This window comes from Mixophyes fleayi, chromosome 3 (genome assembly GCF_038048845.1).
Source record: "Mixophyes fleayi isolate aMixFle1 chromosome 3, aMixFle1.hap1, whole genome shotgun sequence".
In the NCBI taxonomy this organism is placed as follows: Eukaryota; Metazoa; Chordata; class Amphibia; order Anura; family Limnodynastidae; genus Mixophyes; species Mixophyes fleayi.
This window is the reverse complement of record NC_134404.1, coordinates 179,628,508-179,700,596: the sequence shown is the minus strand read 5'-3', so window position 1 is coordinate 179,700,596 and position 72,089 is coordinate 179,628,508.

The window sequence follows — 72,089 nt, the reverse complement described above, 5'->3', positions numbered from 1 at the left end:
TAATAACCCATATATATAAGGTCAAAACAATCATAACCTTAATATGAGAAATTGGATCCTAGCCAAATACAGTTCTCATTAATAGATAAACAAACCCTTGGTACTGGTCACCGATCCAAAATTGTAGTTAAAAGGCAATGCCAATATAAGTGTTCAAGTAGGAACTCAGAGGACAAATGTCATAGTCCATCCAGCAATATGGTGGATAGTACAGAAAAATTCTTTAGCTGTGATACTACAAAGTCAGGGCTCTTCATTGAAAAGTGCACAGCACAAACTTACATTTCAGAGAGTCCTCACTGTGGCTCAATGTATACTCCAGAGGGGTATAGGTCCTCCTGTAATAGTCCTTGATTTACCTCCCCTTGATCCGGGTGGCAGGTGCAGAATAAGGTCCAACGTTGGAGGAGGTCGATCTTAAAAGGTAAAAAGGGCTGAAAGTCCAACGCGTTTCTCCCCAATAACAATAGGGCTTCATCAGGGAAAAAAAAGTGTAGTGAATGGTTCTATAGGACGGGGTCCTTTTTGTCCATATAGTGCCGCCCATAAACAATCTGATTGGTTCATAAAGTAGAGTAGGCTTTTCCCAAATTTCTATAGTTGTAGAAGTAAACAGCATCCATAATGAATAATTCCAAACAGCTAAATTCCAGAGATCTATACCAAAAGTTCTAAGATTATAAAAGTAAAATCTAATGTAGATAATTACAGAAATAAATGTTGCTAATTACTGTGCAAATGATAAATAACTGGTAAATGTAAGAAAATGATGAATATAAAAAAATTATATTCACAATAGACATATAGGGGGTACCTCCTATAAAACCAGGTGTAGAGTTATGAAACTAGATGTAAATAATTGAAAGACAAGTTGCTACGCAAGAATAGCAATTGCAACTGGTGTTCCCATATACCTCTAGCCATTATGGATAAAACTCAAGCCCTGCATAACCTAATGGATAATTTGGAAAATCTTGGAGAATAAACAAGAAGGGGTCTCAAAATCTAAGCTTCTAAAAACATGCCCAGATCAAAATCAATATTTAGGCCTTTAGGGGTCAAGGTATTTAAATTATATATCCATTTAGCTTCTTCTTTTGAAATAAGTCTCTACCTCTCCATGGCTTAGATACTTTTTGAATGCCAACAAACTTGAGTAGAGTAGGATTATGGTTATGTACCTTGGAAAAATGAGCTGACACGCTGTGTGCCTGATATTGCTTCTTGATGTTCCGCATGTGCTCTGCAATCCTTACTTTCAAATTTCTTATAGTGCGCGCTACATATTGGAGGCCACAAGCGCACTCCAGCAAGTGGATTATTCCTGAGGTTTCACAGGTCATTCTTTCTTTGATGGTATATTTGTTACCGGTGGTGTTAGAAAGAAATTGAGTGACTGATCTGGTAGAGTTTTGTTTTGTTTTGTAGTCCTACAGGCCTGACATCTATAACAGTAGAAGAATCCATCTTTATGCTCACCTAACCAGGTTTTTTTCTTTTCAACCACATTAGTAAGAGCATAACTCGTAGTCAATACATCCTTCAAATTGGCTGCTTTCCTATAGACAACCTTAGGTCTATCTGGGAGGATTGCGGACAGTTTGTCATCTTTAGTAGAATAGACCAGTGCATTTTCTAAATCCCTTCTAGCACCCTTGATCTATTGTTAAACTGTGTAATAAAGTATACCTTCTCATTATTAGAGAGTTGATTATTCCCTTCTTTCCTTAGTCTCTGTGTAGGCTTTTTCTATAATGTCATTGTCATAATTTCTTTCCCTCAAAATCAGAGATGCCTGAACAATTTCTCCAAATCCTCATCATCTGTCCTTTAGGTATGTTGTTCAACCATGCCTTATGGTGATTACTGGTAGACGTAATAAACGTATTCCTGTCTACTGGTTTCATAAACGTTCTGGTCCTAAGCAGGTTGTTCTCAACGTAAATTTCCAGATCCAGGAAGTCCACTTCCTCTTAACTGATGTTTTCTGTGAATTTGAGATTTAGGTCATTGGTGGTAATTAAAGTGACAAACTCATGTAACACATGGGCAGGACCTGACCAGATACATAGGATGTCATCTATGTACCTGCGCTACTCGAGTAGATGTGCTCTGTGTTTGCCCAGATATTAGTATCCTTCCAATATGCCATAAATAGATGTGCGTAGATAGGGGCAAATTTACCTCCCATAGCAGTCCCTCTCTTTGCCAGAAGGCCAGGAGAAACCACAGGAACGAGCACTGGCGGACCGCGCATGTGTGGACATCAGTGAGCCTCTATTCAGACTCTGGTGGAAACTGTTCAAAGATACATTTGCCCCCCTGACAGGGGAGGTAATGAAGAGGACCAACAGAAGGAGGAAGGAGTTTGTGGAAGTGAGAGCTCACGCTGGTTGTAAGATCGACCTCCTCCAGCGTTGGACCTTATACTGCATCTGTCTCCCAGATCAAGGGAAGGCAAATCAAGGACTATTACTGGAGGACCTATACCCCTCCCCCCACCCTCTGGAGTATACATTGAGCCACAGTGAGGACTCTCTGAAATGTAAGTTTGTGCTGTGCACTTTTCAATGAAGAGCCCTGACTTTGTAGTATCACAGCTAAATCATTTTCTGTATTATCCACCATAATGCTGGATGGACTATGACATTTGTCCTCTGAATTCCTACTTGAACACTTATATTGGCATTGCCTTTTAATTATAATTTTGGATAGGTGACCTATACCAAGGGTTTGTTTATCTATTAATGAAAACTGTATTTGGGTAGGACCCAATTTCTCATATTAAGGTTATGATTGTATGATTGATTATATATAAGTGTTGTTATTGTGTTTTGACCAGTTTATTCATAAACATTTATTTTTTACATACCATAGTACATACTACTTTATTTGCGCCTTAGGAATCACTTTTTTGAAACAAACATGTGAGACCAGTGGAGTGATCTATATGCTCCAATGCTCGAGTGACCTTCAATATATAGACTAAATAATAATAAATCTTAGTGTCAGAATCTCGGAACATATAAGAAACCTAAAAAAAACCTCTAAGTACAAACCCACAGTGTTTCAAACCATTTCAAAGAAAAACACAACTATGTACTGCTTGTCTTTTATGGCCATCAGAAAGGTCCAAAAGCCTTGGATAGTAGAGGACTATATAACATGTATATCCAAGTTAAATGGATATGTTAGATGGGAATGCTAAATCTTTACAATTACATTTGAACTTGGATTTTTATCAGAATAACCATTTATCTAATACTATTTAAATATACATATAAGGGTATCCAGTGCTTTTTTTCCCCATTGAACGCTGGGAACGGCGTTCCGGCACCTTTTTTTTGAAACTTTTTTTTTACTTTTTTTTTTTCTCTGCGGTGCTGCTACAGTGCAGCACCGCATCTGTGTGTGTGTGTGTGTGTGTGTCCTGCTTCCGTCGGCCGGAAGCAGGGCAGCGGGAGGAGCAGCGATCAAACTAAGGAGAGTGAAAAGAAGGTAAGTAATACTGACTACAGAAAGGGGGAAGGGGCGAAAGTAGAAGAGGGCTACAGAAAAACAAAGGGCGAGCAGAAAGAAGGCTACAGAATAGAGGGGGAGCAGAAAGAAGGCTACAGAATAGAGGGGGAGCAGAAAGAAGTCTACAGAATAGAGGGGGAGCAGAAAGAAGGCTACAGAATAAAAGGGTAGCAGAAAGAAGGCTACAGAATAGAGGGGGAGCAGAAAGAAGGCTACAGAATAAAGGGGGAGCAGAAAGAAGGCTACAGAATAGAGGGGGAGCAGAAAGAAGGCTACAGAATAGAGGGGGAGCAGAAAGAAGGCTACAGAATAGAGGGGGAGAAGAAAGAAGGCTACAGAATAAAGGGGAGCAGAAAGAGGGCTACAGAATAAAGGGGGAGCAGAAAGAGGGCTACAGAATAAAGGGGGAGCAGAAAGAGGGCTACAGAATAAAGGGGGAGCAGAAAGAGGGCTACAGAATAAAGAAAGGGAGCAGAAAGAGGGCTACAGAAAAAGGAGGGAGGTGGAAAGAGAGGGCCACAAAAAAAACAGGTTCCAGAATAGGGGTGAGAATAGCTAGCGGCCATATGTGAGAAAAGTTGGTAGGCAGCCGCAGCAGGGGACATGTCAGTGTGTAACAGGTGAGTGATGTCCAGTTGTTATGTTTGTTTTATTAAATTAACATATGGGGCCTCCCCTCTAGATATCCTGCGTTTACTCCATCAGTCATCTGGACTGCAGCCTTGCCAGCCAACCAGGAGGAGGTAGGAGTTATTATTTTTATTTTACAATTGTCAAGTGTGTGAGGGGCAAGGAAGGGAGTAAATTTATGTGTGTATATATATATATATATATATATATATATATATATATATATATATATATATATAATTTTTTATTTTTTTTCATAAAAGATTAATAAGACGTGAGTTCCGGCACCTTTTTTTTTTTACAAAAAAAGCACTGAGGGTATCTATTTGTCCCATGTAGAAAATAAAAGAGGCATTCGTTAGGTATTTCTCTAATTTAGTGGCTATAGGAAACCATTCTCTCTACGGTTTTCAGTTATGTTATCCTTTGCACATTTACCTGAAAAATGATATATTACAAAAATATTGAAGCATTATATGCTATCTGTCAGAATCTGCCTCAGGAAGCAGTACAGTATCTCCTCATTAGTGGTTGCACTGCCTTCATCTGATCCTGCCTGCAAGAGGTTAAGTCTCCATCATTAGTCCTGGAGCCTAATCATCTGTTTTGGCATTTTAGAGACTGCCTTTCCCAGAAATCTGAGCCAGTTCATCATTTGTCTTTGCCGCTGCTGGTCTCTCTGTGAAGCTCCGGTTTGAATCTTTACTTCTTCCTGCCACTTGACTCCTGCTTTGTTCCTACGTTATGCACCTCCTCTTGCGACCTAGACTGCGACTTCGCTTGTCCTTGCTCCTGCATTCTCCCTGGTATATTGTGGATCATCCGGCTTCTGACCCCTGACTTGCCTGACCCTTATTTGGCCCCATTCTGGCATGTATCATCCAGTGCCTCATGCCTCCTGGCTAACCTAGTAATTCAGTCTCCTTATGCCTGCACTTACTCTAAATACTTGGACACCAGTCTTCCTTTCCTCAGCTTCCCAGCTAACCTGCTTATCCTGACACCTGTATCTGCATTTCAACCATTGAGTGCCTTGTGCCTCGTGCCTCCTAACTAACCTGGTAATTCAGTCTCCTTGTGGCTGCACTTCACCTGGACTGCAGTCTTTCCTGCTGCAGTTTCCAAACTGTACCTGGTATCCTGCTTTAGTTACCTGCTGTTTTTATGGACTATGCTTAATTATTGACTGCATCTATTATCTGTGTGATCTGTGTTCATAATAAAGGCATTCTGTTTTCACTATCACAACTCTCCATAGTATTTATATTGGGAATCCTGACACTATCAGATGAGTTCAATAAGAATAAAAGTAACACACAATGACCCACAATTTATTCCTGAAAAAGACTGTGCATATTCAGATGAAACATGTAGGATCCTTAGACAGACAATGCTCTACAAGCAGATTCAGACAATACTTCACTCACTCTGCAAATGGCCAAATGGATCTTCCATAAGTTACACTGCTATGACATGAGAGCTGGACACCTGCACTACTTCTCACAAGTGCTTCTCATTACTGTATCGAGTGATAGTTACCACGTACATTAATTGACATTTGCCATGTATAACAGAAAGGACAATTATATCCCAACAATTATCCAAGCACAAATAACAGGATGGCTCTCTATAAGTATTAGAGGTGGATAGGAACTACCAGAAGGGTTCACATCTGTGGCAGCCTCCTGTTAACTGAACTATTTACACTCTAGAACAGTGAGTAATATCATTTTGTGACAAGCTATTACTGCAATAATTGTAGCTAAATATAGTATATATAAGACATAGCTCTACTTCAGAGTCATTTCTTCTTATATACCCATGAATTTGGAACTTATCTTTGCTCTTTACTGGCAATTTTAAATTTACCTATCTATAGGATAGTAACTATTGGATTATTAAGGCCACCAAATTATGATAGTATATATTGCGGAAGCTTTTAAATTTGCAATACCCAACCATATTGTGGTGTGTTGGTACTGTTTTAATGGTGGTATTATGTATGCTCCCTCTGATCGCTTCCCAGCACTAGATTTAGGCAGGGCACTTCACATATACCCGCGATCACAGTCTAGACCTGTCCATCTTATCATGCATTACCGCTAACCACTGAGAATCTTCAATACTTATGGCAATTCCTTCAGGGGATTTCATTTGCTTATAGCATCTATAGGCTGATTTTTATCTCGGCAGGTCAACTGTGGGTAGATTTTACACACCCACGCTCACGGGCATTTGTTTATATAGCTCTCTCTCTCTCGTCTACTATTACGGGGAGTCTATACATATACTCTGCATATAATTTTCAGTGATGCCACTTATAGCTGTCTATTTTTGATTCATATAGATATTGGCACAAGTGACATTATACTTTTAGCTGGTAATTTTTTGCACTTACTATGGTGCAATTTCTATGAGTATTGGAGGCATTGCAATTTTATTGCATTTTTAAACCACTTATACACTGTTGTGTCTTTATCTGTTTGTATATTATTTTATTATTTCGCTCTTGTCCTACCCGATCATTTTTAATGCATACCCAATAAACTTATATTTTATATGACCTAAGGAGTGCCCCTCCTTGACACTTCTTTCTTCTAAATGTTTCTCTGGTATTATGTATGCGTTTACTAATTATTTACAATTCAGAATATTTAGATGTCTCATGTTCCATGGTAATAAGCATCTAGTGAAAAATATTCATAACAGACACATTTTATTTATACTTTCCATGATACACATCTGATTGCGCATAGGTTATTTCTTTCTATGCATTCTCAACACTGAACTGTGAATATGCTCAAACCCCTTTTGAGAACATTGAGGTGACACATACCGTACTATTAGATATAAAGATAATTTGTAGAGGAAATGCTGTATTTATATTATGAGTTTTGCATATAGTTTCACATCAATATTTAAGAGAGTAATTGGACTCTAACTGGGACACAGGGATTGGTCTTTCTTTCTTTTGGCAAAATAGGAATGTTTGCCTCCAAGGATTATCCTGAGAAAGTAGTTTGTTCAGAGATTGCGCTAAATACCTGAAGTAAAAGAGGGGAAGCGGCAAGTTGTTCTATATGGATTTTATAAAAAGTGTTTATAAACCCATCTGGTCTTGAACTCCTACTTTTCTAAGTGTACTAGAGAGAAAAAGGATTTTAAAGAAAGCCTGTGTACTTTGTTTATTGGTTCAAGATAAGAGGTGACGTCTTTTTCTCTATTCAGCTCATGCACACAAGGTGCTGCTATGGCAAAATAATATAATTTTGAAAAGTAGGAATAAAAGGCTTTGGCTATTTCCCTTTTCTTGCTGCAAACCCTCTTCTTATCATTATTAATGGAGTGAATAAATTGGAGCACTCTCTTCACTTTGAGGGCTCTAAGATTTTATCTGATCTTTTAATAATTTTTTTAAGGCCACCCTCATCTCAACCAATTCCATGAATATTCCCCTGGACAGGGAAGACTTGTATCAAGTGTCAAGCATCTTCATTTTTTGGAGTAATGCCTCGTTCTGAGCTTCCTTTTATGTCCTCATAATGAATCCCAGTTGGCTACATTTGCTCCTTATGACACATTTATGCACTTTCAATTTGAATACTTCAGAGGCATTAGGCAAGTTATTAATTTTATATATTTTTCATCGGTTGCCTCCAATTCAGTCCTGCAATGTAATTCCTGCATCATAAGTTCAAAAACAGCATGGTCAGACCAGGTTACTTTTGCTATTCTAGCTTCTTGCAATAAGGGCTAGTGGCTTAGAACTAAGAACTATTCTAGAATGAACCCAATGAGGATGTGAGTTTAAGTTATCATTCATCTGGGTAGAAGAGCCTCCAGATGTCGGCCAGATGGTGATCATGAACGGGGCATTTTACCTTATGCAGTCTTTTGCCAAGTGTTTTCCAAGTGTTTTGGCCTGTCTGGATGTGCACTAAGTTTGGATCTAGAGTCTAATTGAGATCCCCTTTAACAACCATTATGCAGGTACACTACCTGCTCCATTGTCTTGACATAGAATGTTGGTTCTATTAACTGACGAATGTGAATTATTGATTAGCAAGTTTGCACTTCATCAGGAGACCTCTCCCCTGCTACAACCGGTGAGGTTCAATCCAACCAAAGGGTAAAAGCCTGGGGAATGTGATGGCCACCCTTTTGAAATTATTACTATAGTAGTCAATTACATACTGCTGATAAATAAAGAGGACGCCACTGTGCAATGTTTAAATTTTTTTAGTTGTTTACTGATACAGTTATATAAGCTTGTCCCCATTACTTGGCACTGATTGGGGCATTTACATTAATCCTAACTTACCTACAGCAGACGTTGGGTGGGTAGGGCACCAAGCTCAATGCCTTAGGCAGTTATATATTCTATCCATAGGTTTGGATATATGGGTAGGACTTTCAGTACTAGGTTTGGATCCACTGCATTCTCCCTACCTCCAACAACTACAGACAGGGAATTACAAACCATTTTCACGTGGCTCCAGATTGTTGGTGAGGGTCATATTATTATAATTATTATTATTATTATTATTATTATTTATTATTATCCTGTATTTGCAAGCCATCATAGTACTCACTATATTGCCCCAGTCCCACACCATTCTGTGGACCCAAAAATGTGGGGTTACTATGCTATATACTGACCCAACATTGTACCGGGTGGATCCAGGTATGACCCGTCATTACTGGACTGAGGGTCATTAGGTTTGAGCAGCTCTTCATCCCACCTTGGGAACATCTAACTTATTACAAGTCATTAGATTTATAGGACTCCCAGCATTATGCTGGAGCTATTTGATTTTTAAAAAAATCTATTTTCTTACCATGTTTAGCTTGAAATATTGGATACAATATTGCAGTTTAGTAAGAGGACGGGATACCACAGGGTGTAGCCCTTAGCAACCGCCTCTGATTTCTTAACACTGCTGGGTTTTAGTATTTTGTATTAATATTATAATTATATTTTTTTCATTTATAAAATATCTCACAAAAATCTATGGCTAAAATATCTCACAATAGCTTTCATGATATCTGATGTGCAATGTCAACTGTCATTGAAAAGAATAGGTTTTAAAGTTAATAACACAACACATATGGGTTTCCAATTTTAAAATGTGTTTGCTCTGGGGTCATAAATATATAAGGACATGTCTGAATTAAAATATATGACTCAAGCATAGATAAATGTCTTCAATGAAATACAGTGCATCCTCTCTAACACTAAAACTAACTTAAATCAAAGTTCAAAACTAGCATTAGTTAGGGTGGCATTATAAAAGTGTGCAATATAAGAAAATGAATACATTTAATGTACTTTTGTATAGAGAACATACTATGCTGTAGCATTTACTTGGCATCCAAATTTAAAATGTTTTGAAGAAATGTATTTTACATTTTTTTTAGGTATGTAGCAAATAAATTTCTATTCTGTATATCCTGCTGTGAGAAAAACCTCCAACTAGCACTACAGTCTCAAGCTGTATTCACCATGTAGGATAACAGTGTAGGGTAGTATAGAAATGTGTTTTATTTATTTATTTACTACCTGGTTTTAACTTTCCACCAATTATCAATATAAAAATAATTTAGATGGTGGTGTTGAATAGTGTTGAATATGTTTATGGGGTGCCCTATTGATAATTTTGCATGTATTAACTCACACTGCCTAAGGAAGCACCAGTTGTAAATACAGTCCTGATGGCACTGCAGAGAGAGCCAGCGTAAGAGCTTTTACAGTGTTACTAATGACTGTACAAGTGCTTTATCTCGGCCAGCTATATACCCACTAGTGTTTGCCTACTGTATGTTGTACAAAATGAATGCAATAAACCCAATGTATGTCTTTCATGTGTTTGAAGCTTTATTTTATACTTGGTAAAGTGTGGCTAGAAATGCATTTATATGCTGGAGTAGTATTTGACGGTGCAAAATGCATCCCATTAGATATGTAAGATGAAATCCACACTCTGCCAGCTCTGATCTGGTGCAAACATCTTTGTGTGTAGTAGAAATGATTATTATTATTATATTGTAGTTAGACAGTTTGACATACTATGCATCACTGTACACTAAGGGCATCATGACATAAACAATTTGCATACAATGACATGAGACAAAAGGTAACAATGGCCATGCCCAAATGAGTTTACAATCTAAGAGGTTTGGGGCACATCTGATACATAAGGATGTGGAATAACAATTGTAGCAGCTGGATGATAAAGTAGGTGTTGCTATTACGAGTCGTTGGTAGGGGGAGCAGGGTGGTTTAAAAAAAAAAAAAAACGTGCTCGCGGCGCCGGCGTCCCTCCCCCCTGCTGCTCTGTGCTCCATTCAGACTGTCTAAATGCCGGGTGTGACGTCATCATGTCATGCCCAGCATTCAGTCAGTCTGGAGCAATGGAGCACAGAGCAGCAGAGAAGACCAAGAAAGAAGAGAGAAGAAAAGGTAAGCGAAGGGAGGAAAATGGGTGGTGGTGCACAGAGGGGTTAAAAAATGGGGGGCAGCATGACACAGAGGGGTTATAAAACGAGGGGGGCACAGAGGGGTTAAAAAATGAGGGGGGACACAGAGGGGTTAAAAACGGGGTAGGGGGGGCAGCATGACACAGAGGGGTTAAAAAACGAGGGGGGCACAGAGGGGTTAAAAATGGGGGGGCAGCATGACACAGAGGGGTTAAAAAATGAGGGGGGCACAGAGGGGTTAAAAACGGGGGGAGGGGCAGCATGAAACAGAGGGGTTAAAAATGGGTGCACGGAGAGGTTAAAAAACAGGGGGGCAGCATGACACAGAGGGGTTAAACAATGAGGGGGGGCATGGCACATAGGGGTTAAAAAATGAGGAGGGGCATGGCACAGAGGGGTTAAAAAACAGGGGGGCAGCATGGCACAGTGGGCTTAAAAAACAGGGGTCAGCATGGCACAGAGGAGTTAAAAAATGAGGGGGGCAGCATGGCACAGAGGGGTTAAAAAACAGGGGGGCAGCATGGCACAGTGGGGTTAAAAAACTGGGGGCAGAATGGCACAGTGGGGTTAAAAAGCAGGGGAGGCATGGTACAGTGGGGTTAAAAAATGGGGCAGAATAGCACAGTGGGGTTAAAAATGGGGGGCGGCATGACACAGTGGGGTTAAAGAATGGGGGGCATGGCACAGTGGGGTTAAAAAATGGGGCAGCATGGCAGAGTGGGGTTAAAAAACGGGGGGGGGGGATGTCACAGTGGGGTTAAAAAACAGGGGGGCAGCATGGCACAGTGGGGTTAAAAAATGGGGGGCAGCATGGCACAGTGGGGTTAAAAAGGGGGGGAGGCATGGCACAGTGGGATTGAAAAAGGGGGGGAGCAGCATATTATAGTATGATCAATGGGAGCCAGGTGAAAGGGGCAAAAGCAGCATGGAGGGCACAGTGTGATCATAAGGCATGGCGTTGATGAAGGGGCACATTATTGTAATATTGAAGATGGAGGAAGGCCTAATTATTAATCATGGGTGGTATTGATTTAACGCCAGGGTTGTTTGGAATTGTCTAAATGTAGCCATTTTTTTCCAAATAGGGCCCCCAGCATTCCAGGATCCAGACAAGCCGCAACTAAAGAAACATGCAGCCACAGGTGGTGAAAGTGAGAAGAACAGGTAGGAGAGAGCAGGACAGTATGTGAAATGTTGTGATTCTAGTTGGGACAGTGGCAATTTTTGGTGAGTGTTGTGCCTAACGTAAGGTGCAGGCCAAGACTGAACTCTTTGTGTACACACTGCATTCTTTGTATACTACACTGTGATGCTAGATGTCCTGAAAGTCAGGAGTGCTTGGACATATGTGACGCACTGGCGAATTGAGAGCCTGGTGATTTTGATGTGTTAGTCACGCCCCAATGGCACATTTGCAATGCCCCCAAGTGCATGACCGCACCACTGTTTTTTTTTTAGCATACTCGACTATAAGGGGGGCCCCATGAATTTGTTGTACCGGGGCCCTGAATTCCTTTTGGCAGCCCTGACCAAGGGAGCCGTGATGATCTCCAAAGGAGGAACCGAGATGGCAACGGCAATAACATTTGACAGTGATGGCAGTTGAACTCACTGAACTGAGATGGTATTAGATCTTTTGAACAATCTCTGTCATTGATGTAATGTCACTCCTATGTACAACATCACAACTTTTAATTGACTTTATATTTGTGAGAAGATTAAATGTGGGAGGGGCAGGGCACAGAGCTGATTTAAACTGCAGCCATTTCTAACTGCTGTTTGCATGCCAAAAATGAAGGAATGTCCCTAAAAAGGTTCTTTAGCAATCACTTTCTCAATCACTTCATCTCATTTCAATATCTTACTCTTCAAAAGGAATTCTAACTGCTATTCAAAACCGCCACTTTTCCTACTGCAAACTGTAAAGCTATTAAATTACATTCACTTACATTCCCATTACAGTTTTCATACTGCCACTTCTAAATTTCCCCTTCTACCACTGGTAGGGAAGGAAAGTTATTTTTCCCCAAAATTTGGCAATTGTCTCACTTAGGTGCTGGGGTGGGAAGAAGTGGGGGACTGTTGTTTTACTCTCTTCCTGTGGCTTAACATAATTAAAATCTATGAAAGGATGAACTTGATGGACTTTTGTCTTTTTTTCAACTTTACTAATAATTTAACTATCTTAATCAATAGCCCATTCAAATGTTAAATTTTAAGCAAGCGCTTGTTAAACTAAGTCTGTCCCAGATGGACACATTTGTGTGGAGTGTGGTCTAAAGACCAGCGATATGTTATATTGATGGTGATGAAGGTTAAGAGGTAAAACACATGTATATTAATCTTGGTTTTCTTGCTCTACAAAAGGTCAACTGTAAATAGTAATCTGACATTGGTAGATGCCTGAAACATCTGCATGTGGTGAATTCTAGGCTAAGATGCAGAGATATTGGTAAAGCATGTGGTTTGATGAGAAGTGTACTTAGGGTCATACCCCATACAGCAAGAAACACTTGCTTTTTTCCAAACATCAATGCATGTATCTTGTAATATGTAGCAACAGCTGTACTTGATTACATTATCCCTACTCATTTTCAACTTGTCAGGCTTGTCAAATCTAAAGTAAGTTATGTGAGTCACTGAGAAGAAGACTTTCATACCTAGACACTGGGCAAAATCTATGTTTTGTGATTAAATACCAATCTGAAAAATACTATAGCTGAAATTAAATTGTGTGGGATTATTTTAACCCCTTCCAAAACGTCACCCATATTTATGATTGGTTTGGCTGAAAAGAACTAAATTCTTAATCAATTCATGCTAATGATTTTTTTGGACATACATTTTTTTTTTATTATAATCATCATCATTGTCATTATCATTTATTTATTTATATAGCGCCAATAAATTCCATAGCACTTTACAATTGGGAACAAACACAGTAATAAAATAATACTGGGTAATACATACAGACAGAGAGGTAAGAAGGCCCTGCCCGTAAACTTACAATCTATTGGACAATGGGAGTTTGATACATGAGGTTAAGCGCTACATATTGCATATTGCTCCAGCCAGATTGCACAGGTCACAAGTGCTTAGTGGGCTATATGACCCAGTCACACAGTAATGTTAGTCAAAGAGTTGTTGTCTTGTTGTGAATTGTGTAAAGGGAGGTAATAAGGTAACATAGACAGGTTAAGAGGGTGGTTGAGGAATATTTTAAACTTGCCTGAAGAGGTGGGTTTTCAGAGTGCACTTATAGGTTTGAAGACTAGAGGAAAGTCTTACTGTGTGAGGGAGTGAGTTCCACAAAGTGGGTGCAGCAGAAAACGTCCTATAACTGGGAATGGAAGCAGGTAATGAGTGCAATTGAGAAGGCAGATCTTGTCCAGAACGTAGGTATCGAGTTGGGAGATATTTTGAGACAAGTGAGGAGATGTATGTTGGTGCAGTTTTGTTGAAGGCCTTGTATGTCAGTAGAAGTATTTTATATTGGATTCGGTGAAAACAGGCAACAAATGTTGAGACTGACAAAGTGGATCAGCAGAGGAAGAATGATGTGCAACAATCTAGCCGCTGCGTGTAAGATAGAAATGTCTTATTCGAGGAAGACATTTGGGGAGGAAATTACAATAGTCAATGCAGGAGATAAATAAAAGTTTTTTCAGTGTCTTTTTTGAGACATGTGCGTATCCTGGAAAGGTTTTTAAGATGTATGTAACATGATTTAGATATAGAATCGATGTTCTGAGTAAAGGATAATGACTAGGCAACGAGCTTGTGGGGTGGAATTTATTGACATGTTGTCAACATAAATAGAAATGTCAGATAGGTGACTTCTATGGGTGGGGGGGGGACATTTTTAACTCTGTTTTTGAAAAATTGGGTTTGAGTTGGCGAGAGGACATCCAAGACGAAATGGCATAAAGACATTTAGCAATACAGATTCTGAGAGATCAAAAGAGGATAAATAAATTTGGGTATCATTCATATAGAGATGACACTGAAATCCAAAGTAGCTCATTAGCTTCCCAAGATAAGTGGCATAGATAGAGAAGAGTAGAGGACCAAGGACTGAGCCTTGTGATACTCCAACTGAATAGGGAAGCGGAGTAGAGTTGGTGTCATGGCCAGCACTTACCTGAGCCTGCATGAAGTGTGTGTTCAAAAACAACTACCTAGTCTGTCTAAAATTATTAAATCCTTCCTTATTTATGCTACACACTAGCTTTGTCTTACTAGTTATGCCACCACCAAGGTTTGTTGTGAAACGCTGACACTCTTACTCAAAAAGCCTTCAGTTCTCTCTTAAAACTAATCTGTCACAATTTACTTTAATCATAGTTATCATAAGCGAAAAATGATCTCCCCTGTGTTACGAGCCGCGGCGGTGCTACCTCATTGCCGGTTATAGCTTCTGTGCTCCAGTCTGCTGACCTGCTAGTTCCTGTTCCTGTATTCTGATACCACTACTGACTCCCCGTGTATGACCCTTGGCTTTGAATTGGACTTCGCTCGTGTTTCCTGTGACCTTGATCTCTGGCCTGTTTACCGGTTCTGCTATTCGCCTGTGACCCCTGACCTCAGCTTGTTTACTGATACTGTTGTCTGCTGCCGGCCCTTGACCTCTGCGTGGACCTGACTCTTCTTGCCTGGGTTCTCCCCAGCCGGTACACACTTCACGACCCTCTGTCAGTCTGCGGCCCAGTCTGTCCCCACCATCAGGGGCTCCAGTGAACACCTGATTGGCAGAGTAGATTCCGGGTTGTGTTGTGCCGGCTGGAGGGGTTCCTAACACTATAACCGGCCCACTCATGGAGACGAGGTTGGAATGGATGCAAGTGGATCCACACCGTCTCCGGCACAAGCCCTAGCAGCCCATGTTGAGTCCTTGTATCAGATGATCCAGGGATTGGCTGAGCGTCTGTCTGTTCAAGAAGAAGCCGCAAAAATTTCACAACCCACTCCAAGTTCCGTCTGTGAACCTAAGATGAATTTGCCGGATCGCTTCTCTGGAAATAGGTCCCTGTTTTGGAATTTCAGGGAGAGCTGCAAGCTCTATTTCCGGTTGAGACCCCGCTCCTCCGGGTCAGAGCATCAAAGAGTCAATCATTTCCCTCCTACAAGGTGACCCCCAGTCCTGGGCCTTTTCTTTGCCACAGACCAGTCCTGCCATGCAGTCCGTAGACGCTTTCTTTGGGTCTACTATATGATGACCCAGATCGAGTGGCCTCCGCGGAAGCTCATCTACGGGCCTTGAAACAAGGCTGGCGGTCGGCAGAAGAATACTGTGCTGAATTCCGTAGATGGTTATCTGATAGTGGATGGAATGATCCCACCTTATGTAGTCAGTTCCGTCTCGGCTTATCGGAACAGATCAAAGACTCTTTGGTGCAATACCCATCTCCTACATCTCTGGAGGATCTGATGCACCTCTCCATTAAAATCGACAGGAGGTTTAAAGAGCGGAAAACCGAAAAGGAGACATCATCATCTCCATCCGCCTTAGTTCCTGTTTTCACGGATGGTGAGGAACCGATGCAATTAGGGGCATATCGTCTTTCCCCTGAGGAAAGATTCAGGAGACAATCACAAGGCCTGTGTCTCTATTGTGGCTCAAAAGGCCACTTCTCCCGTTCCTGCCCAAATAAGCCGGGAAAAGAGCATGCCTAGGGAACGAGGGGAGAGTTCACCTAGGTCTGCAGATTGTTTCCCCGAAAAATGCTGTTTTGATTCCTGCACAGCTCACCTTCAGTGCCCATTCTGTGAAACTATTGGCCTTCATCGACAGTGTAGCTGCTGGCAACTTCCTTGACATCGAGTTTGACGATTCTGCTGGGATTCCGCTGGGATTCTGCGGATTAAACTCCAATCTGCCATTACGGTATGTGGTTTAGACGGTAGTCCGTTGCCAGGCGGCAAGATTACTTGGGAGACCCCACCACTACAGTTGAACATTGGCGCTCTCCATTCGGAATCCATAGTCTTCCGTCTTATCGAATGTCCATCAGTTCCTTTAATTCTGGGCAACCCCTGGCTATCCCGTCATAACCCCATCATGGATTGGGTAAAAGGAGAAATTGTCCAGTGGAGCCCTCATTGTACACAGTCTTGCTTGACACTACCTCTGCGTATGGTTCAGTCTACTCCGGAGCAGCTCCCTTCACAGTATCATGACTACCGGGATGTTTTCTCTAAAAATGCTGCTGACACTCTACCACCGCACCGAGACTTCGACTGTGCAATTGAGCTCATTCCGGGCTCTAAATTACCCAAGGGACGCTTGTACTCTCTCTCCGGTCCTGAGACCAAATCCATGCAAGAGTATATTGATGAAAACTTGGAGAAAGGCTTCATCAGGCCATCCAAGTCCCCAGTAGGAACAGGGTGCTTCTTTGTGTCCAAGAAGGACGGCGGACTCAGACCCTGTATTGATTATCGAGGGCTGAACCTTATTACGGTTAAGAACACCTATCCCCTTCCCCTCATCTCCGTACTTTTTGATCAACTGAGAGGGGCAACGATCTTCACAAAAATTGATCTTCGTGGTGCCTATAATCTCATACGTATTAGAGCAGGTGATGAGTGGAAGACGGCATTCAACACGCTCTCGGGCCACTACGAATATCTGATCATGCCGTTTGGCCTTAGTAATGCTCCTGCTGTATTCCAGGATTTGATTAATGAGGTGTTACGTGAGTTCCTGGGACACTTTGTTGTTATCTATTTAGATGACATTCTCATATATTCCAAATCATTGTCTGTGCACCACGGTCATGTCAGGCAAGTCTTACAGAAATTGCGGGAACATCACCTCTACGCTAAACTCGAGAAATGCGAGTTCGAGGTCCAGAAGGTATCCTTCTTGGGCTATATAATCTCCTCAGAAGGTTTCTCAATGGACCCAACCAAGGTCCAGGCAATCCTGGATTGGGTACAACCCAATAACCTCAAGGCGGTCCAGAGATTCCTGGGATTCGCTAATTATTACAGGAGATTTATTGGCGGTTTCGCTGACATCGTGGCTCCTATCGTCACCTTGACCCACAAAGGAGGAGATCCAGCTGTTTGGTCACAACAGGCAATAACTGCATTCAAAACCCTGAAGAAAGCTTTTGTGTCCGCTCAGGTCCTCAGACACCTGGACCCTAAGGTACCGTTTATTCTTGAGGTAGATGCCTCTGACGTCGGTGCTGGAGCCATCTTGTCACAAAAAGATCCTCAGACCCACCGCTTGCATCCATGTGCCTTTTTTTCCCATCAGTTCTCCTCAGCGGAAACCAACTAAGACGTGGGAAACCGAGAATTGTTGGCAATTAAATGGGCCTTTGAAGAATGGCGACACTGGTTGGAAGGCGCTGCACACCAGATCTCCGTCATAAGGGATCATAAGAATCTGCAGTATATACAGTTAGCCAAACGTCTGAACCCCAACAGGCTCGTTGGTCGCTGTTCTTCACTCGGTTTAACTTTATTATCACCTATCGTCCTGGTTCTAAAAATATTCAAGCGGACGCCCTGTCCAGAAGTTTCCTGGCACATCATGCTCCGGTCACTAGCTCAGAACCTATTGTTCCTGTGTCTATGAACCACGCCGGATTAACTCAAGATTTGAGCTGTACCTTACAAAGGTTCCAAAGGTTGGCTCCTGATAATACTCCGGTAGGATGCTTGTTTGTTCCTGTTCATCTAAGAAAGGCAATCCTTACTGAAGCACACAATAGTCAGTCTGCTGGACACCCTGGAGTCTTCAAAACATTGGAAATCCTTTCCCATACTGTATGGTGGTCATCACTGTCTGCCGATGTCAAGAGTCACGTCTTGTCTTGTGAAGTTTGTGCCAGGAACAAAGTTTCCAGGACTCGCCCGGTAGGTCAGCTGGTTCTGTTGGCCGCTCCTGCAAAGCCTTGGACACATTTGTCCATGGACTTTATCGTTGATTTACCACCTTCTGCGGGACACAATACCATTTGGGTCATGGTAGATCGCTTCAGCAAAATGGCACATTTCATTCCATTAACCCGACCTCCTACTGCTCGAGATCTAGCCACTCTCTTCATACAGCATATTTTCCGTCTCCATGGACTTCCTTCTGATATCGTTTCTGATCCTGGATCACAAATCATTGCACAGTTCTGGAAATCCTTCTGTACTCTACTCGGAATTAAAATCAGTTTGTCATCCGCATACCACCCTCAGTCAAACGTTCAAGCCGAAAGGGTTAACCAGGCCTTAGAGCAATTTTTAAGATGCTACACATCAGAATTCCATGATAACTGGTCCTCCTTGTTACCCTGGGCGGAATTTGCTTGTAATAACTCATGTCATTCATCCACCAAAGTCTCTCCGTTTTTTTTGCTGTTATGGCTTTCACCCCAGATCCAACTCCTTATACTCACTCAAATCTGCTGGTATCCAGGAGATCCGCTCCACTGCCAGGGACCTCAGACTTATCTGGACGAAGGTACACTCGTCTTTGAGACAAGCTTCATTTGCTGCAAAAAAAAATTCTGACCGCCACCGTACCATCTGCTCTCTCAAGGTGGGTCAGAAGGTATGGCTCTCTACAAAAAATATCAGGCTCAGACAGCCTTGCAAAAAGTTGGGCCCTAAGTTCATCGGACCATTCTCCATTATCAAGAAGGTTAATTCCGTAGCATTCAGGTTAAAAATTCCGGTTTCGTTAAGGATCCCCAACACATTTCATTGTTCATTGTTGAAGCCTGTACTGTATCCGAGCCAATCTCCAAGAGTGCCTGGGAGAAATTCAAATGGACCACGGAGATATGTGGTCCAAAGGATCCTGGATTCCAAAAGAGTGCAAGGGCAGGTGCACTTCCTGGTACAGTGGAGGAGCTGCGGGTTAGAAGAGCGGTCTTGGGTTCCGCGTAGACAACTCCATGCCCCTAAGCAATTGAAGGAGTTTTTCAAGAGATTCCCAAGAAAACCTGGATGTCCCTCGACCCCTCCTCAAGGGGGGGGTACTGTTACGAGCCGCGGCGGTGCCCAGCCGCCGCGACTCTCCTACCTGCGTCCCGGCCATCGCTATGGCGACCGGGACATCACTTCCGCCTATGACCCGGCCGTTGCCGGGGCAACGGAGGGACGCTTCAGCGCTGCGTCCCGGCAATGAGAAGCCGGGCGCATGCGCCCATCAATATTACTAGCCTGCGGGCTAATGCGTTTAGGTGTAGGGGGCTGGGTATTATCAGAGTCAGGATTTGATTGGCTGTCCTCACTATTTAAGGCAATGAGGTCTGCTACCTCATTGCCGGCTTTAGCTTCTGTGCTCCAGTCTGCTGACCTGCTAGTTCCTGTATTCCTGTATTCTGATACCACTACTGACTCCCCGTGTATGACCCTTGGCTTTGAATTGGACTTTGCTTGTGTTTCCTGTGACCCTGATCTCTGGCCTGTTTACCGGTTCTGCTATTCGCCTGTGACCCCTGACCTCAGCTTGTTTACCGATACTGTTTTCTGCTGCCGGCCCTTGACTTATGCGTGGACCTGACTCTTCTTGCCTGGGTTCTCCCCAGCCGGTACACACTTCACGACCCTCTGTCAGTCTGCGGCCCAGTCTGTCCCCACCATCAGGGGCTCCAGTGAACACCTGATTGGCAGAGTAGATTCCGGGTTGTGTTGTGCCGGCTGGAGGGGTTTCTAACACCCTGTTTCAACTATGTAGCATATTACTAAGCTGTCTGACATGTGAATTTGTAAGAACACAGACCTGGACTTATTAAGTGTAATTTAATATGGAAAATAAATCCACAGTTACCAAATGACAAACAAAGATATAATGCAAAGGTTTCTTGTAAAATAAAAGTATAAAACATAGAACTGATAGACTAACGTATGATCAGGTTGGGTACCTTTTAACGATGACGGAAACCCAGACAAATGACACCCCAACATGAATATACTGAACGTGTAACACAATGTTCTTTACAAAGCCTAGTACATTGTACAGGCGGCACCTCCTTAAATTACCAGGTTAGCAGCAGGAATCATAGTGTGGCCCTTCAAAGTGACGTCAGCGCAGCCTGTCAGGATCTTCCTTCGACGGAAGTGTTTCAGGTGTGTGTTTCAAACAGTCACTATTAGCGCTGTTTCCATGAATACACCTTGGTGAATTCATGTTGGTGTATCCGTTGTCGGGGTTATAATCATTATAATGTGTACCACTGGTATGATCAAGTTTCTGTTGCTTGTAGAAGCTGAAAAAAAGGGACACTTTCAACATCACATTTACTTCCCAAAAGTGAACAATTTCTTAGAGTTACAGCACAGTTTTAAAACTTCTGCAGGCTCCACATCCCCCCTTCCTGTGATGCTAGAACTAGAAAGTCGGTGTAAATGCAAATTAGGGTTTTATGCCCCCTATTCAAAACACCTTTCAAGTCAGGTTTTATTTATCCTGTCCTAATTTCTTACCAAAATGGCTTGCAAATATGATTTTATCTACATACGACATGTCATAAGTTTCCCTTCATCTGCATACTATACATGCCTTCTGTAAATATATTGGAGAAAATATGATATAATATCCTCCTATGCCCCTATTTCACCAGCTGCCTAGCTCAGCAGTCACAATGTCTGAGTTTTTTGTATTTCACTGTCCTTAAAGAGATATTTCAAAGGCTTAAACTTTTGTGACCAATGCCATAAATTGATACAGGGCACTCGTCTGTAACCATGGGTCTGAGCTCTTATCTACAAACACCCCCTGTGGAGAACTGAGGAGTTTAACATAAACAAAGGGATAAAAAAAATTACATTTAGTTTTAATGTTTTAACCCCTGACTGTACACAGCTCCCCTGAGCCATATAAAGCAGTTATTAGAAGTTAATTCACAAATAGATATTTACAGTTGATAAGCCTAGGGATTAGCTTGCATATGACAGGTGGATCCAGAGAAACTAACTCCAAAAGAGCAAATAGATAGGTAGGAAGAGATCCCAGATAGAACAGTGCCTTGAAAACTTAGAGATTGTAGTGTTAGTATGAGAACAGAGTGGTCAACAGTGTCAAGTGCAGCAGAGAGATTCAGGAGAATTATAAGTGAGTAATGGCCTTTAGAGTTAACAGTGTTTGAATCATTAAATACCTTAGTCAACGCAATCTCTGTGGAGTGTTGAGAATGAAAACCTTACTGAAGATGATCCAATAGGTTCTGAAAGAAAGAGTGTGAGACAAGTGTAGGCAATTCTCTAGAGAAGTTTTGAGGTGCATGGGAGCTGAAATACAGGATGGTAATTTGAGAGAGTTTGGGTCAGAATTTTGCTTTTCAAAATAGGAGTAATCACCGCATGATTGATTAATGGCGGAAAGATATCAGTAGAGAGAGAAAGATTTCAGATTTTTGTTAGGGGTGGGACGAGCACAGAAGTCAGAAATCTACCAGTTTGTGAGGGTACATGATAACGAGGACAGGTGGTAGAGTAGGAAGATAAGTAGAAAGTAGATACTTTATCTTCTTGTTAGAGGGTGCTGAGAAGGAATTAAGCTGGTTGTTTGTTGATGATAATTCTATTTCAAATGGGATGTTATCAATCTTGTATTTGAAGTAGAAAGCAAGATCCTGGCCAGTAGTATTTGGAGGGTTGAGAAGAGATTTAAATGTGTCGAAAAGGCATTTGGGAGTAGGATGGTGTTTACGTACCCCTCTAAATGATTGAGATACCAGTACCTGCAGAATGAGATGATGACGTGTTTTGTTTGCAGAGTTTGTAAAATACCAACACGTTTCATAAGGTTTTCATCCAGACTTCAACAGGCAATAAGTGGTGCTCTTAAATAGTCTGTCAAAGCTGTTGTATATTATGGTTTGTTTCTTCTTGTTAACCAGTTGCCTGCCGTTTTGTTTGCTTCAGGCTGTGTAATTTTTTGTTTTTCAATAACCAGTAAAGTCATGACTATAGTTGGGCCCACAATTTTTTCTGGTACTGACGGCACACCAAAATCCCTAGCCATGTGCTGTAAAAATGTTCCACCATATCACCACCTGACAAGGCCAATAGATAAGAAATCATCTACGTAATCTAAGCAATGATACTGGCATCTGGGTTTCTTCCTCTGAAGCTCTTGGACTGCCCTCCACCCAGTACTCATCGCAGGCTGAGCAGTTGTGCCTGTAATGACAGCCTGCCTCTCTCTTACATTGATAATTGTTATATGCCTCGCACACAGCCTTTCTCATGACTGCTGGCTTTATGCCTTGAAGACTAATGGCCCTTCCCTGAAGAGGATCTCTTTCCTACCAGCAAAGAAAGCTAGAAGTGCATATTTTTGCAACTGCATGGCATTGCCGGTTGCACTGCCTTCCGCTGTCTAAATACATAATTATTATTCCACTGAGCTAGCTCCCAATAATCTCTGTGTGCCTCTGAGATGGTATGAATGTATTTAATCAGGGACGCACATTCTAGCAGGTACTTCTCACAAATTATACTGGTCATTGTCACAAAGGCCTAGAGCCATTTATCAAACATATTAATGACTTTGCTCCTTTGCCATTTTTCCACTCAACTGTCTTTCTCCCTATCAGACTTTGCAGCCAGATCTAAAAGTCGGCAGCAACATGACAAAGATATGTATTCCCCTTCCCTATTGTACCAATACCACACAGCATGTGAAAGTAGAAGATTTTATTACCATGCCCACATTGTGCCAAATCCCATATAATAAAGGTTGAAGGGTTTTTAGACTGGTGCTTCCAGTATGTTGATTAGAAGGTTGGGTACCATGTCTCAATAAGGGTCCATTGCACAGTAGGTGTCACGCCTGAGGATCTGTCTGTACCTAGACTGGGTTGTGTCTCTGGAATTAGGCTGGTGACTACGTACACAAAGCTGGGTGGCCTGATTATGTTCCTTTGCATGTAAATGAAAGGACTGGTAAAGGTGGTGATAGGCAAGCAGAGGAGACCAGGCAGGGACTGGAATGGGAATGCTGGAACCGGAACGCTGGAACCAGAACGGAAGCAGAATGCTGAGACCAAAATGGAATTGGAATGTTGGAACCGGAATGGAACTGGAATGGAATTGGAATGCTCGAACCGAAATGCTGAAACCGGACTGAAACCGGAATACTGGAACCGAACTGGAGCCGGAATGCAAACTTCACTGTCTGAACTGGAACAATAGAAAAGACTGCAGACTGCTGGGAAACAGGTTGGCGTTGGAAAATACAACGTTGCACTGGCAACAGATAAGGGCTCCAGGAAGTCCTTTTATACTAGTTGTTGTTTCCCGATTGGTGACTGCAGTCAGCTGAAGCAGCACTCTGAGTTGTTGAGATGGATCAGGTGACAAGATCCAAGATGGCAGCTCCCAGGGACTGGTTTTGGAGGGAAATCTGGAGTGGAGACTGCTATCTCCTGATTGGCTGAGAGAAATTATGTGACCAAATCCAAGATGGCAGCGTCCATACACTGATTCTGGAGGTATCTCTGGAGTGGAGACAGTCTGGGCAGCAGAGACCAGCAGAGCATGCGGACCATAGGGACAGCTTAGAAAAATAGCAGAGGGGTAAGTGACTGGATCTAAGCGCCTGGTGTGTAACGGTAGGACCACCAAATGTGGAATGAGTATACCCTCCACAGTTTTTCCGGCAAGGGTAGAGTCAATTGCTTCATAACACGCGCCGTACTAATCGCAGTGGCATGGTAAACCAATATTAATTCATTTAGCTTACTTCATCCAATTATTTGACTTTCACACTGTGAAGAAAAGACAGCCAACAACAACAACAATGTGTGCATTCAAACATTTTAAATCATTCTGTCCTAACTCCCTTTCCACATCAGGCACCCCATTAGTCCCAGTCTCTTCAGTGAGAATGATGCCATCTTCTTAGTCAAAAGGACCTCAGATGTTCACCAAGCTGGAGGTCTAGCTGTGCTTGTCTGTTGCCTTCTCAGAGGACATCTATGCCCCTGCCCAGAGATTGTGGCCTCCTTTGCTGTTAACATTCTCCCTACTTTTTTCCAGCACCACCACATGCTGTCAGCTTTACAGACTCACCCAGCCCAGTTTGATTAGGCCCTCTAGCTGACCTTGCGATTGCTTGAAACTCAATTCCAGTGCACAACTGTAATAACAGCCATTACAGACCTTTGTCTTTTAAAGCCTCCTTCTCCTTCCAAGAGCCATTTCCTCAATTCCCAATGTGCTCCTGCCTCTTTGAACAATCTGACCTCTGACAGACTATTCAAGGACATGTCCATCAGTCAGTAGAATCTGTGCCCCATCTTGATTATGTTGCTTCCTGAGTGAACTTTCAGGCTAGAGAAGAGGTTAGTAAGCAATATACTTATATATATTATTCTCCCCTGCTGGGACTGCGCTGCTCATCTCCCTGCCGCCTGTTATTGGGTTAAATCTGCTGCTCCCATTCTCGCGGTACCTGCAATGTCTGTCTGCCCTTACTGATTAACCCTTGCAATGCCTGCATCACTCCACTCAACCAATCACATGGATAACAGAATGACGTTTTGAGATGTTCTGCACCTCCTTTGATACATAACACCATTGTCTCTTCAAAGATTGCAAGAGTCATCATTTTCTAGGAGAAATACTTTTGCTTCATTGTCTCAGATTTGAGCTTTTACGGAAGATTGTCTGTTGTTCCCTCTGCTAGGATTTGTGAACCATTAATTAAAGCTCCATATGATTCAGAAAGACTACACAGGTATAAAGCTGAAGTAAGTCTGATGTGAATTCAATAGTAAGCTGCTTACTGCTTTACCTTGACTATGTATGCTGAGTATATCTTTCATAGAAGTTCCATTTTTAACTTCTGTAGTTGAAAATAACAGTGCACCTTCGTGCTTGATTTAAACCCAAGACTGGCATTTTATAAGCTGGTCAGCATCTTGGGCCTATGTAACAAGCTTCTAATCCCGGGGACTATCAGAAATATCTGCTGCGGTCCCACTTTTATTATACGCAATAGCAGTCACCATAAGTTTCTATGGAGACTGCTATTTTTCGTGATTTAATAAATTCTGAAAGTCAAAGATTTTTGGAACTTGTGACCAATGGCTAACGCCATCTGAAGATGGCGCTAGGCTTTTAATCCTATGGGTAAAGCACTGTGGTAGAGGGATCTTCTGATCCCTCACGCATCTTAACTGCTCTGCCCTCCGGTTACTATCGAAAAGGTGGCAACTTTGCAATAGTGACCATTAAAAAGATGCTGTCCCGGCAGAACACTTTTAATAAATGCTCAAGCTCTTTCATTCCTTATCATTGTGATAAGGAATGAAATGATTGTGTGAAAAATGTATTGGTTAATAAATATGTTCTTCTGTCTCTGCAATGATTTACAGAATCCGGTTATTATAATACTATGAACAAAGTCAATAACATTTTAGAATATTAATATGTAAGCTCAGTTCTTTGTAAATAAGGACAGATAGACACAATTGGAGCTCAAAACCACTGCTGTATTCATAGTACACATGATATTTATAACAGCCTAACTTGTCTCTAACACATACAAATGGATGTCACTGCATAAGGATTATACCACAGGAATATAAAGGAGGAAACTACATCACTGGCAACAAATTGAACTTATATTATTTAGCAACTATTTCCTATCCTGTAGCAATCAGTTATATGCAACTGTTAATACTTATGGTGTCTGTCTGTTGTAACTCTAATACAGGGTTTGGTTAATATGGTGATGCACATTGGTATACTGAACCATGCTAAAGGAAGAGGCATGTTGTCAAGTAGTCTAATCAGACTGGAATTGTTGCACCGCCTCTTCAGAAATTCTGCTCTCACTATTGCGTCTCTGAATAAGTACCAGAGTATACAGTGCAGACAGAGCATGTCTGTAACTGTGAATTCTTCTATCCATGTTGTTAAAGGAATTGTCTATAGTTCACAAAAGATATGAAGTATGGTGAATGTGTTAGGAGAAAATTGACACAATAGTGTAATGTAATACATGCAACAAGATTTCCATTGGAGAAAAGAATACTGTTCTAGACTAATGAAAATATAATGCACCAAGAGACCAATCTGTGCTTTGACTCACATAAGAAGAGGCTGTCCATATTCCCTGCTGCAATGTTTAGCTATGAGCTCTTAAATCTGTAATGTTATTTGAGTGTTGATGTGAATGTTGAGCTTGATCAGAAGTAGGACTCTAATGTGATGTGCAACTTCCAAGTGCAACAGAATAAACAGGGTATAGAAATTATTGGTGTGTTTTTCTCCCAGTTTATATATGCTATCAAGGTAATGCCTATGGCCCTCCCTGATATGCCTATTATTCAGACGAATTTGATGTGTGACACAAAGCTTCAATTTTAGCAGGCAAAGGATGCCATCTGCGCATGCAGACACAAAGGACAATTCTAAACTTGGTGATATTACAAACATGCAAAGGTTATTGTATTATCAATTGTATGTATGTTGTAAATGACCCTCATCGGTCCTCCATAAAAAACTAACACTATAAAAAAATAAAACAAACCAGCAGGTGATTGGATTTGTTAATCTCTGGTAACAAATAGAGACACGTAATTCAGCTTGGATGACTTGACAATGCAGTCAGTGAATTAATTTGTGAATAGTTTCCGAATAATTAACACACACAAGAAAATCAGGCCAATGGATTATATGAAGGGAACAAGTCTGTGGAAGCTCTCTGTGATTATTAGCAGCACAGACTACCATCATGTGCGCACTGTGTTTGTTACTTAGCTGTGTAAACAGTACTGCAGCATTGCCTCTGTAATCTTTCTTTTTTTTTTTAAACAATTTTTTTTATTGTTTATTTAAACAGGTTTACACGTATAAAATATCAGCAGTGAGTTGTATATATGGAGAAGAACATAAATGCATGAGGATAAAATGGTAACATTTGCAGGCGTATGATAAATAAAGTGATGTAAAATTCAAATGTAGATTTGGTGTATATAATTCAAAGAGAAAAAGTTTGTAGATGAGGGGAGACATACAGGAGGTTTAAGGGGGAAGAGAAGGGAGGTATCTGATGAGGGAGAGAGAAAAATAAAGGTGAGTGAGTTTGTCTATGATAACTAGAGCAAGAGATTGGCATATTTAGTCAGTCATCTCCAATCAGGAAGAAATAAATAGAAAGTAAGTTAAAATAAGAGAATGTCAAACGGTAGAAAGGGGCGGTTCTGCTTCATAAAAGGATGTCCAGGGGTTCCACACAGCTTTGAATTGAATTGGAGTATCATTGAGGGTGATGGTTATACTTTCCAAGCGATATGTTGACCATACAAAATTTATTGTCGCAGTGAGTGAGGGTGGGATCGAGCTCTTCCAGTGCGAAGCAATCAGGCAGTTAGCTGCAATAAGAATATGTCTAATTAGTGTTTGAGTTGGGCGGGATATGTTAAGGAGAGGTCTAGGGAGTAGTGAAAAGAGCAGTGTGTCAGGAATTTGAATGTGAGTAATGGAGGATATCAACTTATGTACTTGTTGCCAGTATGAGATTATCTTGGGACAGGACCACCAAACGTGCAGCAGGGAGCCTCTGCAACCACACTCCCTCCAACATCTGTCCGAAGAGGCTGGGAATATAGAATGAAGACGCGATGGGACCAAGTACCATCTACTATATATTTTAAATGAATTTTCTTTTATTCGAACAGAGATAGAGGTTTTAGCCAGATTGGTTCTAATCTTGGTCCATTCTTTAGGATCTATAGATTCTCCTGTGTCTTTCTCCCACGCGAGTTCATGTGGTTCTTTAGCTGGGAGGTCAAAATTATTTATTAGTTGGTATAATGAGGATATGAGGCCTCTTGTTGAATTTGGGTGCTTGCAGAATGATTCTAGGGGAGAGCACTGATCTGTGAGGGCTGGTTTAGGTAGGGAGTTGTAGAAGTGTCTAATTTGTAGGTACTGATAAAATATTGAATTGGGAAAATTGTATCTTTTTTTTAGCTGCGCAAATGTAGGAAAGAAATTCATGCGAGCAATGTCCCATGGAAATAGAAGATGGTGGCGAGTCCAGTAATGGAAGGCTTTATGATTTATCCCTGGGGGAAATCAGGAGAGTTCCATAATGGAACGAGGAGTGGGTATTGGGAACGAAGTTCATAGATACGTGTCACTCAATCCCAAATGGCTAATGAGAATTTAATTGTGGGGATATGGTTTAAGTGTTTAGTTCTGTGTTGAAGCTTAGTCCAAAGCAACAAGGAGGGTGAGTATATGTTAAGTAGATCAGCTTCTATATGAGTCCAGACACGCCGACCTGGGGGAGAGTGCCAAAGGACGCATTGCACTAGATAAGTGGCTTTATCTGTAATCTTTCTTTTTGTTTCTTTTACACATTTTACACCCTAACTTTATCACACTTACCGCCACAAAACATAAATATTTTCTGTACATATCATTTGCACCTTTAGCTATCTAGTTATAGCATTACACAGGTAACTCATTATGAATTTGTTAAACTACAAGAACGCAAAAGATTTTTTTCTGTACTTGTTATCGGTGCCATTAGCTATCTAGGGGCCTGATTCATTAAGGTTCTTAAATGAAGAGGATCCTTATTTCAGTCTCCTGGACAAAACCATATTACAATGGAAGGGGTGCAAATGAGTGTTCTGTTTTGCATATAAGTTAAATACTGACTGTTTTTTCATGTATCACACAAATACTTGATAGCTTATTTGTACACTGAAATTTAAAGTTGATATGTGTGTGCTATTATGTGTTTCTGGGGGCAACTGTGGCATATTATGTGTTTCTGGGGGCAACTGTGGCATATTATGTGTTTCTGGGGGCAGCTGTGTATATATATATATATATATATATATATATATATATATATATATAGCCGCAGAGAGGGGAGGGGGCGGCTACAAATTGCCTGGGCCTGCTTGGTGGCCCGAGTCCCCTCTGGAGACCTAATTTTTTTTAAATATTTTAAAAGTACTTTTTTAAGAAAATTTTTTTATTGAGTGCAGGGGGATCGGTAGTGGCTAAATCCCCTTCAGCTCAGGTACCTTCAGACGCCAGGTCATGTGACTGCAGTGGTCACATGGTACTCGGCGGGCTGCTGTATATCTTCCCATGCTGTGCAGTGGAGAATAAGGTAAGAAGAAGGTGTGCTGGAGAGGGGGCATTTGTGACGAAAGGTGATGGAGAGGGGCATGTGTCACTAAAGGTGCTGGGCAGAGGGGGGGCAAGTGTGATTAAAGCATGTGGGCAGAGGGAGGCACGTGTGATTAAAGCATGTGGGCAGAGGGGACATGTGAGCAAAGCTGCTGAGCATGGGGGCATGTGTGAGTAATGCATTTTTCTGTAAGAGGGTTTCCTGGTGCTTTTCACCTGCTAGACATGCCCCCAATGATGTACTGCCACACCCCCAATTGTACGACCACTTGCATGGTAAAAAAATGAATTTCTCTATGCAGCTCTGTATGTATGTATCTATGTATGTGTATGTGTGTGTGTGTGTATGTATGTATGTATGTATGTATATATATATATATATATATAATATACACACAACTGGCACACCCGGGCTTGACTAGATTTTAGCCGGCACTCCGATAAAAAAAGGTTGCCAACCCCTGACGTAGACAATGAGAGGAAATTAGTATCAGCTCAACTAATATACTTGACCTAGGCATGTTTGGTATCTGAAAATTGGTAAATTTGTATTGGATTTATTAATTATAAAATTTGGTCTGTGTCACGGGCACTAGGAGTCTTTACCCAGTATCACCCGCTGATGGTCTTATCAGAGCAGTAGAGTTGGTATATGCTACTCTGATGGCAGGGTGATAATGGAACTGGAAACAGCAGATGGTTAGAGAATGCTCAGAAAGTCTATAAAAAGCAGCACTGGTAAACAATAGGTTACTGAACACGAGGATCCGGATGGACAAGGACACGTGAGGGTAGTCAGTGGTCTGCGCACGGCAAGTTGTACCACTGCTATAGTGAGAAGAATGTCCAGGAGTAATAAGGAGGTGGAAGTCAGCGGTCTGCGTATAGCAAGTTGTACCGCTGTCTGTAGTGAAGGAATGGAATCCAGGTGAAGGTAACGGGGAAGTCAGTGGTTTGCGTGTAGCAAGTTGTACCACTGCTTATGTGAGAGGATATATGCAACTGGTGACACAGGGAAACAGGAATCAGTGGTTTGCCTCTAGCAAGTTGTACCACTGAATATATATGTGAGGAAGGACACGAGGAGATAAATGCAATGCAGAGTCTAAACGGGTACACTGAACTTGATCCCACGTTGAACTGCACACAATAATAATAATGAATGAACAGCACTTCACAAATAAGCAAAGTCACTAGAATAGTCCAGCAAAAGGAAACACAGTCAATAATAGCAATAGTCTCAGAGGATGGAAACTCCGGAGGAGAACAACTCAGTCCAGATGGATATGCAATACACCAGCACAGTCAATGAGAAGTATGCATACCGTGGTTCAGATGAGCAGGCTGTTAGAGATAGCTGCAGGGATACCTGAGCGGCAGGGAACAGACGAGATGAGAAGTCCTTGCAGAATGGAAGCGGCAGGTAGGTGCAGCGCACTGTATGTAGGCCAGCAAGGACGACAAATACTCAGGAAGCAGTAGTATATTGAATTGAACAGCAGGAGACCACGGGAGAGTTGAAGCGATGTAGCAGAGCTGGAAGCCAAGGAGCATAGACTCGATGCTAACAGGCAAGTTGACACAAATGGACACACTGTAGAAGCAGAAGGCAGCGGGTCAGCTGACGGCAGGTAGAATGCAGACTGGAGCGCTGAGACGAGCAGGACTCTGTAGACACGCTGAAGTAGCTAACAGGAATCAGCTGGAACAGTAGCGATGTAACACAGGAGAGTTTGAAGTAATCTGTAACTGTAGATACACGGAGGCAGCGAATAGGAATCAGCTGCTGGAGTCACGATGAAACACAGGAGAGTTTGCAGTAATCTGTAACTGTAGATACACGGAGGCAGCGGATAGGAATCAGCTGCTGGAGTCACGATGAAACACAGGAGAGTTTGCAGTAATCTGTAAGTGTAGATACACGGAGGCAGCGGATAGGAATCAGCTTGCTGGAGTCACGATGAAACACAGGAGAGTTTGCAGTAATCTGTAAGTGTAGATATCCGGAGGCAGCGGATAGGAATCAGCTGCTGGAGTCACGATGAAACACAGGAGAGTTTGCAGTAATCTGTAACTGTAGATACACGGAGGCAGCGGATAGGAATCAGCTGCTGGAGTCACGATGAAACACAGGAGAGTTTGCAGTAATCTGTAACTGTAGATATACGGAGGCAGCGGATAGGAATCAGCTGCTGGAGTCACGATGAAACACAGGAGAGTTTGCAGTAATCTGTAACTGTAGATATACGGAGGCAGCGGATAGGAATCAGCTGCTGGAGTCACTAGGAACACGAGGAATAGAAGTGGTCTGGAAACCACAAACGGCAAACAGGAATCAGCATCAGCTGAACACACGAGCAGGCACTGGAACACCTTCAGAGACTCATGAGGAATGAGACTCCAAGATCAGGCAACGTGGTATTGACCACAGGTGCTTAATATAGGGAGTGTTGCCTGATCAGCCAATTAAGTTAAAGGAACAGAACTGAAGGTTAAAAGGGACTGCACATGCGCAGTACCTCATTATAATGGATGGACACAGTTCCTAGCTACCTTAGAAGTAGCACTCACAGTCCGATGAGTGACAGTCTGTGTGACAAACCCCATGAAAGATATGTAACATTTTATAATTGGGCATTAAACGGGGAAGATGTAAATTGTGCTTGCAAAATGTGTCACATGCCTTCACTGAAGACCAACTGCTGTAGAAGGGGAAAGGTGACAAAGTATCTTTAAAAAGATACATTGATAGGCTGTGCATTATCAAAGCCAATTTCCCTTGGCGCAGGTTATACAACTTGTATGTAAGTTTATACTCTGAACTTTCTCCTTTTATTTTACATGCTTGCCATATATTTTGTCATCTTTTATTAATTGTTTATATAACCTCTAAGCATTGTACTTTTTGTATATTAAATCTAAAAACATAATAAGTGCTGTCCTTATTGCTCTAAACTAATTCACTGCCTGTTTAGAAGAGATTGATTCCTTGGCTGTGTTAACCCTTTAAATACCAATATTGGAAGTGTTAACTATTTTTGATATCAGAGAGCAGAGTGAGTGCATTTCGGTAAGAAGTTATAGGCATTCTACATGCCTTATACGTAGAAGGTGGCAGAAAGGGAGTGAGAAGTTTGAAAGGGACCAGATAGATCCGTAACTTTAGAGACAGGTGAGTTGCTCGAATCATGTGCATTCCCTTACAGTAAGCTTCCAAGTCACGAGTGCGAAGAGTGCGGTTTGTGACACTGGTATCTTACCAGAGTCCTAAATGTAGTCCCTCTGAGGTATAGAGAAAATCCATCACCTCACATCAGCAATCTCCGTATACTCGGGTGACGCGATAGAAACAGGCTCCCCCAGGGAACCTGTTCACACAGATTAGTTCCTGTCACTTCTTAGGGCTTGTGCTCCGTATTAAGCACACTGGAGTAGATGACAGAGTTGCGGCTTGTAAGCGTGAGTGTGGTCAAAAGGTCCGAAATCAGCAAATTGACATATTCTTCCAACGGATATTGACATAATCACTGTATATATTACAGCAATAAGAGACTGACGCATTTCATCGCTAGTATGCGATTTCCCCAGAGACATGGAACATATTGGTGATATATTGTTTGACTGTTTGATTATTTGATAAGTTATCAGATCAGGGAGCTGTCAGAGGCGGCTATCTCTGACAAATATAATTTCTGGTTTTCATACATACTTAGTAATGACAAACCAATGTATAATCCAAACTCATTTATAACAAAATAGCTATGCTGCAAAGTACTCAACGTTCTGTTTAAAAATGTGTATGAGTAATGTCATAAAGTCACTAAGAGCACTGTCACTATGTCACTGAGTAAATTATAGAAGTGTTATTATAGATATATTCTGTAAATATGCTAAGTACAAGCTCAATAAATATGTTGCTTTGCTATGTTTATATGTTGATTTCACAAATATTCTTACCTATGAAAAATTAAGGTAGAATAAACAATCAGCATGGTTTAATTTATATACATTTTATTCACTTTTAGACAATACACAAAGTATAATAAAACATTAATAATTTGAATGTGATTAATATTTCTTATTTTTGTTAACACTTCACATATTTTAATTGTTAACTGATTTATATAATAATCAAAATGTTATGCAAAGAAGCAGCTTATAGATGTAATATGAAGATTATATGATGAAACTTCTATTTATTTCAGCTCTAAACAGTAATTGAATCATTGTACCATTAAGGACTTACCAAGGAAGTTCTAGGGTGCTCAATGGTGATAGCTATCTTTGTGAAACTTACTCTTAATAAATATATTCATGCTGCTGTCTGTTTATATATAATATAATTACTAATGCTTTAAAATTACACTCACATATCAAAAACAATGACAATCATAACTGTCAATTGTTGTGTTGTTTTCATACCGAGCGCAATCTGCGTTTGTTTTAAAACACACAGAATTTTATCATGTGTACTCTCAAATTCAACAAGGAGCGGATATGAAGATGCGTGCACTGGTGAATTTGGGTGTAGGTCTGCTCATCTCTACTACACAAAACACTGCAGGATATGTCCAATACTTATGTGGAATATAAATTTGCCTAAGGAAGCACAGAAAAAAAGTGTTTTTTTTTATATATTTGTTTTCTATGAAATTCATCCTTATGTTCTTATTGGGATGTTCTTAATGTCTACTGAACATGAAATCCATTTTTACAGTTATTCCTGATTGCTAACACATAGTATGCATATGCGATTATGGTCACTAGTAATTTAGACTTAGACTAGCCCTGTAGCTGGTGCAAGAGATACGGCAGAAAATCAAGTTCCTTTTTAGAGGCTCAAAGCTTGAATCAGACATGGCTGCATGCGGTCAAGTTTGGCATGCCCCTACTGTACATTGACTGCAGTCGATTGCTCCTTCCCCGATCTGTACATTGACTGCAGTCGATTGCTCCTTCCCCGATCTGTTCCCTCCCTGAAACTTTAAGCTGTAGTAAGTAAGATGAATTGCTGTTGCATTTAGTTGCATATGGTCTGATTCTGGGCATGCGCAGATCAAATTTGCAGATTATGCGCACAGAATCGGCATTTACGATCCTTGATGAATCAGGCCATGGCAAGTACATGGCTTGTTTTTATATACACAAGCAACAATGATTTGATAAGTTTGTTCCCAGATTAACTCAAATATTTCATTGCCACTCCTAGAATGGGTGTAAGGATAAGACCAATACAATGGTGTGATACATACCTAATTACTTATTTGTATGTATTCATAGCTTTTTAATTTGAGGGAACTAAATGGATTATGACAATGACATGCCCAAATCACCTTTTCATTAATATCCATTTTATTTCATGTATATAGAAATATGGAAAGTGAACCATTTTTGCTTCCTGACTACTTACTGTCTGAGAAAAAGGTCTAGCTATTTATGACATTCTCTAATTCATTTTTTAATCTGATTGCAATGATTCTTTTGGAGGAAGATCCCTGCTACTGATTCCCCAAATCATAGTCAAATATAAATTGGTAGAGATGCCAGATTTAATGAAATAATATTTTTAACATTGTCAATAGGAAAAAACAAAGGTAATTCACAATTGAGTCATGGGTCACCTACCTAACTCCCTGGGGTATATTTACTAAACTGCGTGTTTTTAAAAAGTGGAGTGACTATTGCAACCAATCAGATTCTAGTAATCATTTATTTAGTACATTCTACAAAATGACAGCTAGAATCTAGCTGCTGTAGGCAACAGCTCCACTTTTTCAAACCCACAGTTTAGTAAATATGCCTCCCAGACTTAATCTGGATGCTAGCAATGGAAGTCCATGAGCACATTTATATGAACAATATTTAAAAAAATGATTTTGCTGTACTAAAAGGAAATAAAGTCACTTTTTACATTTTGTTTGTTTCAAATATGCCATTGGGACTCACCACTGGATCCGCTGGTACCTGAAATGTTTAGTCACAGCCGACATAGGGTAAACAAAATTTAGGTCTTCATGGAATATGCAGAAAACTCATTCATAAAATGTATTACATGTCTGTCCTTGTGTGCATGATCCTAGCTTTAAATAAAAAGATTTAAGATACTTTAGCTAGATATGTTTGGCTATTTCTATTGCTTTCATGTATTTTTATGTTACTATTGCCAGAAGACTTTCATTTTATATTTGGATTGTAGCCCAGATAGTGGATTTCAAAACAATGAAATCCACTGAAATACATTGATTAAGATAGTATTACTTAAAATCCTTGTGCAAATAGTCTTAGCACTATGCAAAATAGCCCCTGCCTTTTTCAAGATCCCACTTTCTAAATAGAATGTATATTCTAAACATTTCCATCTTTTATTTAGCTTTAAATATTGTCATTGGTTGCCATTAGTTTTGTCTAATTCCTACTAAAATATTTCTATTATGGTATTTTCACCAAGTCTTAGAGACAAAACCCTATATCCTCATATTGGCTTCATTTCATCTCTTCTTAGCATCTACTTGTTTTAATGTTTGCCAGCAGAAGAGACAGCCCAGGCAACTCAAAAGAGATATTCTTTTTGTCAACTATTGATCTCTGTCTCTGTTCCAAATCCAGCAGTATTGGCTTTTAGGATTACTATAATGCTGTAATCATTCCTGTTTAACATTCAGATTCATGGAGGACTTTCAGACGCTAACATCAAAGGAACAAAAATGCCCTTGAAACAATCCATTTTTATTCATTAAATATCAATTCTTAGGAGCTATTTTCAATTAGGATTTTATTCCTTTAGATTAAATGACAAAGAAAATTGTTCAAGAAAAAGGTATGTTGGATATTTACAGTAATAGGATATTAGGGAAGAAGTTATAATATACCAAGAATACATCAATCTCTATATGCTAAAACTCTCTTCTCTCTCAAAAACAAAAACAAAAAACAAAAAACAAAAAAAAACCAATAGAAAAAACTAAACAATAAATGTCAGTGTCACACAAGAATACTTATTTTTTTTGTACTTCGATGAATTACATTTGTGCAATAATGTTTAGCACTAGATCACATGCTAAAATGCATTTTTAGAAACACACACTCTAGTATTTGCTATTTCACATTAAGCTATGTTCCATAACAAATATAAATCTTAGCCCAACAGCTAAATTAAAAAATGAAAGAGACAAACTTGCATTGGAATTTGATGACATTTCTGGCTCAATTTTTCTCACTCAATAAAATTGAAATGCCTGTGTGTCATTTTTTGTTTGTGCTATAATAAAGATGAGGAATTTAAATTAATTTTACAAAAAACAATATGTGCAAAAAATATGTCACAATTTCAGACTTAATTGGAAAAATTATGGCTCCAGGTTTTTTTAAGCAATATTTTCCACATTTAAAATGTTCCATATATTAATACTGAGATATTAAGCAATGAATGCAGGTCATCCTATAGTCTTCTGAATAATAAGATGACACTAATCCCATTTCAGTATGTAAATCCTATTATTTAAGTTCCACTTTTACAATTAGATACCAGAGTGCACATCCAAGATTTCAAAAATTGCTCATTATGGCTGAGTTTTCTAATTAACAAATAATTAATCTATTAACTGTCTTTTACCAGTAATAGTGTTCTGAGTTGCCAAGAGAACAAATAAAGACCAATATGTAAATTTAGAAGAGGAAATTATTTCTGGCTTAAGGAACTGTATGCTGAGAGATGGGAGTTCTTTCTTATCTATACATTTAGCTAACTATGCCTTTAGAACTGCTTATTAGATAACACAGTTGCAGCCACATGGGCATTTAAAGAATGGAATTGTAGAATATCCACACAGAGCAATCAGTGTGGCTGGCCATGATAAATAAAAATGCTACAGGTCAACAGTCCCATCATATCCATGTGAAAAAAAGGCAAATAATTAAAACTGGATCTTTTGCATCAATATCTTATGACATTCATATAGCATTAAAAATCAGATTATGTTAGGTAAAAAACTCTCTTGGAATATACAGTTCTTCATTAAAAATGTAATAATAAGGTATGGTAATTCATATCGCTATATGGTCTGCTGATGGACTTTTATGAGATTTGACAGAACCAGAATCATCACCTTCAATATGTATAGAGGACCATGGCGAACATAGTTTTTGGTATCGCAATATCAGCTTAATCATGAAAATCAAAAAAGGTCAATGAAAGAAAATTCAATTAGTATAATTTTGTCATGTATTATTTTGATTACTGCCTGTTTTATTAGTATTGCATTTATCCTAGTTCCCTGAATACAGTTGAGCTTTCCAGAATCTCCTACACATCAGGCAGCAATCAAGAGTTTTGTGGAGTCCTTTAAAGTATATTCTAATTGGATAAACTTTTATTATTAATGTTGGTAAGATCTTTATCTTTTCACTATTTTTATACATTATTCATCTTAAATTATGGTATGGCCATAACTTTTCATGTTTGAGTTTCTCTTTTTTACAACAATTTGTATGAATATGCATTTCACGCTTTAAATAATTGCTAAGTATATTTTTATGTAGTATTTGGCATATTATTATATTACCTTGCATGTATATGTTATGCAGATATAGCTTGTTAGATTGTCTTTGATTATAATTTTATATTTGTGAGCTTCAACTTAATCTTACAAATAAAAATATATTTAGTCATATATTGAAAAAAGTGCAACTATTCTCATCATCTCCTAATCTAAACCTCATCTAATTGTAACTTGTGCTTCACATCTGTGCAATTGTGTTTTTAAAAGTATGTACATCAAGTGCTACTATTCTCATCCTCTCCTAATCTGAACCTCCTCTCATTGTAGGCAGCCTGCCACTCCACTTCGTATTGAATGTTCCTGGACATTGCAACTTGGTAATTAAATCTGTATTTTCTCTCTTTATTTACCTGCTTCACTCATACCATCCAGCTGCTCAACTCCAGCTTTCCACAATATCTGCTCTATTTCACACCACTTCACTCCTGCCCCTGTATCTTCACTGCTCTCCTGCCACTAATTTCTCCTTCCACATTATTTTTCCATTGCCTTTTTATTTACTGCTTTTAACTCTATCATTATTGTACTGCATTGCATTTCCTATTGTACTGCTCTTCTACAACGTTGCTATGTTACAGTATTGCCTCGCTGTTGTTTTACCACTTTGATTACATTGCCATTGTCATACCTCCATTTTCTCCATTTGGGATTTTACACTACCTAGGTCCAGACACCATCATGGCCCCTGCACCTTCTAGGGCCCTGCACCATCCAAGATGCTGCCCAGATAGGCATCTGCACCACCTGGACCCTCCAAGGACTCTGTACCACCTAGGCCCCTACACCACCATGGCTCCATCTAGGCCTCTTTACATCCTGGCCTCAGTATCTTCCTATTATCCCATTATCCATTATCCCCTCCTTTTAGAATGTATGCTCTCACGAGCAGGGTCCTCTACCCTATGTCTCATGTCTTCCCACTCTCCGTCCTCTTCTCTGTCCCTGTTTTGTCTTGTGCTGAATTGTTTTTATATGCCATGCAAATTGTTCTGTTAATTGCATCCATGCATTTATTATTCTGTTTATCTGTACCCATTGTTATTATCTGTAAGTACCTATGTCATTTTGTTGTCTGTTGTAACCCCTATGTATGGCGCTGTGGAAGCGTTATAAATAAAGGATAATAATAACCAAAAAGTGCAGTGTTTGAGATCTGTACATCACTTACTATGGCATATAATTGTCTTATAATCATTAGTACACTTATGATGCGGTAGAACCCAACATGAATATACATATTTATGTAAGGGAGACTATTATGCACCCTTTTTCATGCTTTTAGGACTTCACTTTTTAGTTTTCCAGGCTATCTGTTAAATTTTAACATTGTGACATAACTTTATTCTATCAGATGCTTGACCTTTGACATGTAGGCATCTGGTAAGACTTTATGTTACAAAGATATTTCCACTTTTAGGAGTTTTAATATTCCTGCATCATTTATGTTCCTATTTCATAAATATGTTCAGTCTGAGACAATGTGCAACCTAAAACAACGGTATGTACCTGCGGAATGTTCAATAAATATATATATATTTAAGTTGGAATTTTTAGTACCATACGGCAAACATATACAAATATCACTATAATGAAAATGAAATAATGATGTGCGAATTATATTTTAGGTATATATATATCTATATCTATCTATCTATCTATCTATCTATCTATCTATCTATCTATCTATCTATCTATCTATCTCTATCTATCTATCTATCTATCTATCTATCTATCTATCTATCTATCTATCTATCTATCTATCTATCTATATATATATATATATATACATATATATATCTATATCTATATATTTATATATATATATATATATATATATATATATATATATATATATATATACAAGTTAACCCGTGCATGATACTCATGCATTCTAGTCAAATCAAGCTACTTAAGGTGTTAAAAAGGTTCTTGTCATGCATTTGGGCCTAGCCCAGGCCTCCTCAGGGGGAGAGCGTTACTTCCTGACGCAAGCGCCCTTTTTTAACTTCTCACTGTCACCCCCGGCAACCACCAACCACTCCCAACTGTCACTTCTCCTTCAAGAAATATCTAGGTCAGTGTATAACTCTGCCCAGCAGGTGGCACTGCAGCTTGTTTTTTTTTTTTCACACACGCCACTAGGCATTTATATAGTAGATATATATGCATAACTTTTTGTAAATGCTAAGTTTTACTTGAATGTGAATTTAACATTCACATAATTTAAATAATTTATATATTCTATGCAACTTCAAATTTGAACACAAAAATGAATCTATGCATTTAGTGGCAACACTGCCATTCCCTTAACTTATGCTTCCTTAAAAGGAATTTCTAAAATTTTTGTTAGCTTATTTCTTGTACACCATTACTAGTTTCTAAACATCAAATGATTATGTAAAGATCAAAGGATAAATATACATATTTGCGTTAAGTGCTTAGTGTGCAAAATATTTTCAGATTTTTTATAAATTGTTATTCTGTTTCCTATAATTATTTCTATAATTTTAGATTATGTAAATAATTGTTTTTTTTTTTTACTGTGTTTACCTAAAAAAGAAAAAAAAAGTTAATTGTTATGCTTCCTAGAGTAAATAGATAAATTAATAAACATATGTTTGAAGGAAACGGTATTTTGACTTTACAGTGTAACCCAAGCTTTCTCAATAGCGAAATGCATTATAATAAATATGACACACAGTAATTTATAGCAATACTTAGAACTGTAAAGCAAAAACATATACCTTTAACATGTGGACTTAAACATCCTTTGTACTTTCTATAATCTTTTCCAGAATTGCACTTTCAAAACTCGAAGATCATATTTGTCCTATTCCATTGGTTGTTATGAGCATCTAAAAAAAGTAGTGACCTATATGTTATAATTCATTGTACACATTGGGCCTCATGCATAGTTAGACACATTTTGCATCCAAAATACAGGCATAAAATATGATGTAGTATATCTGAGACAGTTATATAAGCCATGTAAGGGTATGGGCTTATATTTACTTTTATTTTATATTTTTCATCATCATCATCATCATCATCATCATCATCATCATCTTATTTTGTTATATATATTGTCACAGAGATTGCAGTAATGCACAATCAGCAAAAATAAACAGAACAAAATACAAATAAGTAAGCAACAAGATAATACAATACAATAAAGACAATATAATGAGTAAAATCAAAATAAGAGTCAATATAGAAAGCAACTACATAAAAAGACACAATTAAAACAAAGAATACATTACAAAGAGGAAGAGGAGATAAGAGGTAGTGGGGGCCAAAGTTTTGAGAGAAATAGGGAAGTAAACGACAACGATAGAGGTGGAAGGAGGTGAAAGGAAGAGTTATGTAGGATGGGGAGGGGTTGCAAATGGAGATTATGGGGTGGAGGGAAAAGAGTGGAATGTGGAGCATGAGGAGGGAATTGTCTTAGGATGGGGTGGGTTAGGCCAGTGGGAAAAGGTAATATGAGGATACAGAGTCACTTAGACCGATACCAGGCGCAGGTTCAACACTATTTTATTATTACTGAAGATGTACTTCATCATGGCACAGCAAAACAACAACTTTCCAAATAAACAATACATGATATGAGCAACAGCGTCCTGGCGATGGCAGTTCAGTGTCTCTGGGTATGAGATGGCAAGGTAACGTCTCTTAATATGTGGCGCGGTCCTTCTATGATTTAACACTGATAACATTTCTCCCTACTTGGGATGGCAGCACACACAAAGCACTGTCACCAAAGGAACTTAGATTCCTGCTTAGTACCCCTAACACACGAGTCCTCAAACTGGGCTGGCAAGCATCTCCCCACTTGCATCAGGTGTTCATCAGTCAAGCTCTCTAGAACTTTTTACCTAATATTAAACTAACTTCATCCTTTCATGTGTACCTCACCGCCTCCAGCAAATACATGACATGACTTCAATACAGACGCAATATTACATATGTTGTACAGTTAAATAATTAACATAGTATTTTTAAACAACAGTCACATATCACAGGGACAAGCAAGGTCATTTGATTTCGAACTAGTCCTTAATAATAGAACCAGACACTGCTCATCATAGCCTAATTAACATACAACTTGAGGTATAAAGATTTGCTTTGGAGTATACTGTGGGCAATTTTGACAGGATGGACCTCTTATGCCTCCCTGTTTGTGGACCGGCTGGACTTGCATTGCAATGGTCTCCTTTCTTTATCATAAATTGTGCCCTCAAACCGCAGTAGGAAGGGCTTTTGTTGCTCCACCGCTAGACTGCTTCACCTGCACCTAGGACCACTTTCTTCTGGGTAACTCTCATTGCTAGGGTACCCCCTTGCTGGGCACCTGGGCTGAGACACCTAAACTCTTGCCTTCAGATCAGGGTTGCTGTGTATAGTTCCCCCTGACCTATCAGAGCTGCAGGGTAGCGGGCAAAGCATTGGTACTGGATGCTGGGTTCAAGCCTCAGAATAGCTTGATAATGTATTAGATTGATACAATTAAAGATTAAAGAGAGGAGGAAAATTTGCCAATTTGGACACTCTGCAATTAAGAATATTATTAAAATCCAATCTGTTTATTTAAATCAACTAAAAACAAAATTAGAGAAGATCTACTAAATTCATACCAAATGGTCAGTAGCTAGTGAAATAATAAAAAACTATTTATCAGTTTTTCAAGGCACCCTTGAAAAAGCGAGACAGCGAAATGCTCGTTGGCTTTCGCCTCGCTACTACAAGTTAACTGTTGTCTATTGGCAAAAATGACTCCATAAGTCCAATAATATAGATTTCAGATAGGAAGGACCTCAAATCAATTGATATGTGTGAATGTGAAAGCCATGAATGAATGAACAGGGAATAAGGCTATTGCTATATTGTCCCCTGTAGGAGACCTGATTGCAGCTACTACGGAAAAACCAGCAGCTCAGGCTCCTGTATTTTTATGAAAGATTGGATATACTAATCATTCAATCCCCGACAATCACGGTAATAGAATTGTCTCTCAAATTTGGAGAAGAACTAATATATCTATTCTAAAATAATTAAGAATAACTATTAAGGGATGACTAGCATTTGTATAGATTATATTCTTTAAGAGGTGTTATCTGAACACATATTCCTTCTCTATCATAATTGGAGCTGGCCAATAGTCAAACAGCTGAATATATATAAAAAATACCAGAGACACAATGCTGGATGAAATTGTCAGTTATTTATTGTTATATAAAGTAGCAAAGCATAGCAATTGTATATTGTTATTTTAAACCACTATTCACTTTTTAGTCACTGATAAATTGTTTTCTATTAGTTCACTAGCTGCTGACCATTAGGTATGAATTTAGTACGTCTCCTCTAATTTTGTTTTTATTGATTTAAATAAAGAGATTGAATTTTAATAATATTCTTAATCGCAGAGTGTACCAATTAGCACATTTTCCTCTTGAATTGTATTGATATAAAAACATGTTTCGGTGCACTGTCCAAAATAATATGATATAGACTGGATAAATATCCTCTTGATTATATTAAACAATTCGGATTAGTGGTTACTTGGTGTGGTAGTTACTGTCTAAAAATGTATTAGATTTGACTAATCTGTAGGTCACAGGAATTGCTACAGATAAGTAAGCGTCAAAGTAGGATCTTGAAGCAGTGATGTTTTATTAGCTCAAGTGTCCAAATAAGGACAGCTACACACTAGTTTGTGGCATTAGTGATCTCAGAAGGTACAGATGGAAAGATACTATATTACATGGTCAAACAGTAGGCTTTTTATACAGATTTACACAGAGCCAGGCAGGAGTTAATCCAGCCTTTTGCCCTTATTACCGACCCAGGCTGCTTTATGCAGCCTGTACATAAATCAGCCTGGAGGAGTTTACCACCTTTTTACCTTGCTGCTAGCGGCAGCACAACCTCTGAGGATTTATATTGAATGTTTCCCATCAGGATATCACATTTTCTCTAATCTTGCTTTTAACGCAATTTAACTTGCAAAATTCACATTAATCTGTGATCACTTGCATCCTGAGTCTTAAAAACATAGGAAGTCTCATTACTTCCTACTGTGCTTTCAGGCTCAACAGATGTGTTGTTCTCTCAGTGATGAAATGGTCTAATTTAACACATTCCCTCCACACATATGCCTACTTGGGATTTCCTCTTGCAAAGTTACAAAACCCAAACATGACATACTGTCTCAGGAATCAATACATTTCCATACAAAACACATACCAATATAAAAAGATAAGTACATTTGCAATGATATAAATTGTTGCCTGCGCCACTAATTGAAATAAATTTCTACAATAAATTATTTCTACATGATCCATTCACAACAATATTCTATTACCCATTAATCAGGGTGGCAGTCATATTTCCGACGGTGAGTTTGTCAACACTTATCCTGTCGACACCAAAATGGTGACAGGATATAGTCAACAGATTAATTCTGTTCACTTAAAATGTAGACATTGTGATCGTCGACAGTTAGTAATGTCGACAGTCACAATGCCGATATTAAATGAGCAATTCCGTTGAGCCCGGCTGCTAAAAACAATTATAGCAAAGAAATAAAAACACTAATAAAACTTAAAACTACCCCCCCAAAACACATAAAACTTGTTCTGACAGCCAGCGGACCCGGCGGCAATACAATCGCCAAACCCACCAGCAAACAAGGGGTTCAAATATATATATATTTTTTTAAAAAAATGAGTGTGGCCTCACCTCCCCAATCAGATAAACCCTAGTACTGCTAGCCTAGTGCTGGTACTAGCAAAATCGGGGTGACAAAAAGCGTGGGGTCCCCTCAATTTTACAACCAGCACTAGGCTGAGCCAGCTGAGGCAGGTGGCACTATAGCAGGGGTACCTGCAGTGTGGAGGGCCCCCTGCCCTAATGACAATCTGCCCCAGACTGGTCAGCACAGGGCTGTATTTCCTAGGGAGTTGGGGTCAGAAAAACAAATGTGGGCCCCCTTCCCTAGCAGTACCGATCCCCATGCTGAAAGCACTAGGGCTCTTTTCCCACCCATTGGCAGTAGGTGTGGGGTAATGATATACATGCTCATAGTAAAATACACAATTTGTGTTGGTGCTCTACTGGCCCTAGCAAGCCCAGTCTGCAATTACAATATCTTTTGTCTATTCACAGGAGTCTGCTGACCTATCCTCCAAAGCTTAATATTATTTCCTATGACATTCCTCACACAGTGATACATTTAACATATATATCAGCAAAAATTACAGGTTGCAATCTTAATACAATGGTGCCTTAAGCTGGCTACCCACTACAGTGTTTTCATCCAATTAACAGGTCAAACACCCGAAAACCGACCGGTTGGCCCGATATCGCAGTAATGTGTACACTTACACGATAAATGATAGTCAATCTAAAGCACCAATTGTCAGATCATTTGGTTGGTTGGTAACCTAATAATTTCGTTCCAACGCATTCCGATCCTGCAGTGTGTATGAAATTGCGATCGATTCTTTGAGCAAGTGCCAATAGTTCCTCAAACAGCAACATCTTTCTGGACGTGTATATGTAAATTTCTGATGTTCATACCTCTGCCAAATGGTGCGGTCTTGGAACGTCAGTCAAATGGGAATAATGTGCTTCTGGAGAAGCAATAATGTGATAATGGAGAAGCAATAGTAAACCTGTTTAGAATTTTCCATATGACATAAATGTGTTCCTGTGTGCAAGTGAATGCAACATGTTTTCCTACCACTTATGAAATACATATTCTCTATACAGTTTCATGTATTTCCAGAAGTGAAATGTGACCTTATATTTGGTTTGTAATTATTCTATGTAATTACTATTAAAATTAAATTGCATAATCTTCTTATATGTGTATATTTATTTTACATTTTATAGACAGTAAAACATGTATGTGTATGGAACTGCGTTAAAGTTATGGCTTTGCAGGAAGCAAATTATATACAGTCATGGCCAAAAGGTTTGAGAAGGACATAAGCATTGGTTTTCACAAAGTTTGCTGCTTCAGTGTTTTTAGTTGAGATGCTCAGGCTCGGTTCCTCGGAAACCGAACACACCCGAGTCGGCTCAGTACTTTCGCGCTTTTTGGGATTCCAAAACGAGGCAAAACGTCATTGTGACATCATCAGATCTCGGATCACGTGAGTTTTGGAATCTATAAATACCGCCCTCCACGGCGATTTAGGCCCATTTGAGAGAGGGATACAGAAGGGGTAGCATAGAGTGTAGAGCAGTTGGGCAGGCAGAGTTAGAGAATTGAAAGAGGAGGGTGGTAGCAGTGTTGAAGCAGTGTTGCTAATTGTCATTGCTGAAATACAAATATACTAGTCCTTGCAGGCTTTTCTTCTGAATTTGCACCAAAAAGTGTAAGGTGTTATATACACCCAAAGACAAGAGCTCCATTGCTAATTGTCATTGCTGAAATACAAATATACTAGTCCTTGCAGGTTTTTCTTATGAATTTGCACCAAAAAGTGCAAGAGCTCCATTGTTAATTGTCATTGCTGAAATACAAATATACTAGTCCTTGCAGTCTTTTCTTCTGAATTTGCACCAAAGAGTGTAGGGTGTTATATACACCCAAATAAAAGAGCTCCATTTCTAATTGTCATTGCTGAAATACAAATGCAAAAAAAGCCTTGCAGGCTTTTCTTCTGAATTTGCACCAAAAAGTGTAAGGTGTTATCCAAATGGATTCACAGCAGTACACATAAGAGCAGGAGCAGCAAGCAGCTGCTGCCACCAGCCCTGATGATAGTAATCCCTCTACGTCATCTGGTAAAGCCTATGTAAAAGTACATAGTCTTGTTTGCTGTAATCCAGGAAAAGTTATCTGCAGAAAAAAAAATTGCCAACATGCCATTCTACACATACAGTGGCAAAGAAAGAATGAGGCATTCGCCTTTCTCTATGAGTGTGAGATCTGTTACTGAGGCATCTTCTTGTAAGGTCACTCGTGACAAAGCAAGGCCAAGTATTTCGGACTCCAAAAGTGGTGCACAAATACTTTTACGTGTAAAAGCCGAGCTGGAATAAAACAGTAAGGCATTAGAGGAAAATGTATGCTCAGATTCGGAAATGACACCAATCCCGAGGAAAGTCCATCCACAAGTGCTATCTGTAATCATGACCTTTCTGATAGTGTTTACAAAAAGAAGGCCCCTTTCAGCATTTCTGCTGATGTGTGCCTGAACAGCACGAGTGTAGCCAGTGATACATAATTGAGGATGCCACTTTGGAATTGGAACAGGAAGAGGGGGATATTTGTGTAGCCGACAAGTGCGCTAATGAGGATGTTGATGAGAATGATGTTGTTTGTGTCCTGCACTAGTGGAGGCAGTTCTGGCACGTGATAAGAAGAAGGTCATTGTCATGCCTGGACATAAGACCAAAAAAGCCACTTCTTATGTGTAGAATTATTTCTACCTAAATCCTGCCAACATTTGTCTAGCCATTTGTAGTGTATGTAAAGCCACAATCAGTCAAGGGATGGACCTTAACCATCTAGGAACCTCATCAATGTTACGCCATTTGACGCAAGTTCATAGCAAGGTGTTGGGAAAATCAGAAAGTTATGGTAAAAAAAAAAACAACAAGCAGTCCATCATCAGCTAGGACCCTTCTCTCACCTACAGTTCAATGCCTGGAATCTACACCCACAACACTGTCCTCATCAATATCCTCAGTAGCGATTGGAGTAAGTCCTGCATCCAAGTTGCTAAGGCTAGATGACGCCTCCACTTTCCTGGATTCCTCAGAAGAATTATTGAGCATTGGTCCCGCTGCTGCTGTTGCTGCAGACCAAGAAGAAGACTACTAGTAGTTTATAACAATTGACTGTTAAACAATCCTTTGCAAGAGGAAGCAAGTATGAAAGCTGTCACCCAGTCGCAAAGCGGATCACAGACGCCATTGCGACTATGCTCGTATTAGATCTGCGTCCAATATCCCCTATTATTGCAGCTGGTTTTAGACAGTTACTTGAGGTCTTGTGTCCCCGTTGCCAAATTCCATCACAACACCATTTCATTAGAAAAGCTATTCCTCACCTCTACCAGAAGGTTCGTAAAAATTTTATTATTGGGCTGCAAAATGCCATTCTACCCACTGCACATTTAACCACAGATATGTGGACAAGCGGAACTGGGCAAACTAAAGATTATATAATTGTTACAGCCCACTGGTTTGGTGATTCGCCTTCATCTGCAGGAACAGCAGCAGCATGTACCCAAGTAAGGCACATTTTTCAGAGGCAGGCTACCCTGTGTATCACTGGCTTGACTAAGAGGTATACAGCTGACAATCTGTTACAAAAACTAAGGGATGTCATTGCAAGATGGCTTATCCCGCTTGGACTCTCCTCAGGATATGTCATTTCTGATAACGCCACCAATATTGTCAGAGCATTACAGCTGGGTGAATTCCATCACATTCCCTGTTTTGCTCACACAATAAACTTGGTGGTACAGAGTTTTTTAAAAAATGACAGGGTCATGCAGGAGATGCTGTCTGTGGCCCGTAAAATATCTGGACATTTCCGGCATTCGGCAACAGCGTGTAGGAGTTTGCAGCAGTTGCAAGAGCAATTTAATTTGCCTTCCCACCAACTGAAGCAAGAGATGGTGACAAGGTGGAATTCCACCCTGTATATGCTTCTGCGTATGGAGGAACAGCGAAAAGCCATCCGCGCTTACTCCACAAGCCATGACATTGGGAAAGGAGGGGGGATGTATTTTAGTCAAGCGCAGTGGAGAATACTTTCCGTATTGTGCAAGGTGCTGAATCCATTTGAAGTAGTCAGCTGTGAAGTCAGTTCAGACACTGCGAGCTTGAGTCAAGTTATTCCCTTAATTAGACTTTTGGAAAAGCAACTTGAGAAACTGAAGGAGGAGACTAAACAAAACAATTCCGCTAAGTATGTTGGACTTGTAGATCAAGTACATTATTCGCTTCGCCAGGATCAAAGAGTTATCAAAATCTTGAAATTTGATCACTACATTTTTGCTTTGCATTGCCTAAGCTGCCCACGCTCCGCTGTGTACTCAGAAAGCGTTTTCAGAACAGCCGGGAACCTTGTCAGCGATCGGCGTAGGAGGCTACTTCCTCAAAATATGGAAAAGATGATTTTCATAAAAATGAACTTCAAGTTCCATGAGGAAGGCCTTTCCCGCCAATTACATCAAAATACTGAGACTTCTATAACGGTGGATTCCAGCGGTGATGAATTAATAATGTGTGAGGATGATGTACACACTGATGAGGATGATGCTGAGGATGATAACAACAACTTCTTGCCACAGTAGAGTTCATTAACACCACTGTTACCTTATGTGGTTTAAAGCCATTGCTACCTTTTTTTGTGGAGGCCCAAACAAACCAAGCACTTCAGCCACAAGGAGTGGCACTTTTGTGGCTGAAGTGCTTGGTTTGTTAAAGTGTGCATGTACTTTTCAAGATCCAACATAAGAGTGGGTGGGAGGGCCCAAGGACAATTCCATCTTTCACCATTTTTCCTTTCAGCTACCGCTGTGTGCCAATGTTACCTACATGTGCTATATATTGTTGTGTGCTTAGCAAAAATCTTAGACACCCGTTGATGATGCAGATGGCTCAGCACAACATTTTGACATCTGGTCTTGTCTACTGTAAAATTATTGACCAGAATTAGTGACACCTGTGCTGTAACTCCACCTGATCCTACTACCAACTATCAACATACAAAGAATGGTGGAGGATTATTTTAAATTTATTTGAACGGTATAAAGACAACTTTTTATTAACAAAGAACAACGTTGCTTGCAGAAGTAATGTAAGCATGGATGTCTAAATAGACGTGTATATGTATTACCTTACAGTTTGCTGCTGTTTCATCAAGTGTTTATAATCTGCATTTTACATCAAAGGTACCTAACTAGATTATAATTTTGTGGGAATTGGGTCTTATTCGTAGCTCACTGATGAACTGGCTTTTTGCTGGGAATTACAAAGGCTCTTTTTAGTGGATTGTCTGGCACCCTGGATTGGTGTGTGTTTGATAAAAGCACGCATCCCGGGGGGTCAGCGCTCATTGTCATGTATTAGCTGTAGAATTACCCCACTTATCCAAGAAAAAGGTGGAGCGATCAAATAAACCATAACTGGTTTAATGATCCAAGGACAATTCCATCTTGCCCCACTTTTTTTTTTCTGCCACTGCTGTGTGCCAATGTGTCCTAGATGTGGTAGGAGCTGCTGTGTGTTTGAGTTATTGCTCTGTCGCTTACCATCCAGCCAGATCGCTGCAGTATTTGTCCAAAAGTGTATGAAAATAATATTGTGACCTGTGAGGTGGTCAAAATTGACTGAAAATGAGTTGAAATTAGTGTTATTGAGGTTAATCATAATGTAGGATCAAAAAAAAGAGCAACATTACGTGATTTTAGCATATTTTAGCAATTTAAAATAAAAATAAAAATACAGATCCAAAACCAAAACCCACTAGGGTGGTTTTGCCAAAACCAAAACCAAAACACGAAACTAATCCAGATCCAAAACCAAAACCACTGCACGGGGGTCAGTGAGCATCTCTCGTTTTTAGACCTTTTTGTCAGATGTTGCTATGGTATACTGAAGTAAAATTACATTTCATAAGTGTCAAAGGCTTTAATTGACAATTACATTAAGTTTATGCAAAGAGTCAATATTTGTAGTGTTGACCCTTCTTTTTCAAGATCTCTGCAATTCTCCCTGGCATGCTGTCAATCAACTTCTGGGCCATACACTGACTGATCGCCGCCTATTCTTGCCTAATCAATGCTTGGAGTTTGTTAGAATTTGTGGGTTTTTGTTTGTCCACCCGCCTCTTGAGGATTGTCAACAAGTTTTCAATGGGATTAAGTTCTGGGGAGTTTACTGGCCATGGACACAAAATATGGATGTTTCTTATCCCCGAGTCACTTAGTTATCACTTTTGCTTTATGGGAAGGTGCTCCATCATGCTGGAAAAGGCATTGTTTGTCACCAAACCTTTCTTGGTTGGTCGGGAGAAGTTGCTCTTGCAGGATGTTTTGGTGCCATATTTTATTCATGGCTGTGTTCTTAGGCAAAATTGTGGGTGAGCGCACTCCCTTGGCTGAGGAGCAACCCCACACATGAATGGTCTCAGGATGCTTTACTGTTGCCATGACACAGGACTGATGGTAGCGCTCACCTTTCCTTTTCCAGACAAGTGTTTTTCCATGTGCCCCAAACAATCTAAAAGGAGATTCATCAGAGAAAATGACTTTAACACAGTCCTCAGCAGTCCAATCCCTGCACCTTTTGCAGAATATCAGTCTGTCCCTGATGTTTTTCCTGGGGAGATGTGCCTTCTTTGCTGGCCTTCTTGACACCAGGCCATTCTTCAAAAGTCTTTGTCTCACTGTGTGTGCAGATGCACTCACATCTGCCTGCTGCAATTCCTGAGCAAGCTCTGCACTGGTGGTGCCCGATCCCGTAGCTAAATCAACTTTAGGAGATGGTTCTGACACTTTCTGGACTTTTTGGGCGCGCTGAAGCCTTCTTCACACCTATTGAGCCTCTCTCTTTGAAGTTCTTGATGATCCGATAAATGGTTGATTTAGGTGCAATCTTACTAGCAGCAATATCCTTGCCTGCGAAGCCCTTTTTGTGCAAAGCAGTGATGACTGCAAGTGTTTCTTTGCAGGAAACTATGGTTAACAGAGGAAGAACAATGATATCAAGCACCACCCTCCTTTTGAAGCCTCCAGTCTGTTATTCTAACTCAATCAGCATGACAGAGTGATCTCCAGCCTTGTCCTTGTCAAAACTCTCACCTGTGTTAATGAGAGAATCACTGCCCTGATGTCAGCTGGTCCTTTTGTGGCAGGGCTGAAATGCAGTTGAAATGTTGTTTTTGGGATAGAGTTCATTGTCATGGTAAAGAGGGACATTGCAATTCATCTGATAACTCTTCATGACATTCTGGAGTATATGCAAATTGCCATCATAAAAACTGAGGCAGCAGACTTTGTGAAAAATAATATTTGTGTCCTTCTCAAAACTTTTGGCCCTGGCTGTAGATGTGTATTCCATATGTCTCCTTGCATAACTATACACCTGTGTCCATCCTGTGAAGAACAAAAGCACAGAGCTGTGTATTGTATAGATGTATATAACATATGTTTCCTTGCATAATTTCTCACCTGCATACATGAACATGAACATGTTAATTGTTTTGCCTTTATTTGAACTTTATTTTTCTTGCAAGTGTACCAAATTAACCAAACAGTTGTGATAAATAGCATTTATTTTTTCACACTATCCACTGAAAAGGATGTAGAAAAATATAAATAACAGAACTTCTTAATTTACAAAATTCTTACATATTTAACATGTAACATGTAGCATGTCTACTGAATTCTGACATTTGCCCATATACTTCAAACAATTCTAGGTAATTTTTCTCCAGTTTCTTGAACTTCTTGTTAATATCATTGATGTTTGCCCTTAATTCTTTAAAATATTCTTTCAGTTTTTCCATCTTCTTAACCACACGTTTACCATAACCGGAAGGACTACAAATATCATTTAGTGTTCCTTCCTTCTCTCCTTCTGAACTTCTGTCAGATATGATGATGGTATCTATGAGGAAAGGAAAGGTATTTTAATTATGTATAACAAACGGAACACAAGTTTTTTTGTTTCACAGTGCCAACTATCATTTGTTCACCTTGGAGACTGCTTGAAATCATTTTGTGCTGATATCCCTCTTGGGTCTGGTCAGACATGTTGGTGTGCAGGTTTATAGTATCTGAAAAATAGGTGCCATTTTTTATTATAACGGAACTGGGTGCACATTAACTTTTCCTAAAGGCTCATAACGTTTTTAATTACCTTCTTTTTTTCCTTTTTTATTTCAGGAATTTAAGTGTTTTAGAGGCTGTTTTACAGGCACTACACATTCGTCCATTTTAATTTTTTCATTAGCAGCACATCTATTTGTGAATTCTTCTTTCTGTAAATAGATAGAAAACTATTACTAATCATACTAATAGCAATTGTTACAGTTAATTACTAACACCCTTTATTAACTAGTTTTAAACACTTTTAATAACCACTTTAAATACTCACTTTTTTAATGTTCTTTCAGATTCTCAAAAGCTTCTTTATTTTTTAAGTCTGTCCACCGCTTTTGAATTTGGAATTTTGTTCTTTTTTCCCCCCGAGTTTATCCCTTATCTGATTTATAAGTTTCTGCATAATCACTTATTTTCTGTGATTAACTTTCCGGTATTTTCGCTTTTGACAGTCGTAGTCATGCTGGTCCAGCACTCTCACCATCATCTCAATTTCTCTTAGGCTCATTGGCTTCGCTGTTTTAATGTGTGTCAATTGCATTCCATCCTCTCCATCTCCTCCAACACTTTTCTCCCACATCAGTTCCTCATCCATCATCTTCTCTCGCACCACTGAACCAGACTGGGTCCTCTATAATTTTTTTGACGCAGACATGGGCGTTCGCAGTTGGTTTGGAACAACTTCGGCAGTTACAGGTACAGAATGGAGCATTGTGGGTGAAAGTTCAATCATGTATAATAACCTCGTGTTTGTTGATATGTCAGAATAATTTACCCTGAACTTTCCGTAGGATATGACTACATACAACGAACAAATGTTTTAACAGATTTCTTCGTTAGTGCAAAGTATGTACGTTATAAAGAAAAACCCATGCTCGGTATTTTCCCAATTAGGCTCACAACAATCACGGCAAGACACATTTGATCTGCTAGGAGCAAACAAAATGAGAACTACAAGAAGAGCTATGCAAATAGAGATGGAATATTTGGTGTATGACATTGTGTGTAAATCTGCAAGGGAGGATCTGATGCCAACCACAGTTTTAACACCATCCACCCAAACACAGGAGCAAGGATATTTCAGGTCAACACCATCATATACATTTCAGTCACTCCACATGCAACACCTTCCGCAAGCATACATGGTAGTCCATCCCTTATGGATAATAGCGAACTGTTGAATTATGAACAGCTGTTAACCCATTCTTTGTTTTTAATGTATTGTACATTTTATATAATAAATATTTTTTATTGTAATAAAATAATATATTTTTTTAAAAACAAAATCTTTGTTTTACCAACTTTCATATAACTGTCCACGCAGAGCTTGAACTATAGCATCACAGGTCTCATGATCAAACCCATAACTTGCGGTGAAATTGCTATGCTGTATTTGAGATCAGCCAGTGACCTCCTTGTGGCTGAAAATCTCAGGAGAGCAAACAGTCTCTGCTCTGCAGATATTGGTCTCCTTAAATGGGTGTCCTCCTTTTGGATGAGGGAGGGTCACAAGTTGGGGCAGCTCCTGGAATGTAGGCTCATTCATCCTCAGGAAATTCCTGAAGTCATCATATCCCCTGTAACAGGGGCATATGTGAAAATGAGTCTCTCTTCTGGAACCAAAATTTGGCTCAACAAAGACAGATTCTATCTTCTTCTTTCCCTTCTGGTCTGTGCTTACAGTGTTCTTGCCATAGCGAGTAGCAAAAGACCATGAGCTACCTGTTGTTCTACAATATCCATTATATCAAAATGAATCGCTAATGTGCAGTTCCTTACGAATGTACACTACACACAAAGATGTGTTATAGAATGAATGATGATAACATATTTCCTTTTCCTGAATCTAAATTTGTGGGAGTTTCTTGCACTTTATTTAAATTTCTACGGCATACCCCTGCAGGGAGCCCATATATCATTTCAGTGTGTACGGAATCACAATCTTTTGAGCCGACATTATGTCTGACCAAAATAGCTCCTGCAAAAATCATTTAAAATGTGTATAGGTAAAGTCGTTGTAGATAACACATGGTTCGGAAATTTCTGTAGTGTGTACCCATCCTAACTCATAGAAAGTCAATGTGCCTAGACTATATCTACTTGCAGATTGCAAAGGACACATTTTAACTACAACAGGTGGCTTATACTAGCCAAGTATTAAATAAATATTGTCAAGTACATAACTGTGTTAATAATAACATAGGTTTACCTTAGAAATATATCACAACATTGGCATACTGTATATTCACAATATATATAGCAACATTCAAAATACAACTTTAAAACACATGTACAGTATTAAACCACATTGGACCTCTGTATAACGTAGGTGCTAGTAGCGCCCAAAAGTCCTGTGCTTAGATGCACCACTTTAATCAAAGTATTGGTGGAGCAGGCCCAGGGCTATAAAAGTCTATTAGCCTGATTCTTGGTTTCCTCACAGGTAAGTTGAAAAAGGAAAACTTCTTCTCCTTCTCGTTCTTCTTAAGGTGCTACAACTGGGTGCGATCAGAGTGGTCAGGCAGCAGTTTTTAGGCTCGACACTGAATATTACACTGAAATTTATGAGAAGCAAATGTAAGAGCTGACAGAGAGGAGCAGCAGGTGTAGTATGGCTGGGTGTGTAGATAAATAAAGTAAAATAACTCATTATTTATTTCAATGTAGTGATTGACAGTTCAGATAGAAGGAGGATGAAATAGTCAAAGTGGTAAATTTTAAAGGTATGGAACAAGGCTGACAAGATAGTAAAATTGATCTGGTGTAGTACTTCCGGTGGAACCAGGTACTTTTGGATACACAATGTTAAATAACAAACACAAGGAAACAAGTCTCGATCAAATATAATAATAGAGAGACAGTAGTAGAGACAGCTGTATTAAAGTTTAGAAGATACATGTAACATGGTTCTCAATTACTTTGAAGGAAAATGAAAGTAGAGAAATTGGTCTGTAGCTGTGGCATCAATGGGTCAAGTGAAAGTTTCTTGAAAATAATTATTGCATGTTTAAATGCAAAATAGTAAATATCTGTGGGTGGAAAAGTTTGAATATTTTTGTCAAGACTGGTACCAGTGTGGGGGAATGAGTGTGCAGGAAATGAGTGGATTGGATCAATTGGACAGGTTCTGAAGTGGGAGGAGCAAGATAACTTCATCTCTGCTTAACTGGAAGTTGGTGGAGTTGGATGTAGGAGTGGGTTATGAAGCTTCTGGCATTTATTATTATTATTTATATATTTATTAATTAATTTATCAGGTACCACAGATTCCCCAGAAGCAAGTAACAAATAGATGAGTTAATACATGTCAGCAGCACAGATTAGTGTGAGTAATGCTATGGGGATTCAGTACAGTAGACAGATGTGGGATAATAGGTAGAGAGAACCCTGCCTGCGAGAGGACAAGTGGGGGGTAGCAAGTATGATAAGAAGAAATCATTGCGGATAGAGTCACTTTTCTCTTTGAAATATGTGGCAAAATCAAATTGGTGATGGTCGAGGGGGGGAGAAGGTGTGGGAGAATACCGTAGAGAATTAATGGTAGCAAAGAGGCGTCGGGGTTTATTGAACAGGGAGGAGATGAGGGATGTGAAATAGGTTTGTTTGGCAAGAGAGAGGGTAAATAGTAGGAGGAAAGGATTAATTTATAGTGGGTGAAGTCAGCAATGGAGTGGGATTTCTTCCATTGGTGTTCAGAGTGTCACACACCGGGGTATCGGGCAGCTCACCCAACCCCCAGCAAACTTACCTCGCTCCGGCGGTCCACTCCATCCTGGGCGCCACCATCTTGGATTCGGGTATGCGCAGCAACTTATAAAACCTATGACGGCTTCCCTATTGGCCAGGCAATCCTGGTGCTAGATACAAAAGGCACTTCCTCCAAACACTCAGTGCCTGTTCCTCAGTTGCCTTTGGGTGCCTAAGACATGGCTACTCTGTATCCTGTTTACTCATCTGCAAAGCTGACACTCTACTCAAGTACCCGCTACTTTACTCGTCTGCAAAGCTGACACTCCAATCAGGTACCGACTACTCTACTTTACTCGTCGGCAAAGCTGACACTCCAATCAGGTACCGACTACTCTACTTTACTCGTCTGCAAAGCTTACACTCTACTCAAGTACCTGCTACTTTACTCGTCTGCAAAGCTGACACTCCAATCAGGTACAGACTACTCTACTTTACTCATCTGCAAAGCTGACACTCTATCAAGTACCTGCTACTTTACTCGTCTGCAAAGCTAACACTCCAATCAAGTTCCTTCTACTCTGCTGTCCACAGAGCTTACGCTCCAATCAAGTACCTGCTGTCCTACCTGCTGGTCTCCTGAGCTTACGCTCCAACTAATATCTTCAGATCCATCCTCGGTCTACGGAGCTGACGTTCCTTCAGCTGTTCCGGTAATCCAACTGTCCCTTTGTCTCCTGACTTCCCAAGAGGGTCTCACTCAGTATTCTGGCAGCGGCCACGACCTGCGAGCAGACGCAGCTAAGACCCTACTGCTTTGCGGCGGTTCCTGGTGAACACCGTCTGTTTATTAGACTCCGCGCCCTGTTGGTGTAGCGTTAAACTGTACAGATCCTAGGATTCGCATCGTAAAGACCTGCTATCGCTTGAGACCGTGACACAGAGGACCAGGAGCACTTTTGGAGGAGACGAATAAGAGGGGAGTGCCAGGGTTGGGGCTTAGAGTGGCGGGGGTGAAGGAGGGTGGCGGGGCTGCAATATCAAGGGCAACAGAGAGCGTGGAGTTAGAAAGAGAGACTGCAGCATTGGGACATGATAGGGAAGAAATGGGGACAAGAAAGGGTTCTAGAGCAGATGCAAAGATGATGGGGACAATGCTGTTGATGGTACGCAGTGTGAGAGTGACTTTGAGTGGGAGAGGTGGGCCAAGGGATAAAGAGAGTGTAAAGGAAAGGAGATTGTGGTCAGAGAGGGGGAAGACAGAATTGGAGAAGTTGGAGATGTTAAAGAGATGGGAGAACACTAGGTCCAGGGAGTGACCATAATGGATGTGTGGCGGAAGTTGTCCATTGGGAGAGGCCAAGGGAGGAAGTGAGAGTGAGGAATTTAAAGGCAGCAGTAGTAACTGGAGAGTCGGTAGGGATGTGAAAATCCCCAATGACAATAATGGGAAGATCAGAACAGAGGAAATGGGAAAGCCAGGCGGCAAAGTTATCAAGAAATCCAGAGGATGGGCCAAGGGGACGATAGATGACAGCAACACGAAGGTGGAGAAGGGAGAAGAGGCGGATGGAGTGAACTTCAAAGGAGGAGGTGGAGAAGGAGAGAGAGGGTTCAGGGGGAATATCACTGAAGGTGTTGCCAGGAGACAGTAGGACACCTACACCACCTCCTTAGTGGTCCCCAGGATGGGGAATGTGGGAGAAGGAGAGCCCTCCATGGGAAAGTGAACCAGGGGAAGCAGTATATTTATGATGCAGTTGAATGTCATATCTGGCTTTGCTGACTACTATAAGTAGTCAGCAATGACCACTAAATTCTGTTGGCAAAGCTGGTGGTGTTGGGTTAAGGAGTAAAATTTGGAAAATAGGCTTGAGTGGATATTAATGTGTAACAGTTATTTTGATTAGCCAGGCTGAGGGCGGAAGTAAAAATGTGATTTCTGAAATGAAAATTTAACCCAAATTTCCCATAGTTTTGTTTAGCAGTGCAGGTGGCTTTTTAAACGTATCTTGCATAGTGGGTTCATCAAATTTATTGTTGCGTAGGGAAAGGACAGGGTAGTTTGACATTTTGGACCCTATTCAACTTAAAGTTGCGTTTTTAAACATAGCACAGAATTTGATTGTACGTGATCCCGTATTCAAATCCAAGCGGGTCTCAAGATACATTTTCATTTGAATCAGAGTATAAGTATGCTTTGCCTAAACAGTATTTGTTGTATGTTAACAGACAGAACACAGTGCAGGATACACACATTATGCATGCATTAGAATGCATGCATGCAAAAGAAAATTATAAAATAAATAACCAATTCATAATACTATTAATATGTTTTTTTCCAGATTTTAAAAAATACTTAAATCAGCATGTTCTTAATACATACTGTACATACAATGCATTTATATACTCAATCTTCTTTGCATACACATTTTTCTTTGCTATCTAGTGGCACACGTGTGTAGTTATTAATACAAAGACTATGCCATGCCAGTCATCATTATCAGTTGGCACTTACACCAACCCTGTAGCTGGTGCAAATAATATGGCTAAAAAACACAAAATTTTGAGAAACAAAGACTTTAAATCACCCACATCTGCGGTGGCATATCCTCACTGTACATTGCCTACGTTAGACTGTCCTTCCCTGTCTTAGGCTGTTGTAAGTGTCATTTGCATTTGGCGTAGGGTCCATTTCTGAGCATGCGCACAGTTTTTTTACTCAAGATGCGGCACTTAAAAGGGACTTGTGTCCAAAGATGAATCAGGCCCTTTAAGTCTTTTTCCAACAGGCAGTTAACGGGTGAACCCAGGCTGCATTTATCTAGAAACACAACTCTATAAACAAATGTCAGCGCTGGAATATCAGAAAACACCTATAATTACGGATGTTGATAAAAATCACATTCACATTATTTATACATAGCACAAAAAATACACATACATCAGTGCATTGATATTGATTACCACTAAAAAGTTTATACATAAAATGCATATAAAAAATGTATGCTAATAATCCTCTAACAATAGATGTTCAGGATACGAAATCCATATTGATAAGCAAGAATATGTCGACAATTATATAAAAAGAAAAAAATGTTCCTGGCATATAATTCCCAAGGTAGAAAGTACCGTATAATTGTGAGCCGATAACAATATGGTGAAAAATGTCTCAGTGTTGTAAACACAAGTCCCAGCGTTGGATTAGATACAAAGTCGATTTCCAATATTGAAGTAAACACAAGTTGTTGTATACATATAAGTGAATCTATCTCCTCACTCCGTGCAATGTTAATTATAAATCGTATTGACGTATATTATGTATCACGGATAGCTTCACACTCTTTAAGGAATCCAATATGTTTAGCAAATGAAAACAAATGCAATGTTAAACTGAAACCGTAATACTTTCCCGGTCCATGGATAATGTCTGAATGGTGTGAGCTTGGGCAGAGCCGAAGGCCCGTCAGAGTCTCTGAGTATACCTTTATTTGGTTTGTGTTGCTTGCATTTACATAGAAACATATAATTTGTCCAAAACCTCCCATTTGAAGATGCTAAACTTTGACATGCATTTCATGCATTTCCCATAAAGAGGTGTCAGGATGTCACAAAATGGCATATGCATAGCTGAGGTGGGTTTTTACATGTTTAAATGTATGTTTGTGTCTACTGAGTAGTCCTAGTAAATATACCCACCTGTAGTTAGGGTTCATTCTGCTTAATGCTAGGCTGAGAGTGAGGGAACATCATACTATAATTGTTACTCTTATCATAATTGCAATTTTAAATGTAATTTCCCATCTAAAGTGTGTCTGGAAGATGCAAACAGCATCCCATTGAAAGTAGAGGTCACTGTCCAATCTTAGAAATCTCTGATGGCATACTCAAATCAAGTCTTTTTGTAGTCCCTCATTAACTGAAATCCCCTCGGTAGATGTACACTCTCCTCTCCCTGATGCTCATTTAAATCTCTAGTGCTGCAATACAAGCAATTGTGTTTCAATGTGGGCCCAATTTCAGCCAAGAATGACTTAACACACTCAGTTTCTGTAGACAATTCCTATCAAACAATGAAAACAGTTTCATTAACTTGACCTTTATCGGTTCTATGTGCTTTCTGTATAAATGTACAAGTTTCAAAAATAGGGGCACAAAGTGAAAAAAAATGTTACTTAAGCTCTATTCCTTCATTTTTACAGCTTAATAAATGGTGCTTAAAGACTGACATGAAGGGAAAAGAAAGGACACAACACCATCTGTATCAGAAAACCAATAAATGGTAGTATATAGAATAAGAAAACAGGTGTCTTGCTCCCATGAAAACTCTGTGATTGTACTGTAGCTTTAATCAGTACTGTTCAGCGTATGCAAGGAAGGGTTATCACTGCGTATGCGCTGCTTCCCCATACACCCGCAAATGTAATGACATTATAGGGAGTGCAGGGAAAAATAACATTTTGATTCAGACAGGTTGGCGGATGCTCTTGAAGTGCAGCACCCTACTGCATTGCTTACCAGGCTTGCCAAGTTCTGCCAGGCCTGGCTTAATTCATACATGCATTCTTCAACTTCTAGTTGCACTATTATGGGGAACAACTCTAAAGTAATTAAAAGGTTCAAACACACAAAGTGAGATGAAATACATTTCACTTTCATGATTAATTTAATTAGTATATTTAGGTTATACATAAAGAACTAAGCAGAATTTTAGGAATAAAATGGAAAAGTTGAAATGATTGGATGATATAGGATGATAGGGTGTAGTATGGGCAGCACGGTGGCTTATTAGTTAGCACTTCTGCCTTATAGCACTGGGGTCATGAGTTCAATTCCCGACTATGGCTTTATCTGTGAGGAGTTTGTATTTTCTCCCAGTGTTTGCGTGGGTTTCCTCCGGGTGCTCCGGTTTCCTCCCACACTCCAAAAACAAACTGGTAGGTTAATTGGCTGCTAACAAATTGACCCTAGTGTGTGTGTCTGTCTGTCTGTGTGTGTTAAGGAATTTAAAATGTAAGCCCCAATGGGGCAGGGACTGATATGAGCGCGTTCTCTGTACAGCGCTGCGGAATTAGTGGCGCTATATAAATAAATGGTGATGATGATGAGATGACCCTAAATTGGTAGTAGGCTGGACTCTGAAGTGACAGATTTTATTTTAAATATATTCTTTATTTAAGGTACTGACAATAAGAGAGGTAATGGGGTGCATGCACTTTTGGGTGTATGAGCAAACCCACAAAAGCAGTTAAATTCCCTAATACAGTAGTAGTTCAAAGATCAGGATGGACTGAGCACCTCAAAATGTACTTGACGGGCAGATTGATTATCCTAGATTGAAAGGCAGTACAGGACCACATTTTTTGCAATGAATAAATAATTCTTTCAAGTTTTTTTTAGAAATATGTCAAAAATCTTGCAGTTGCTAATATATTTTATTTTATTATTTTACGGGCTACAGATGCTGTACCTTGAAGCAAAACTTTATGATTACAAGAAAAAATATATTTAATATCTTAGTATCAAGTATTCAAGTATTCCTATATTTAAGGAACATATACCTCAGTGGTGTAATTAAATTTTACTGTTTCAAATAAAATTTGGACATGTCTCTCCACTTCAAGAATACTTTCATTGAGAAATACAGCTGAATTTCAGCCAGACCGTCCCATGACCATAATCTAGTTCCAGCTGTATGTGTCTTCTAAATATTTTTTCTACCCAATCACAAACAGTATAAAATATGATTAATCTTGAAGGGAATTTTTAAAACTTGCTGCTATTAACCAATTTCTTTGACTATTAATGTGAAGGAGGAGTGGTTATTATAAAATGTATATATAATATAGAAAGGTTTTATTTTTTAATAAACATTTTATTGAGTTTTACAGATAAATAACGGAGTGTGAAGTTAATATAACATATGAACCAATATGTGCGTACTGTCGCTAACCAATAACGATTGTCGAACCTCGATTTGTGTTTCCAAAGCACAAAGATTTATTCGCAAATAGTAGAATAAATATGCTCAAGCGAAGTAATAGTAAATACAGCCGTTACTTATCGCAGGCGCTCTGGATCCAGTGCAGTCATTCAATCCTGAAGTCTGGGGACAAGATGTCTGCACTCTGGATCACAAGCTGCTGCTTATATACACAATCACATACAGTAATACAATGAAGATGGAATAGCTTGCATCTATTGGTCCAGGTCTCAGGAAGGTCCAAGGGGTTGTCATCATTGGCCACTTCATACAAAGGAATCCAAAGGAGGGGGTCATCTCAGCAGGGGGTATGCTCTGCTCTTCCCGCCAAGATTCCTTAGTCTTAAGTAGTTCATAATTCCCTATCATTCATAACTTGTGTATGCACTCTGCGATTCCCTCGCAGAGTGAACCAAACAGTAGGATATGTAACGAGGTTCATTATGATACCACTCCTAATGTGATTCCTTCAACCTGTTTAGTGTATTTCATTAATATACATGTAACTCTGATATAACATATAAATACTACTATATTTCGACATAACTATGTGTTGCAACTACCATTAATGTGTGCTATTTTATAAGTATGAGTGTTTGTGCAAATGTATGGTAAAAGACCGATTACTGTTGCTGCCACGTGTAGTGGATGCGTACGCCCTTTCACGCCGTAGCGTGCCCTTGTACGTCGTAGCGTACCGTACGTATCTTTTCAGACAAAGACAACCAAGTTTGCTAGATTTTAATTGAAATGACTTTATCCAATTTGCTGACTTCGACAGTTCCACCCTTTGATAGTGTAATAAACTATCACCCAATCACCGTTTCAAGTTCAGGATTATACAATACTTCTTCACAGACCATGATCTCGGTATCTGGTACCACCCTTTCAGTCTCTTTCTCAGTGTTACTCCTATGAGACCATTTTTCACACTTCAACACAGTAGGAACACATTTGACAACTAAACCAATTGCTAAGATGACACCCAGTATAAGGAGAAGGAGCTTACCTACACTCGCAATCATTTCCTGTACCCACTCCCCCAGACCGGAGAACCATTTTGCTGGGTTCAACCATGAGAACCAACCCGCCACCTTTTCCCCGACCTCATATAACGAAGAATTATGGCTCTTTCGAAATTCCCATTTCAGCTGCAAAATTTCATCCATCTTCCAGTCTATAACCTCTTTAGGGTCATCCGTATTATTAGTAATGTACGTGCAACATTTGACACCGAACTAGGTGGCCAGTGTCACACAGTACCCACCAGTAATAGAGGTGAGATAATTTAGTACCAGTCTATGTTGCACCAACTCCTTCTTGTACGCTTGTAGCTCCCTTCCAGTATACCTGAAAGTGTCATCATACATCTCGGTGATATATCTATTAATTTGGCTAGGTCTTGAATATATTTAAAGTTTAATGTTCCCCGAGCGGTCCTGCTGAGTTCTAGAGCAACCATAACTTGGAAACCAGCAGTTTCACTAATCAATTTTGTAGCTATTGGTTCCTCACCAGGAATCATATTTCTCTTGCCACGGTGTTCATACTGTGTGTGTATGTATGGTGGTGATGTAGTCTTGTGAATATCAACCATTTCTTCATGAGTAATAGTCATGATTTCAGGAACCAGTTTAGCTAGGAAACACAAGCCCTTGGAACTCGGAGTCAACCAGGAATAAGCTTTCCTCCCACAAACAAAATACACATCCTCAGGGAGAACATAAGGAACAGTATGCCCATGAATTATATCACACAGAGTTTTGATAAAACTACCCATGCCCAGTGTCTCCATTTGTTCCAGACACGTGTCAGCATTAATGACATTTTTACATTTATCTGTAGAGACTTTTCCCATGGATACCTTCTTATGTTTGGTTATACGCCCTAGTTTGTGACTTCCATCAACATTCCTGCCTAGTAGTGACCTTGTGAGTCTTCCTCTAAAATGAGTGTGGCGAGCCATTGTCTGATCTGATAGGTCAGCCTCCCGATTCTCCAGGCGCTTTGCATGAGATATGTTTAGGCACAGCAAAGATCTGCCTATGGAGTATTGTCGAAGCGTCAGACTAGGGGACCTAGTGTTATTGTACCTCCTTTCTATGGGCCTCCCACCCCTTAATTCGAGTACTTTGGATATGTTTAGAGGGAATGGCACTAGTCCTATGTTATGCTGCCCTTGAGGCACGTGAGAGCACACCCAACACTCGGTTTGGTTTAGCACCTTACCCACCAGGGAGTGATAATCCTCCAAAGGATGCCCGCCTATATTCAGAGTACTGGGGGACTGGCATCGTTGGATGCATCTCTCTTCAACTAGGGAGTCGCAGAACATGCAGATACAATACTCATCAGACAATAGCCCCTCACACTGCCTCCGAGTTCCTGAGCTAGCAGACCTTTTCATAACCCCTGGACCAAGTTTGATAATGGGCTGTTTAGAGTTACCTATTAATTTTTCTTCGGCCTCCATTTCATCCGTATCACTCCCAGAACTCTCCTCCATCCTCCATCCTCCTTCACAAAAATAGAATGTCCTAGAAAAAGTAAAAACAAGGAAAATCCTGGAACAAAAGAAAAACAAAAACCGCCACTCCATCGCTGAAAAGATAGTTCTGAGGCAACGTGTCTGGTTCAGGTGTCTCAATTGCAGGCTTTAGGTCTCCCGGAACAGGCTCACAAGTGACAGTTCTATGTTATCAGTCTGAGTTTTGTCTTGCACTTTCTCCGGATTATGGACTCTCCTGCAGTGGGTGGAATGGACCCAAGTGTCTCTCTCTGCAACCTTCAGTGATGTAGTACTGGTCAGCAGCACTTGGTACGGGCCTTCCCAACGGTCTGTTAAACAACCTGAACGTAAGAAATTGCGGATCATAACATAGTCTCCAGGTTCAACATCATGACAGTTCGTCTCTGGCATACCAGGTGACAGCATTTTTAGTTTTTGTTGTTGTTGTTTCAGCTGTCTACTCATTCTTATAAGATATTGTACAGTCACTTCATTATTACACTTTAAGTCGTCTTGTGGACTCACGATCAAATGAGGTTGTCGTCCGAACAGTATCTCAAAGGGGGACAGATTAAGAGGAGGTCTAGGAGTGGTTCGAATGCTATGGAGGACCAACGGCAAAGCCTCAGGCCATGCCAACCCAGTTTCAGCCATTATCTTACCCAGTTTGTTCTTGATAGTACCGTTTACTCTCTCCACCTTACCGCTGGCTTGTGGTCGGTAAGGGGTGTAAAGTCTGCTACTGATTCCCATGAGTTTACACATATTTTGGAAGATATCACCAGTAAAATGGGTACCCCTATCACTTTCAATGATTCTAGGGATACCGAACCTACACACAAAGTCTTGTACAATTTTCTTTGCAGTGAACACAGCAGTATTAGTGACTGCCGGATATGCTTCTACCCAACCGGAAAACACATCAATACACACTAACACATACTTTAGATTCCTGCACGGTGGTAATTGGATATAGTCAATTTGTATTACCTGAAAAGGTCCGTCTGTAGGAGGGATGTGGGATGGCTCAGTTGGAATAGTTTTCCCAACATTTTTCCTCAAACAAGTAAGACATGACATTGCTTTCTTACCAGCTTGAGAGGAAAATCCGGGAGCACACCAGTATGCTCTCACCAGTTTGCGCATACCTTCTTTACCCAGGTGAGTCAGGCCGTGTGCTGCTTCAGCCAGGCTTGGATAGTATGTTCGGGGAGCTAAAGGCTTACCTTGTCCATCCCTCCAGAGTCCTGAGGACTCTTGACCACATCCCTTCGCCTTCCAGACCGCCTTTTCCTGCAGGGAACACAAGTCTTGCATTTCAATTAATTTCTGCATGTCTAATGTCTGAAAAACCATCATAGTCTCGGTCGATACAGTCATAGGTTGCCCTGCTGCCCATTTAGCAGCTTCGTCTGCCCTGTTGTTGCCCAGTGACACTGGGTCTTCTTCAAAGGTATGTGCTTTGCACTTTATGACGGCTACTGTTCTGGGTAACTGTATCGCTGTCAGAAGTCCTTTTATGTGTTGTGAATGTGCTACTGGTGTACCTGCTGCTGTCGTAAAGTTTCTAAGATGCCAAAGGGCCCCAAAATCGTGCACTACCCCGAAGGCGTACCTAGAGTCAGTATATATATTGGCTGATTTACCCTTTGCCAATTCACACGCTCTCCTTAGTGCTACTAGTTCTGCCACCTGGGCTGAGTGAGGTGGGCCAAGGGGTTCAGCTTCTACCACATCCTGATCGTCTACAACAGCGTAACCAGTACATAGCTCTCCTGTCTCTGTCTGTCTATGGTAACTTCCGTCTGTATAAAACGTAAAATCTACATTTTCTAAGGGGGTGTCACGTATGTCGGGCCTTGCAGTAAAGGTCTGATTCAGGTGTCCCATACAGTCATGCGTGTCAGTATTCTTGCCTAACTCATCATCAACCAGGGTCTCTTCACCTCCCACCCTTTGTGTCTCTAGAGACACATACGGAAGGTATGTAGCTGGATTTAAGGTGCTACATTGTTTGATGGTGATGTTTGAGGGTGCCATCAGGGCTAGTTCCCATTTTGTGAATCTAGCTGAAGAAACATGTCTGGTTTGGGCTGAATTTAACAGAGCTGATACAGCATGGGGTGTATAGATGGTTGAATTATGTCCTAATACTACATCCTCGCTCTTACTTACTAGAAGGCCTGTTGCTGCTACACTTTTGAGACATGTTGGGAGTGACCTTGCCATATTGTCTAATTGTGCACTGTAGTATGCTACCGGTCTGCTAGCATCACCATGTTTCTGTGCGAGGACACCTGCTGCACAACCATCAGCTTCTGTACAAAATAGCTCAAAAGGCTTTTCATAATCAGGTATTCCCAATGCAGGTGCTCTTGTCAGACTATCTTTAAGATTAAAGAACGCTTGCTCTGACTCTTCTGTGTGTACAACACGTTCTGGTTTTGAGGAAGAGACTAGCTCCTGCAAAGGTAATGCCAGAATAGAAAAACCTAGGATCCAGGACCTACAGTATCCACACATCCCCAAGAAAGTACGAATCTGCTTCTGGCTCTGTGGCAGGGTCATGTGTTGTATGGCCTCAATTCTGTCGGTTGTCAGGTGTCTTAGCCCCTTAGTGAGGCAGTGTCCTAAGTATTTGACCTTAGTCTGACATGGCTGTAATTTATCCTTTGCCACCTTGTGCCCTGTTTGTGAAAGATGAAGCAACAACAATTTAGTATCATGTAAACATGACATAAAAGAATCAGAGCACAACAACAAATCGTCCACATATTGAATTAGAACAGACCCATTGTGGGGTTGAAAGGATTGCAAACAGTCATGTAAGGCTTGGGAGAAAATACTGGGGCTGTCAATGAACCCCTGGGGTAGTCTGGTCCATGTGTATTGCACTCCCCTGTAGGAGAATGCAAAAAGGTATTGGCAGTCAGGGTGAAGGGGGACTGAAAAGAAAGCAGAACATAGGTCAATGACAGTAAAATGACTGGCAGACGGTGGAATCTGCATGAGGATGACAGCTGGATTCGGCACTACGGGGAATTGGCTCTCAACAACTTTGTTAATTCCCCTTAAATCCTGGACTAATCTATAGCCCCTCCCCACACTCTTCTTCACAGGGAAAATGGGACTATTTGCTGTAGTGGCTGTACGGATTAAAATCCCTTGTTGTAACAGCCTCTCAATAACAGGATATACCCCTAGTTCCACCTCCGGTTTTAATGAATACTGTGGGATTTTTGGAGCTATCCTATCACTTTTTAGATTGACCATGACAGGGGCAACGTTTGCCATCTGTCCAGTGTCCTGTCCATCTCTGGTCCATAGGGAACCTGGTATTTCCAGCAACATCCCCTTTACTTGAGATGGACTTTGTTCTATAACAGGAGAGTGTAACATTAACCTTTGAGGGGTGTCCAATATGTCCTGTACCTCATGTGCAACCTTCTCGGGTATATCTAGGAACACACCATCTGAAGTACAGTATATGACACATCCCATTTTACATAACAAGTCTCTCCCTAGCAAGTTAGTAGGAGCCGCTGCAGCTAAGAGAAACAAATGCTTAGTATGCAGAGGGCCGATAGTAACTTCAGCGGGTTTAGTTAGAGGATAATGTAACACTTTTCCCGTCACCCCCATAGCTGGAATGGTTTTACTGGTCACCTGTAGATTGAAAGGAGAGGTTATCACAGATCGGGCCGCCCCTGTATCTGCAAGAAAAGTTTGTTTCCTACCAGCTATGTCAACTATCATTGTTGGTTCTTCACTCTGACTCTCAGTTAACCTCACTGGCTGTAGACTACAGGTATGACCTGACCCCTAGCGCTGACTATTGATTTCCCGCGCAGCATTTGCTGCCGTAATATGCACGGGTAGATGTGAGTCTTCTAGTCTATGTGAATCCTTCCTTGGAGGATATCTATGTGACCCACCCCTATGTGTATTGAGTCTTTCTTTATTACAATATCTCCTGTAATGTCCTTCCTCGTTACAGTTGAAACACCTGATCACTTTAGGTTTCCTGTTATATGGGTTGTATGCTGGTGGTCGTGTATGCACCCCTTCTAGAGCCTGTATACTTACCGTCATTAACTTATCACTTTTCTCTTCCCTTTTTCTAAAAAGGTTCTTGTCATGCTCCACAGCAGACTCCCTAAGAGAGTCTACCGTGACGCCTCTCCAATTAGGTAATGTGGTTTGTACTCTCGTCTTTAAATTTTCTCTAAGGCCGTCCATTAGTACTCCTACAGCTACCTCTCTGTGATGTGGATCCTCACTTATGTTGGATATCCCAGTAAACCGTGCGATCGATGTTATAGTTCTAGAAAAGTAATCTGAGGCAGTTTCACTATCCTTTTGTTTAATGGTGAAAATCTTACTCCAATTTACTACTACTGGAAAACAGATGGCTAAGTGTTTGACAATTTGTTCTATATTCCGTTGGTTAATCTCATCAGTCAAGGTGTCATCTTCCTCCAACAAACAATCTTCAATCAATTTTTGTATGTTAGTATTGGGATGAAGACACGCCCTCAACACTACCCGCCAATCCTTACTGGTTGGTTCGTGAGCATTCCCTAAGTCTTTAACAAATTTCTGACATTTAGCTAACTCCTTTCTAGGGTCTGGGAATTCAGTCATAATGGAACGTAATTCTGATCTAGTCCAGGGACAATGCATTGTAACATTTCTTAAAGGAACTACACCATCCTTATCCGGTTTCCCATTGGGAACCGATATTGTGCGGACCGGGAACGCACCCTCTGGTACACTAACTTCAGGGGACACTGCAGGATTTAGTGGTCCTAGATTTAGGACGCTTTCACTCCTAGTGATCACGCTATTCTCACCTATCTCAGCCATTTTCTCATACTTGCGCTGAGCTTCTAGTACACTAACAGCATGGGCAATGGGCGAAATCACAGTGGGTTCATCTTCATTTTCAGATACACTTGATTGAAACTGGCTTAAAACAGGGTACAACTTAGTAATTTTTCTATTTTCAGTTTTAACAACGGCTGTACTTACCCCTCCCGCCACATAAGGTGGCGGGGGCGCGCTTGCGCTGAGTTCGCCACGCTTCTCAATGGTTACATCCGCCTCGCGCGCGCTTTTCGTCACGCCTACTTCTGGTTTGCATTTGCTGCTCTGCCACATGTTACCTTCCATTTGCCACAATTTTAAACAATCATTATGTCTATTTCTCTTTTTCGTTGACTTGATCAACCATACTTTATCTTTTACAGTATTTAGTACCTCTGCATTAAAACTCCCTATTGTTGGGAAAGGCCTATCACAAGCTTTGGTCATCCCGACCCACGTGTCACAATACACAGTTGCATATGCACCATATTTCTTACACATGAGAAACCTCGCTGAACCAATAGGGCCTTCCTTAGGCAGTACACTGACCATCTCTAGCTATGCTTAGCACCCATGTTGAACAATATACCTTCTACCCGGAACACAGACACACCGCAATGCTCTGTTCCTTCCGGCCAAATGTGAAATACAGACACACCGCAATGCTCTGTTCTTTCCACCTAATAATTTCAATTCTGTTGCTATACTCACCGCTAGAGATCTATAATGCTCGGTGAACGTATTTCCTTTAGCCGCGTTCACTCGCTTTTCTCGCACCAGGCGAGGATCCCTAATACAGAAATATCACTGTGGGCCCCAAGGGCTATCAGCTCCTCGATACCCTGGCTTAACCACAAAAATCTGCTGAGTTTATTATCGCTGGGAGCGCAAAGTCGATACAATCAACCTGCCTTTCCAGTATAATTCCTCCTAGCTGCTTCACCAATTCGCACTAACGGTGCAATCGGATCGCACTGCCTACCAATACTAATTATTAGCAAACCTTGCGATCTATTGGTAGCGCTTTGCGAAAAACACGTTTTCGCATTCGGTATACCTGCCCTGTATACCGTCCTTCAGTTGGGCAATCCGCCTCGTCAGACAGCAACTGAGCACAATCCACAATAAAACAGTGTATCTACGTTACAACATCACACACTATACACCTTTTCTGCGCAGAAAATCAAAAGGTCCCAACAATAGTAATAATGTCTCAGAGGCTTTCACAAGTAATTATACTATGCATGTATAATAACTATCAAAACGATTGTTTAACCACGTGGCAAGTTTACCGGAAGTTCGCATACGCACAGCAGGAAATACACATACGCTAAGCAGTGCAATACAGTTAAAACGCACAATGACAGAAAAAAGAAACAGTTTTCTCTTTTGTCCCTAGGTTCTAGTTAGCGTGCCCTAGATAATGCAAAACGGACATTCGGTTTCGCAACACAGAGTAAATTTCAGCTTTTGAACACCATGCGTTCTTACCCGTTTATGACGCGTCTCCACCCTTTGTTGAGGAACCGAAATCCGTTGGTCTTGCGTATCATCGGCAACAAAACCTCCAAAGCTCACGAGCCCCCAAATTGTTATGTGCGTACTGTCGCTAACCAATAACGATTGTCGAACCTCGATTTGTGTTTCCAAAGCACAAAGATTTATTCGCAAATAGTAGAATAAATATGCTCAAGCGAAGTAATAGTAAATACAGCCGTTACTTATCGCAGGCGCTCTGGATCCAGTGCAGTCATTCAATCCTGAAGTCTGGGGACAAGATGTCTGCACTCTGGATCACAAGCTGCTGCTTATATACACAATCACATACAGTAATACAATGAAGAAGGAATAGCTTGCATCTATTGGTCCAGGTCTCAGGAAGGTCCAAGGGG